The following is a 70134-nucleotide window of genomic DNA, read 5'->3' as shown; positions in this document are numbered from 1 at the left end:
ATTTGTAAGGAGGTCGATGAAAAATAATGAATGAAAATGCACGTGTGCACTTGTGAGCATAGCCCCACTTCCTAGCCACCCCACCCTCAACATACTTAGCCCCGATGCTTAGTAGTTCCACGGCTTGATATCGTTATTTCAAGTGTCGGGAATGAACACATCAAACCCGATCACCAACCGACGACATGTATACTTCGGTATGCATCGAGGTTTGAAGATCGGGTAGCCGTGAAGCCACCTATTAAACTCATGCATGTGCCCGATTAGACGAGGCTAGGACACAAGTTTTTAATTTCATATCGACCCCCGAGGCAAGGCTGTATGTGATTATTGTGGTCGGGCCTCGAAGCCCAAGTTGTAAGCCAAAAGGGGGCAAATAGATTGTAGGCTTATTTTATTCTCTTTTATCTCCCCTTAGGTAAAAGGGGAGGGATTCATTCTACATCATGTTCAACAAGAGAAAAAAAAAATAGTGAACAAAAAAAAAAAAAAGTTAAAACAGGGGAGACATGAAAGACATGGCTAAGGAACCAGTTTTTATGATGTACAGAAACTGGATTTCTTTCTGGTCCGTGTCCATAACATGGGTAGACATAAATGTGTCTCATCCGTTCTAGAAACACAGATGAAACAATGGATACCCCAACCGTGTTTAAGAAACGGATGAAATAGTAAGTACTTTATCTGTTCCAGAAGCATGGTTGAAACAATGGACGTTTCAACCGTGTTAGAAGTACGGACAAGGCAATAACTGTTCCACCCGTGCCTCGAACACGGACCAATAAGATTCTCAGGCTTGGAGTTCCCCTACCATCGTTCAATCGCGAATATCAAAAACAAAAAAAAAAAATGAAAAAAAAAAAATGTAACTTTTTTTTGGTCCAAGCCAAAAACCAGAGGCAATGTGCCTCATTTTTGGATTAACAAAAAAAAAAAATTAGCCAAAAATTCGTATTGGTCCGTATTTCAGGCACTGTTTGGCGTATTTTATGCCCATTCTGTGTTGGAGACACAGATTTTAATATATATATATATATATATATATATATTTTGCTCATTTTGTTCCCGACAAAAGACTTGACAACTTTTGTTCTCGGGTTTATTTTTATTTTGATGTTAAAGGCTTGAAAATGCTTAAATAGATCATTTTTTTTTTAAACATAGGGCCTACTCATCGTTGCCCTTTTTTGTTTGATCAAAACGGAAAAAGCGTGCATTCTATTGATCAAAGTTGACCCCACTTCACGTGGTACACTATCAATCTCGCCTACAATCAAACCCATTATTGTCCACCGTCAAAATCAAAAATGGGTCCATGACCCAGATCCAAATCCATTTCAATTGGGTTTACGACCCAGACCAATTTTCAACTGGGCCCATGACCCAGATCCGTTACAACTGGGTTCACGACCCAGACCCAAATCCATTTCAACTGGGTTTACGACCCAGATCCATTTTCAAATTGGGTCCACGACCCAGACCCATTTTCAACTGGGTTTACGACCCAGATCCCGTTCGACTGGGTTCACAACCCAGATCCAAACCCATTTTAGTTGGGTCCACGACCTGGATCCATTCCAATTGGGCCCATGACCCAGATCAGTTACAACTGGGTTCACAACCCAGATCCATTTACAATTGGGTCCATGACCCAGATCCGTTACAACTGGGTTCACGACCCAGATCCATTTACAATTGGGTCCACGACCTAGACCCATTTTCAACTAGGTTCACGACTCAGATCCATTTTCAACTAGGTTCACGACCCAGATCCAATCCAACTAAGTCCACGACCCAAATGCATTTTCAACTGGGTTCATTATCTAGATCCAATCCAACTGGGTCCACGAGCCAGACGCATTTTCAACTGGGTTCACTACCCAGATCCAATCCAACTGGGTCCACGACTTAGACCCATTTTGAACTAGGTTCACGACCTAGATCCAATCCAACTGGGTCCACGACCCAGACCCATTTTCAACTGGGTTCACGAACCAGATCCGACCCAGACCCATTTTCAACTGGGTTCACGACCCAGATACAATCCAACTGGGTCCATGACCCAGACCCATTTTCAACTAGGATCACGACCCAGATCCAATCCAATAGGGTCAACGATCCAAATCCATTTTCAATTGGGTCCACGACCCAGATCCACTTTCAACTAGGCTCAAGACCCAGATCCAATCCAATTGGGTCCACGACCCAGATCCAATACAATTGGGTCCTCAACCCAAATCCATTTTCAACTGGGTTCACGACCCAGATACTGTTCAACTGGGTCCCCGACCTAGATCCAAATCCTTTTCAATTGGGACTACAACCTAGATCCGTTTTGATTAGGCCTAAGACCCATATCCACTGCAAATCGGATCCATATCCAATTTTGAACCAAGTCCATGATCTAGCAAAGATAACAACCAATCAATCAAATCCAAGGGAATTCAATCTTTTAAAAAAAAAAAAAAAACCAGATTTCAAAAAGCACCAATTGTTGTCCTTGATCAAAGCCGGTGCCTAGAAAGATCTTACCCTTTTGATACGAGGGGGATAGACTACGTCTATTAAGGGAATAAGGTGATTCAAGAGTGCCATTGTGCGCCGCCTCTTCCTTGGAGATCTGCCTGGCCGGCGGTGATTTCAGAGAACTGAATTGGAGGCTACCAAAAACACGAGTTATTCCAACTCGATTTATCTCAAAAATTATTTTTTCAAAATACTTTTCCGACTCCGTGTCGATGCCAACTCCGTGCTGATGCCAACTCCATGTTGATACCGACTCCATGTCGATGCCAGCTCCGTGCTGAGATAATTACTTTTCAAAATACTTTCCCGACTCCGTGTCGATGCCAGCTCTGTGCTGATGAAATTACTTTTTCAAAATATTTTTTCCGACTCCGTGTTGATATCAGCTCCGTGCTGATAAAATTACTTTTTCAAAATATTTTCCGGACTCCATGTCGATGCTAGTTCCGTGCTAATGCCAACTCCGTATTGATGCCGACTCCTTGTCAATGCCAGCTCCGTGCTGATGCTGACTCCGTGTTGATGCTGACTCCGTGTCGATGCCAGCTTCGCGCTGAGTTAATTCCATTTAAAAAAAAAAATTTACCGACTCTGCGTCGATGCCAGCTCCGTGTTGATGTAATTCTTTTATAAAACATTTTACCAACTCCATGTTGATGCCGGCTCCGCACCGAGAAATTATATTTTCGTCAAAACTCATAATAAATAACTTTACCTGATCTAATAAAACATCATGCATCCTCATTTTTTGTAAATAAGATAGTAACACTTGGTTGTCTGTACCCACAGGTGGCCAAGTGAAAGAAATACAAGCAGCCAGAAGTGCCTCCCTATTTTCTCATATCGTCTACCGTCACCATGAGTTCTTCTGAACCAACACAACCTCCAGTGATCGAAGCATCAGGTATCGACCGGCAGATAACAGCACTACTAAAGATAATTGAGAGACAAGAAAAGATAGTTAGTACTGTGTTAGCCAACGCCAGCATCCTACAACCTCAAACGATACAGCAGCACGCATCCGGGTCGAATCAAGAATTACCCTAGCAACTTCCACAGGGACCTCAAACCACAATGCCGCCTGTAGTGTCAGAATACCAGGGGCCTCCGCTCTATATCCCACAAAATCAACCACCCCCTGTGGTCATTCCAGACGATGAATGTGAGTATAGGACTACAGAAACCAAAAACACAACAAATGAAAAACTAGCTCAACAGATCGAGTCTCTGCAGGAAGAAATGAGGAGAATGAAAAGCCTAAACACCATGAGTGGAACCCGATTCAAGGATTTGTGCTTCTACCCCAATGCTTAATTGTCGGCCAAATTCAAATATTCGGAGTTTGAAAAATATAACGGAGTGGGGTGTCCGCTGTCGCATCTGAAGTTGTATTGTGGATCCATGTGTCAGTATGGTGAAGATGATATGTTATTGGTGCAGCTGTTTCAGAGGAGCTTAACAGGGTCGGCGCTTAAATGGTTTTCTGGACTAGATTACTCACTCATTAAGAACTGGCAAGACTTAACAGAAATGTTGTGGCAAAATTACCGGTTCAATACTGATGTGGGGCTAGATCGAAACGACATGGCCAAAATGACAAGGAAGTAGAGGGAAACGGTGAAAGAGTATGCACAGAGATGGCGAGAATCCGCCTTATAAGTAAGGCCCGCAATGACAGAGCAAGAGATGAACACTACGTTTATCTCGACACTAGGGCATGCCTTCTATACTCATCTGGTGGGGCACACCACAGGCACATTCTCGAACCTGGTACAAGTGGCTGATCGGGTCGAAGATGGGATCTGAACTGGTCTAATCTTTGACTTCACGAGTCTAGGGACAACAACAGGAATCCCTCCTCAGAGAAAGCCAGTGCCCATGGGAAAGAAAAAGGAAGAAACACATGTCAACAACGTATAGCCGAATTAACCCCTCTTCATCCCTTCACCAGCACTTAGACCACCAACATCGACAACTTCATGGGCACCAGCACCGCCAACATGGAACCCTCCTCCTCAAAATCAATTCAGGGCAAATCCTTCACTAGTTGTACAACAGGCACCACTATACTGGCAGAACTAGCAGGCACGACCCAACAGAGTGAATAGAGTGTTTACCAGGTTACCGATGACGCTGTCAGAACTACTTCCCATATTACTACAAGGAGAGTATCTTACTAAGAGACTACCGAACCCAGAAGCTTCTAAAGGGCCAGGTTACAATCCCAACATCTTCTGTGAGTTTCATATGGGTGCACCAGGACACTCCATTAATCAGTGTTGGCAGCTCAAGCACCAAGTGCAAAATCTGATTGATCAAAAAGCCATCATACTGGATGGGCCTGCCAACTCGCCCCAACAACAGAACATCAATCAAAATCCCCTACCTACCCACAATGGAAAGGGGAGTGGGCACAGGGTAAATGTCATCTGTGGAGAGCTCAACTTCAATCCTTCGGATTTGATAGCACCGGTAGGGGCAAAAATTAGGGTCCACTTAACCTAGGAGTCAAAGGTATCGTTAGTTAACATAGTCAACCACTACACAACCAATCCACCTCCAAATCCACAATTACCTCTCAGAATGGCCGACCTTACCATCCATCCCACTCACCAAAATGCTGCTACCCGACCACCTCTAGTCATACCTTGCGGATCATCCAACCATCAAAGTCCAACCCGACCTCCCCTTGTTATACCATGTACACCACCATATTCTCAAGGATCAACTCGACCCCCCCTTTAGGTACCCTACACTCCATCCCCACGTCCACCACTTGTCATTCTATGCACCACCACTACCTTTAAAACGTCGCCACCACCCCTCATCCTCAATATGAAACCCGATCCACCCCCCATGATCATACGTTCACCTAAATCATTCCTCTATAGCCCCAAACAGGCAGTTCCCTGGAGCTATGAGACCACTATCACCACAACCTCGGGGATCGAAACAATGAAAAAAATAATAGTGGCGGATATCGACCATATGACAAGGGCAGAAAAATGTCAGAAATTGCCAGAAAATGGAGAAAACATCAGGGCAGAAATCGAAGAGACAATGGAAGAGGGGACAGATGAAGAAAAAATAAAAGTAAAGGGAAAGGGTAAGCTGTATAAGGAGGAGAAGATAGAAGAAAAGGCGAAGGTTACCGACAAGGAAGCTGCATACTTCGTTAAACTCATTCTCAAGAGTGAGCATAATGTAGTGGACAGATTGAACAAACAGCCAACTCAGATTAGTATCCTGGGACTAATGCAAAAATCAGAAGAGCACCAGGAGGCACTACTGAGAGTTCTGGGAAAATCACATGTACCTTCGACCACGACACCATCACAGTTGGAACAAACAGTTGGCCAGATCATGGTCCTCAATCCTATCATTTTCACAGAGAATGAATTTACGCCTGAGGGGACGGGGCATGTCGAACCACTGAACATCATGGTCATATGCGAGGGCATAATGGTAGCCAGAGTATTGATGATAATGGCTCGGTGCTTAACGTATGTCCGCTCGAAACCTTCTGGAAACTCAACGCCGATTGGTCGCATGTGAAACCCAACAACAAGGTTGTTCGAGGTTTTGATAGCTCAAGAAGGGATTCGCTGGAAGAAGTAGACCTACCGATCACAATAGGACCTTGCACCTTTGAAGTGACGTTTGAAGTCATGGAGATACCCACAACCTTCAATTTGCTGCTAGGCAGGCCATGGATTCATATAGCAGGGGCTGTACCTTCTTCTCTACACCAAAGAGTCAAATTCATCATGGGGCAGAGAATGATATCAGTACTGGCCGAAAACTTGATCCCAGCTGGCAGAGCTCCCGACGTGCCATTCATCGATATCGAAATGACAAAGGACAAGGCACTCTACCATTCGTACCAATTCGCTGTTGTCAATCACATCGAGAAAGGAAATGAGAAAATAAAGACAAGGCTATCAAGAACAAGTCTGATGATCGGTCGGGTCATGAAAAGGGCAGGCTATCGACCCAAGCAAGGGTTGGGGCCGGGAGGAAGAGGAAGAGCTACATCGGTCGAAGCAAGGAAGCATACCCCCTATTTTGGTCTAGGGTTTAAGCCCACGAAAAGGGACATCGCAGAAATGAATGATAAGAAAAGGGAACTTCGACTAGCAAGAAAGCAAAATCGGGAACCGAACATCTAGAATCTAGGCCGAGTCCCTCACATCAGTGTTAACTTCCCAAAATCACATGCTAGACCCGACAGCTTATCAGAACCACCATCAACAAAAAGGCCAAAAACGGTAAATATCGCACCACTGCACGTTCAAGAAGACCCAATCGTCGAGTCCCAATCATCCTTCGTAGAAGGCATTGACGTTTTGTTCAATGGGGATTCCGAGGAAAGTCCATCAGAGACTGCTCCAAAGCCCACTGAAGTGGAGGTCACTACCAACCGAGAGAACAATTCGCCATTTTCATCAGGTATCGACTGGGAGTCAGTCATCATCCCACCAAATTTGGGAGGGACTATGCCCCAACCTGACAACAATCAATCGGAGATCATTGTCATCTCCAAACCACCAACCAAATCATCCGACGAATCACTCGCTCATCTCATCCGCCCCTCAAAGAAGGGGAGACATTGCACAACTGGGAAGAATTCCCGTTAACTCTTGAGGCTGTTGAAGCCTCCAAAAAAAATACCGTTAGGCAACATCAATTTGCCCGAGGATCATAATGAGCCCTCATCCTCAGGTAAAGATTATTTTGGGGGCTCTCTATCTTTATTAACAAGTTTGCATGATTGTTCTTCTTATTTCAGGTATCCAAAAAATCACAAAAAATCAAAAATTTCTCAAAAACCAAAAAAATCAAAAAGCTTTCAAAATCGTAAAAAAATAGATATTGTTCAAAAACTAAAAAAAGAATTTTCAAGGGATCTGTCTCCATCAAATAAGTACTCAGATAAAATAGAATCTGAAAGGGACGAGTATGATTTTGATCTTAAACTCAACTCGACCTCATGGGGATAGAAGAAGAGTCTGAGGACGAAATGGAATACCCACCCAAAGAAATCAAAGATTTGGTAGAACGTCACGAGAGAGGTGTTCAGCCAAGAATCGAGGATACAGACTCAATCAATCTTGGTACCGAAGAGGACCCACGAATTGTCTAGATTGGAGCCTTGTTGACGTCACAACAGAAAGAAGATATGGTCGAATTCCCACAAAAATATCAAGACGTCTTCGCATGGTCATACAGAGATATACCGGGGTTAGATATGGATCTCGTTGTACATAAGCTACCCATCGCTTCGGGGAGTAAGCCAGTCAATCAAAAACTGAGAAGACTAAAGTCAGAATGGACCCTCAAGGTCAAAGATGAGGTCATGAAGCAATTCGAAGCAGGATTTCTTGCAGTCTTTACGTACCTGGAATAACTAGCTAACATTATACCAGTACCCAATAAGGACGAGAAAGTACGCATGTGTGTTGACTATCGAGACTTGAACAAAGCCAGTCCTAAGGATGATTTTTCACTTCCACACATCGACACTCTAGTCGATAGTATAGTAGGGTACGACATGTTCTCATTCATGGATGGCTTTTTAGGCTATAACCAAATAAAAATTGCAGAAGAAGGCCAAGAAAAGACAGCGTTCATCACACTATGGGGTACTTTCCACTACAAAGTCATGCCATTCGGGTTAAAGAACGCAGGGGCGACTTACCAACGGGCAATGACCTTCTTATTCCATGATATGATCCATAAGGAAATGGAGGTCTACGTAGATGACATGATTGCTAAATCCGGCACAGAAGAAGACCATCTGGTGAATTTGAAGAAGCTGTTTGACAGGCTCAGAAAGTACAGTTTAAGGCTCAATCCGGCCAAATGCGTGTTCGGGACAACATCGGGTAAGCTATTTGGATTCATCGTCAACAGAAGGGGCATTGAAATAGATCCGGCAAAGACTAAATATATCCTAGAAATGAAGGCACCCGTTACAGAAAAAGATGTTCGGGACTTTCTGGGGAGAATACAGTATATCAGTCAGTTTATAGCACAGTTGACGCTATCTGTGAACCGGTATTTAAACTACTGAGGAAAGATACGCCGAAGAAATGGAACAAAGACTGTCAAGAAACTTTCGACAAAATCAAGCGATACTTGCTCAATCCACCACTCCTAGTCCCTCCTACTCCAGGGCGACTTCTGCTGATGTACATCTCAGTGCAAGAAACATCCATGGGGTGTGTGCTAGGGCAACACGATGCATCAGGGCGAAAGGAACAGGCCATCTACTATCTCAGCAAGAAGTTCACCGATTACGAAATAAAATATTCAACACTTGAGAAGACTTGCTGTGCATTAGTCTGGGCATCTCAACAACTGCGTCATTATTTCCTCAGCTACTCGACTATGCTTATCGTCAGGATGGACCCCCTGAAGTACCTATTCGAAAAACCAACACTAACAGGCCGCACATCAAAATGGCAACTACTGTTATCTGAGTTTGACATCACTTATGTCACTCAAAAGGCCATCAAAGGACAAGCTATTGCCGACCACCTCGTCGAACACCCGTTGCCTGATTATGAGCCATTGAAGACGAACTTCCCAGATGAAGCCATACTATTTGTCGAGATTGAAAACGATGAGGATGATGAAGAACCGGGCTAGAAAATGTACTTCGACGAAGCAGTCAATCAGAAAGGAAATGGAATAGGGGCAGTCCTGATCAAACCAGACGGGTCCCATGTACCGATTGCAATCAGACTAAAATTACAATGCTCTAACAATGAAGCTGAATATGAAGCATGCATAGTAGGGTTGAAAGCAGCACTGGATCTCGAGGTAGATGAGATCGATGTTTTCGGAGATTCAAGCCTAGTAGTCTATCAGACGACGGGATAATGGAAGACTTGAGAGCAGAGATTGGTCCCTTACCACGAGTATCTAGAGGACCTGAGCTCACATTTTGATAGAATTTCATTCACATACATGCCAAGAGCTAAGAATCAGTTCGCAGACGCACTAGCTACGCTTGCTTCCATGATCAGTATCTCGGAAGACCTAGTCATCGAGCAAATTGAAATTGGAATTCAAGATGAACTGACTTATTGTCTACCTGTCGAAGTCGAGGAATTTGAAGAGAAGCCTTGGTACTCAGACATCAGGGCATATCTCAAAGATCAAACCCTTCCCTCAGATGCAACATCAAATGATCGCAGAACCATTCAGAAACTAGCAGGGCAATTCTTCATCAACAATGGCATTCTATACAAGAAGTCACACCACGAGGTTTTACTTCGATGTGTGGCAGAAACAGAAGCAAAATGGTTAATCGAGACTGTACATGGGGTAGTCTGTGGACCTCACATGAATGGCCACATGCTAGCAAAGAAGATCATGCGGATGGGGTACTATTGGTCGACAATGGAAAGTGACTGCTATCAGCATGTTCGCAAATGCCATCTATGCCAAATCTACGCCAACAATATCAATGCTCCGCCTTCAGAGCTACATAATATGACCACTCCTTGGCATTTCTTACTCTAGGGAATTGACGTCATCGGGCCAATCTCACCAAAAGCTGCAAATGGGCATCGCTTCATTCTAGTAGCTATCGATTACTTCACCAAGTGGGTAAAAGTTGCTTCATACGCCAACGTCACTAAAAGTAATGTCCTGAAGTTTGTCAAAAACAACATTGTCTGTAGATATGGGCTTTCTAGCGGGCTAGTAACGGATAATGCCAAGAACTTCAAGAACAGAGATATGATCAAGATGTGCGAAGATTTCCAGATTACTCATCACAATTCTGTGCCTTACAGACCTAAGATGAATGGAGCAGTCGAGGCAGCCAACAAGAATATCAAGAAAATTATCGAGAAGATGGCAGTTACGTATAGAGATTGGCACGACATGTTGCCTTTGCACTTCACGCTTATCGAACATCGTTCAGAACTTCGATTGGGGCAACTCCATATTCATTGGTCTACGGAGTGGAAGCAATCCTACTTGTCGAGGTTGAGATTCCCTCCTTCCGGATCTTAAAATAAGCAGAATTAGATGAAACAGAATAGATTCAAGCTCGATTTGATCAACTGAACTTGATTGAAGAAAAGCGCCTCGTAGCCATTTGTCATGGACAAATCTATCAGTGACGAATAGGTCGTGCTTACAACAAGAAAGTCAAGCCCAGAGACTTCTCACCAGGAGACCTTGTACTAAAGAAGATTCTGCCAATACAAGAGGACGCCAGAGGAAAGTTCAGACCAAACTATGAGGGACCATTTATCGTGAAAAAGGTGATGACAGGAGGAGCTCTGATCCTTACGAAGATGGATAAACAAGTCTTCCCGCAACCGATCAATGCTGACACTGTCAAGAAATATTACACCTGAGATCTGACCCTGAGATGAAGAAATGCCATCTTTGCTATCCCAAACAAACTATCTAACCCTAGTCAGCCCCTTTGAGCCATCACATTCATTTCTTAACCTAAGACTGGGGCAAGTCAACAACTACAAAACGATACAAAAAAAACGAGGTGACAAAAGAAAAGAAAATCAAAGCAAAAGCGTTAAAATACTCCTGGCTCGCATGAGGATAAACTGTGAATGGCTAAAAATACAAAAAAAAATAAAAAAAGATCAAAAAAACTCAGACATTTGATCTGAGCTCGACCCAAATCTCCAGCCTAAACAAGTTCGAAAAACACTGGGAAGAGACGCAGATCATCTTTTCGAAACAAAAATAGACAAACCCCATATCTAAACCACTCTAAATACATCCAGACCTTAATCTTTTTGTAACCTTCCACTACCATTAGCCTAAGCCAACGTTTCATCCCAGCAAAAGTCAAAAAACTTCATAAATGATAAAACCAACATTCCCATTTAATTCCTTACGAAAAATCGATTCCAAAACTTCATGGAACATTGAAAAATGACTTAAAACGTAAAAAGTCCTCTCCGAGGATAAAACGATAATTTTATAATTTTAATAATTAAAAATTATAAAATTAATAAATAAAATATTAAATAATATAAAGTGAAACATTAATAAAATTAATTTAAAATTTTTGAATCAAAAAATCGATTAATCAGGCTCTCAGGCAAAATTGTTGATGGTTGCCAAGATATTTATTCAAGGACCCCTTCATCTGGGGGCCCAAAGAGTTAAAGATATCATAAAGGGGGTTCTCCAAAAAATAAAAGTCAATCAAGTAAGACTAAAGTCAATTTTAAAGTCAATCAAGTAAGATTAAAGTTAGGATCTTAAAGTTAATCAAGTAAGACTAAAGTCAAAATATTAAAAGTCAACCAAGTAAGACTAAAGTGAAAATCTTAAAGTCAATCAAATGAGACTAAAAGTCAAAATCCTAATAGAGTTCTAATTAAATAATAATTTCATTTAAAGCAATCCTAATTAAATAATAACTCTATTTAATAGAATTCTAATTAAATAACAACTATATTTAATAGAATTCTAACTAAATAATAACTCTTTCTAAAAGAATTATAATTAAACAATAATTCTCTCTAAAAGAATTATAATTAAACCTTAACTCTATCTAAAAGGCACTTAAAAAAATTTATAAATAGGAGCCTCCACACCCTATTTTCGTATCAAATAATAAATCCTAAGAGAAGTAGGTCAAAAAGATTCCCTAGCCTCTCATAAACCCTAATTTTGAAGCCCCAACTCCTTACCTAACACCCATACTTCGATTTTAGCCCGAAAAACACCTAGAAACCCTTCAAATACACCCATAAATCCATAAATAAATTCAGAGAATCTAGATCTAAGAAAGAGATACCTCGTCTCGGAGATCAGAATCAGATCCGGAGATAAAACGAAGCGAGGATTACTGTACAAGGAGTTACTCTGTCAGATCTGAGGGAACGAGAATGTTGTCTTCGGAAAGGTATAAATTTCTTAATTTTTTTAATTACTTAGGTCTTTTAGCAATGTAGTTTATTTGTGAATTAGTAGAAACCGGCGTTTGTCGGGCGGGATTGGTGCCTAACACCTTCCAACCCTGTAACTTGATTCCCAAACTCAGTTATTTTTTTTTCAAAGTAGATTAGTTGTTTTTATCCGTTTAGAGTCTAAGTTTGGTTCCTAGACCGTAATAACTAGGTGATGACTCCCAAACCTCAAAGGTCAAAAGCGGATCCGCGTACTCCACGGATCGAGGGCGCTTTCAGTGGCGATTCCACTGGGGACCTTTGAGGATCAGACTTGAAAAATCCGAAGTATGGGAACATTGCCAATGACCTAGTTCTTTGTTTTAGTTTATTTTATTTAATTTTTAGTTAGTTTCCTTTTATTGTCTGTTTATCGTTTTTATTCATGTTGGTACATCCTTAATTATTTGATTCTACTTGGAGTACTTTGATCTAACATATTAGTCTTTATGGTTTAATCAAGGACCATTCGGAATGACCCTAAATAATGCGATATTTCAATATGGATGATTTTATTGAGGTGATAGTTGGACAATAAATTTTTTCAGATGCATGGGTAGATTTATATTTTTTTTTGTGCGTTTGATCTGTTGTTTGATTTTTTTTTTTTTGGCAAGCCGTGCTGTCCATTGACAGTAAGAAGAAAAGAAAGAAAAATAAAATAATGAAAAATGGTGTTCTTAAAGGTTCTGTCAGGACTTAGGAACCACTCCTCGTCTTTAATTAATGAGTGGTGTGTCCCAAGTGAAAACCAATTTTTAATTATTAGATCCTTTTGTTTTTAAATAAGGTTTTCTTTATTTACTTCTTCTCTGCCAATGTTCTATCGTCTCCAACAGAGACCAACTGATCTAAATAAATAAAAACTGATCGGTTTGGTCTCTCAAAGCCGATCGTTTTGAATCCGTCATCCTAATCGATTTACGACCGTACCCCCTCACAGAGAACGCGTGTTTTTTTTTTCCTTTGGACTCTTGGAATCGTTAACCAGCTCAAAGTTGATGATTTCGTCAGACTTTTCTCTCTCTTCGGTTGTCAAAGAACTTCTGGAGTTTCCGATTGATAGAGAAATTTTGATTTGGAACGAAAGAGTAGGATCTCAACCAATAAAGGGTTTGTTTTTTTTGTGTCGATTTTCTCTTGAAAATCTGTTTTGGGTTTCGAACTTGAATCAAGAGTTCTTCGGTATTTCATTTTTCAATCAAACTTTTAACTTGGAAGACCTCGTAATCATTAAATCAATTATGAATGAAGTCATGGCTCATAGAATTTGTGGAGACAGTTTCCACTTCAATCTTGAGTTTTAACAAATCGTTAATGGCAGCGGTTTATTGTTTTTTTCTTTAATCCAGGATTGAAATCACAAGAGAGGGATACCCAGTAGATGCAATTGAATTTTCTCTCCTTTTCCCTCTTCTAGTAAATTTTTTTTCTTGAAATCCCAAGTTGCAGCCGAAATTCACCGCTGCACTTTGGGTTTTGGCGAGGTTCGATTGTAGTTCTTCAGTTTTAAAGACCGTTTAATTCGGGGAAACACGAGCTTGAATGTTAATCTGTTTATCTGAGCAATCTTGTGAGATTTCAGATGCTTCGATATGAAAGATTGGGAGAAAATTAGGAATCATAGTAGAATTGAATTTCTTAAATCAATTCTTTGGATCTTTGTTTAATGGTGGTGGTACGGTCCACGCTCCCAAGGGGAACTTGTTCGGAGTTGAGTTTTGATCCAATTGATGTTAATCCATCTCGATGAGATTGATAATTATATGGGGCATCCGTTTGTTTTTCTATAAATTGAAAACATGGATGTTTGGCGAGCACCGCCCTTTCTATGACTAGATGGAGAGCAATTTTGAATTCTTTGGAGTCGTTATTGACACACCAATGATTCTAATGTCTCAATTATAATGATCATTTAATGATTTACATAGAAATTGGGGTGATACTAGTAAAAGATGGTATATTAATAACGATCCACGTGTCTGCTAAATTTTTGTTAGGATTTTGTGTTATTTTATTAAAAAAAAAGGAATTTTCTTTTGTTTTAAAATCAATTTATTTAAATAAGAGAGATTTTTTTTTTTGCTTTGCAAAATAAAAATTAGTTTGCTTTTCTAAATAATTAAAAAAAAAAAGGGTGGGGGGGTCATTTGATTTTAAAATTTCCATCTTAACGACTATCCATTTATCCTCAATTTAATATGCTTTGACATTCTGAATTATTTTGGGCCATCTAAAATAACCCTTGATTGGAACATATAAAGAAATATTTTGGATTAAATGTTTGATCGGTTCTAACATGGATGTATGCTTATCTTTAATCATGTGATTAGAATGGTGTTTGTTTTGATTAAATATTCATGTGATTCATGTTATAATGATCAGTTTGATCTAGCTTATGGGCCCATTTGTTTGAAAAGGCCCCGGACACACCCCCACCCCGTTTTGCACACACCACATGCACGTTTACTGTTTTGCACGTTTGCACATCCCATATAGCCAACATGGCACTAGTGTGTGGCCCAGTCTCTTTGGAGATGCGACGTCATTCATGAAAATCACAACTTCAATCATGTACCTTAGGGTATATAAAACGAGGGCATCAGTATCGTCTGATCAGGTGACTCTGAAAGATATATCGATGCACCCAGGTTGGAGCGACCTGAGCCTTTGACCTATTGTAAGCCACACAGTCACATGTCCCGTTTGCCAACGTAGTACTAGTACGTGGTCAGTCCCCTCGTGGGATGCCAAACCATTTATGAAAGCTACAACTCTTGACTCGTACCCGTAGGTATATAAAAGATAATCTATGTACATCAATTGCATTTCTTGGTCAAAATCAGTCCCTAAGCGAGATCCTGTCTCGCTGTACCCTACTGTACGAGGGGGATAAACTATGTTTATTCTAGATGAGAAGTATTTAGGTGGGCCCTAGTTCTGCATCGTGCGCCACCTCTTAACTGGGGATCAAACTGGTTGTTTTTTACTTCAAAGAAGTGAGTTAGAGTTTTAGATTATCACCTATACGGTATATCAAATCAAGTCACCACGTATCGTCTGATTGAGTACGCTCGAGAGGTATATAGGTGTACTTAGGCAAGGGTTGTCAGAGAAAAATGCATTGCACGTAGTAAGCTTAGAATCTAGAAACCTTCCCTATAGGTCACGACTCGAACTTATCGTGGGTGTTCCCAGGTTGTTCATTGAATGAGACTTTGTGATTGATGAATGTATGTGAATGATGAGATCAGAATGTATGGTTGTCCTCAATGATTAAGGTTTTTCTTTTACCTGATTAAAATGGGTGCACTGACCCAATAAAAAATCCTTTTATTGTAATAATCCATAATGACCCAGTCCATCTTAACCTAACAATCATGATGGGCCGGGTCATTTAAATCAAAATGGAAATAAAATTCGTTTCTAAATTCGGGTGTCAACCTATTTTCTAAAAAGAAAAATGAAGAAAATTGTTTTCCAGAAGAAGTGTTCTCTAAACAAAATGTTTTCAATATGAACAAGATTTTTCAAAAGAAAAGTCATTGATATTTTACATGGACCTTGGAAGAGTACTAAAATAACCTTTTGTATCAAACTAGGATGCTAGTCATAGGCAATAACTCGATCGACCAGTTAGTCAAAATAACCGTCATAAGGATGCACCTAGTAGAGAAGATCAATTTTGGGAGATTCATGTTGAGGAGTGCTCTTTACTTCCACGAGTTCGAAATAGACTGGAACCTCTTACGTGCTATGGCTAAGCGCTGGAACCCCTACCTTCACATATTCCATATTGGGCATATGCACTTGTGCCCCACTCACGAGGATTATTGTGGCATCATGAGGATATCCACTTCAGGACCTCTAGTCAGGCCCTCACTAAAGATTGGATATTCTGGTGACCTCGCCACAGGACTGAACATTTCTAAGGAAGAAGCCAAGGCCCTAGTCCATAACGGGAGATTGGACTTAGTACCTTTACTTGTCCTATATCGCTCCCGCAGTCATCCCGTTAATGTAAAACTAGAAGCCTGACGAGTCACTAGAGACTATCGATTGTACCTAGGAATCCTATCCTAATACATGTTGACCTCCAAAAGTGATGGTCAAACTATCCCTAAATCCTTCATAGATATAGCCTCTCAACTCCCAAAGAAAGCCAACCCAATACTTCTTATCCTAGTTGAAACTTTCTCAGGTCTAGATGCCATAAAAAATGGTGAGCGAGAAAGCTTCAAAGGAAGCCCACACCTACTTTATATGTGGCTTTGTGATCGTTTCAAAATTGTAGATGTTCCTTCAAACCTCGAGTATGGACCAAAACACTTTTTCAAAAGAAATTTGTTAGTGCGTCACAACTCAGTCAAGGCTTGGAGCAAATGGTTAGACTCTCGTTTTGCCCGTCATATCGGTTTAAGTTGTCCTTGGTGGATGAATGATCCCCCTGTTCTAGGAACCAAATGATCCCATTATGTTCGCCTAATTGGTCTAGAAGAAACATCTTTTTACCATCCTAATTTGTTCCCAGAACAGTATGAAGTACCTATAGAGTCCTCTTTGCCTCAAACCAAAGCTTTCTTTCCCCCCTGAGCCTTTGACTAGAAAGTTAGTACATCTCATTCAGAAGGCTTTTACTACGTTCAATGCAATTTATCTAGCCACCTTTACCCAAATGCATATATATACCTCTCGAGCGTACTCAATCAGACGGTATTTGGTGACTTGGTTTGATATACCGTATAGGTGATAATTTAAAACTTCAATTCACTTCTCTGAAATAAAAAAACAGCCAGTTTAATCCTCAGATCAGAAGTGGCGCACGATGCTTGAGCAAAGGCATCTTAAATCATCTATTTTTCTAGAATAAACGTAGTTTATCCTTTTAGTATCGTAGTACATTAGAGCAAGATCTTGCTTAGGCACTGGTTTTGACCAAGAAGTGCAGTTGATGTAATTATATTATCTTTGATATACCTATGGGTACGAGTTAAGAGTTGTAGCTTTAATAAATGATTTAGCATCCCACGAGAGGACCGACCATGTACTAGTACCACGTTGACAATCGGGACATGTGACTATGCGGGTTACAATAGGTCAAAGGCTCAGGTCGCTCCAGCCCGAATGCATCGATATGCCTTTTTAGAGTCACCTGATCAGATGGTACTGATGCCCCAATTTGATATACCCTAAGGTACGTGACTGGAGTTGTGATTTTCATGAATGACGTCGCATCTTCGAAGAGACTAGGCCGTACTAGTGCCACGTTGGTTATATTGGGACATGCAAGTGTGCCATATCAAACCATAAAATATGGATATCCCATAACATAAAAAATTAAGACCAAGGCATGTACATAAAACATATATATCAAACAAGATCATGGCATGTTAGATAAACGATTAATCAATATAACACAAGGAATAATCAATCAGATCCAATATTGAAACATGCACCAATTTTTTTAATTTTTAATTTTTTTGATTTTTTGTTTTGTTTTTTTTTTTATCTATGGTTCATCAAGGATCATTTTAGGTGATCCAAGATAAATCAGGATTCTAACAAATATTGAATTGATGATAGGATGATAGTTGTAGGGATAAAGAGCGATGAACCCCTTTTTTTTAAAAAAATTATAAAGAAACACATCCCGAAAGAAAATCAAAAAGAAATATCCTAGTGCCAAATGAGCTTGCTCTCACAAAATAAATCAGGAACATTAACTGTGCTAACGTTAGATAAATTCAGATTCTCTGCGAATTAAGAAAATACATTCTGAACTCGCATCGATGATATCTAAGGCTCCCAATAATGAAATTGAGTGAATTCAGGTTTTAAATTAATCTGTTTGATTGGATCTACATTTCACTAAAGGTGCTCAGACCTAATTCTGACTAGAATGTTCTGTGAAAATGCTTTAACATTGTTGTCCCAACCTTCTTTCAATAATAATTCCAGATTTACAGATTAATTTAAACTTGCATCGATGATATCCACGGCTCCCGATAATGAAATTGAGTGAATTTAGGTTCTAAATTAATCTACTCGATGAGATCTACGTTTTATTAACAGGTGCCCAGACTTAAGTCTCACTAGAATGTTCTGTAAAAACGTTTTAACATTGTTGTCCCAACCTTTATTTAGCAACACTTCCAGATTTACGCATTAATCCGAACTTGTATCGATGATATCCAAGGCTCCTAATAACAAAATTGAGTAAATTTAAGTTTTAAATTAATCTACTCGATGAGATTTACGTTTTATTAATAGGTGCCCAGACTTAATTCTCACTAGAATGTTCTATAAAAACGTTTTAACATTGCTGTCCCAACCTTCACTCAGCAACAATTCTAGATTTACAGATGAATCCGAACTTGCATCGATGATATCCAAGGCTCCCGATAACGAAATTGAGTGAATTCAGGTTCTAAATTATTCTAGTTGACGAGATCTATGTTTTATTAATAGGTGCCCAGACTTACTTCTTACTAGAATGTTCTGTAAAAATATTTTAACATTGCTGCCCTGACCTTCATTCAACAACAATTCTAGATTTACAGATTGGTATTCTAGGTAAATCTTATGAGATGCTTTGATGCCATTATTGAGATTATTAAAATCCAAATTAGAATTCTCGAAATCGCCATTAATGAGATTCAATAAAGAGAGAGAGAGAGAGAGAGAGAGAGAGAGAGAGAGAGAGAGAGAGAGAGAGAAACGTATCTCTTTACTGCCCCTTTAGGCACACATATGGAGAAGAAGATAGAAAGAGGAAAAAACATTTTCACTATCGGAGCACCATGCTTATGTGCTATTTAAAAAAAAAATCATTCTTCTCATCCCAACCACCATCATTTAATCATTTTCTTATTAATCTTTGAAATCTTGAATTATTTAGGAACATCACAAGTGACCCTTGATTGGATCATAGAACAAACAACTGAACTAGAATACTCAAAAATCAAACAAGTGATTTACAATCAAGCCAAACTAATTAAACAAATAAATCAAAATAAAATACAATAAAAACTTGATCGATTTGGCAATGCTCCCATACTTGGGGCTTTCCAAGTTTGACCCTCAATAATCCTCAGCGAAGTCGCTACTGAAAGCGCCCTCGATCCGCGGGGTGTGCGGATTTACTTTCGATTTTTGAGGTTTGGGAGTTACCACCTAGTTATTACGGTTTAAGAACTGAACATTGACTCTAAAAGGCAAATAACACTAATCTACGAAAGAAAATAAATGTCCGGGGATCACGTTACGGGGGTTGGAAGGTGTTAGGCACAAATCCCGTCCGGCAAACACCGGTCTCTACTAATTCCCAAAAACGATTACATTGTACAATAGATCAAAAAATAATAAATAATAATAATAATAAATAAAAAGAAAATTACATCGTGAATTACAATGATTCCCTCAGCACTGGCGGAGAGTATTTCATTGCTATTCGCTCATCACCGAATCTGATTTCTGATCTCCAAATTGAAGTATTTTCTTCTTAGATCTGTGAGTTTTCTGATTTTTTATAAATTTTAAGGTGTTTTGGAAAGGTTTTGGGTGTTTTTTGAGCTAAAGTTGAGGTATGGATGTTAGGTAAAGAGTAAGAACTTCAAAATTAGGATTTTGGGAAGGTTGGAAAGGCTTCTTGACTTACTTTTTCTAGAGTTTATTTTTTGATACAAAAATAGGTTGTAGAGACCCTTATTTATAGATTTTTTTAAGTACTTTTTAGATAGAGTTAATGTTTAATTAGAATTACATTAGATAAAGTTAGTGTTTAATTAGAATTACATTAGATAGTTTTAGAGTTTAATTAGAATTATATTAGATAATTTTAGAGTTTAATTAGAATTCTTTTAGGGTTTAGGTTTGACTTTAGTCTTATTAGATTGATTAAGGTTTTGGCTTAAGTCTTACTTGATTGACTTGATTTTAAGATTTTGACTTTAGTCTTACTTAATTGACTAGATTTTATGATTTTAACTTAAATCTTACTTGATTGACTTTAATTTTAATTAGGATTTCACTTTACATTAATTAATATTTTAATTATTAATTTCATAGTTTTTTATTATTAAAATTATAAAATTACCGTTTTACTCTTGGAGAGGATTTTTTGTGTTTTAAGTTGTTTTTCAATGTTTAAAGATGTTTTTGAAATCGATTTTTTGTAAGGAATTCTATGAGAATATTGATTTGTGTCATTTATAAAAAAATTTGTGCGAAATGGTCATGAACTTTATGAGGGGCATTTTCGTAATTTTGTTGAATCTTGTGAAAATCAGTGAAATGATTTTTTTAGTTTCGATTTGTTGTTTTATGCATTTAAAAGGATTTTTCTAAGCATATTGTGGGCTCTAGGGATGTTTTGATGTTAGAGGTATTTTGGTAATTTGATCATTTTTTAGTAATTTTTATCGTGAAGCTTCTTTTTATCTGAAAATTGATAATTTTTATATTTTTGGGACACATTTTCATAATGTAGCGTGGTTTCTACAGTTTTGTTTGCTTGAGATACCTCATCCGATTTTTTGAAACATATCTGGTAACAAACAGAGCATTGAAATAACCATCCGTCATCGGGAACCGTCGCAATCGGGTTGACTAGTTGATTAATTAGGCGAGTGCAAAAATACGGTGTCTACAATAAGCTAAAATTTTTTTACAATAATTACATTGTACTTTTTTCCATTTTACTTTTGTTTGGGTTTACAACATCTATTAAAGTAAAATGTTGTCATGCCTTGGATCAAAATCTTCCCAATTTTTTTGGGAGATTAGGAATATGATTAAAGGGTTTTGGATCATTACTAGCCCCTATGTAAGTAAATGAATTAAAATCAAAATTTTGAGAATCATCAAGATTTTAAAAATCATCGATATTAATATTTTGAGGATCCATTATATAAAAACTAACACTAAAATTAAAATTAATAGAGGTTGATTAAACTTCACTTGGAAGTAGAGAAAAATATAAAAAGGGGAGGAGAAGCTATTACTAATAATATTAAGAAAAAAAATTAGAAACACTACACCTTATGTCGTAAAATTTGGTTTTGATTGGTTGATTGTGCCACGTGTTGATTTGATCAATTGATCTTGCCATGTAGAATAAATTCTTGATCACTTGATGATGACTTTGATCTTGATCACTTGATGATGACTTGGTCTTGATCATTTAATGATAATTTGTTCACATTGATGATGATTTAATCTTGATCTTGCCACATAGAAGAATATCAATCACTTGATGATTCGTTATAGTAGATATACCAGAATACGCTGAAAATTTTCTACAATAATTACATTTTACTTCTGTTTTGGTTTACAACATCTATTAAGGTAAAATGTTATCATGTCTCGGATCAAAATCTTCTCAATTTTTTAGCAGACTCTCAAGATGACTTAGTTATCCTAGGTTGACTTCCCCACTAGCACAAGTAGGGAAAGATGGGAAGTAAGACTATGATAGTAACTTCACTACGTCAAAATACACAAAAAACCATTACTCTTATTCTTCTTCTTCGCCTAACTACCAATCCTTCAAATAAATTAAAACTTTTAATGTCTCCAAAACTAAACAACTTCTATATTGAGATATAATCTTTTCACCTATACTAAATGCTTTTTTTGAAGCCATGGTAAAATCATGAATCATTAGTAGATCACATGCCATCATAGATAACACGCGATAGTACATACTATAACTTTTTTATCGTTATAAAGCATTATAATGACTCCCATCCCCAATTTCTATGAGATCAGAATTCAAATAACGTTGTAATTCGAATGTTGAATTATTATTATTATAAGTTATAGGTGTTCTTGATAAAAAGTTAAAAAAAATTATTTTGGAACTAAAAGATAAGGATTTGAAGACCTACTTGTAACATTATTTTTTAAATCATACTTACTTTCATATATGTTAAAAAGTTTAAATAATTTTTTTTTTAATTTTTTGCATTTCAATTTCAACATTAAAATCACTACTTAAACTAAAAACAAGTTCTAAAACTTTAGTTTTAAATCTATGATTCATAATTGAAGAAAATACTAAGTTATGTGGAATAGTTTTTTAATATTTATTAAATTTATTAAATTTATTATTCATTTATGTAACATTATTATTATTCAAATTTAAATTTAAAAAATTCTTTAATTTGAGTTAATTGCACACAAAATTCAATCAAAGTAATATATTTTTGCCCCGAAAAGTTTTTATAATTTCCACAAAACTTTGAAAATCATCACAAATATTAGATGCAGTATCCTAATCAATTTATTATAATTGTGTTTCACTACGTGTGTCTTCTAAAAACTTTTTTATTATATTTTTACAACGAACTACATATTGTAATATGTAATAGGTGGAATTCCATCGATGTGATGATGATACTCTAGTGAGTAATAAGCCAAATAATACATCATATTCATCAAATTATTTTTATTTAATATGCGATACTCTAATAGTACTAATAGTTTCTCTAATATTTTAAAAAATAATATTTATACATTGAATAACATTTTGTACAATTAAATTTAAAATACAGGTTGTACAACGAATATACAATAATTCTTTTAAAATTGATTCGTCAAATAAAATATCTTTAAGGTAAGTTACGACACTATTATTACTACTAGCTTTATCTAATGTAATTGTGAATATTTAATTGCTAATTTTATAATCTAATAAAGTATTTTGCAAAGCTTCAAAAATTACTAAATTAATGTGTTTTGTATTTAATAAAGAAAAAGATATAGTTCTTTTGTGTAAATTTCAATTTTCATTTATAAAACGTGTCGTAACATACATATATGGTATACCTTGAATTGAAACCCAGAAATCAGAAGTTAAGTATATATTTACTAGGTGTATTAATAAATTTTTAATTTCTATTTTTTTATTTTTAAACATTTCCATTACATTTCATTTTTTGAATAAATTATTTATAATGTATCTTGTCAATTACTAGAAATGACATTTCTTCTATAATAAAAAATTTAACAGTTTCTCATCACGCCCTTTCGGCATCATATAAGTATGTGCTTGTGTCGTCGGTGGTTGATCAACCAAATAGATTTTGAGTAATATCGGATTGTTCTCTTCTTGAATATGTATTTTTTTGTGTTTATTCATTGTACTCGTTCTAGTAGATATACCAGAATAAGCTAAAAATTTTATACAATAATTGCATTGTACTTTTTTTTCATTTTACTTTTGTTTAGGTTAACAACATCTATTAAGGTAAAATGTTGTCATGCCTTGGATCGAAATCTTCTCAATTTTTTTGAGAGATTAGGAATATGATTAAAGGGTTTTGGATCATTACTAGCCCCCATGTAAGTAAATAAATTAAAATCAAAATTTTGAGGATCATCAAGATTTTGAAAATCATCGATATTAATATTTTGAGGATCCATTATATAAAAACTAACACTAAAATTAAAATTAATAGAGGTTGATTAAACTTCACTTGGAAGTGGAGAAAAAATTAAAAAGAGGAGGAGAAGCTATTACAAATAATATTAAGAAAAATAAAATTAGAAACACTACACCTTATGCTGAAAATTTTGGTTTTGATGGGTTGATTGTGCCACGTATTGATTTGATCGATTAATCTTGCCATGTAGAAGAAATTCTTGATCACTTGATGATGACTTTGATCTAGATCACTTGATAATGACTTGGTCTTGATCATTTAATGATAATTTGTTCACATTGATGATGATTTAATCTTGATCTTGCCACGTAGAAGAATATCGATCACTTGATGATTCGTTCTAGTAGATATACCAGAATAAGCTGAAAAGTTTCTACAATAATTACATTTTACTTCTATTTTGATTTACAACATCTATTAAGGTAAAATGTTACCATGGCTCGGATCGAAATCTTCTCAATTTTTTTGGGAAATTAGAAATATGATTAGAGGGTTCTGGATCATTACTAGCCCCAATGTAAGTAAATGAATTAAAATCAAAATTTTAAGGATTATCAAGATTTTGAAAATCATCGTATTAATATTTTGAGAATCCATTTTATAAAAATTAACACTAAAATTAAAATTAATAGAGGTTGATTAAATTTCACTTGAAAGTAGAGAAAAAATTAAAAAGGGGAGGAGAAACTATTACTAATAATATTAAGAAAAAAAATTAGAAATACTACACCTTATGTCGAATATTTTGATTTTGGTTGGTTGATTATGCCACGTGTTGATTTGATCGATTGATCTTGCCATGTAGAAGAAATTCTTGATCACTTGATGATGACTTTGATCTGGATCACTTGATGAGGACTTGGTCTTGATCATTTAATGATAATTTGTTCACATTGATGATGATATGATCTTGATCTTGCCACGTAGAAGAATATCGATCACTTAATGATTCATTTAATGATTATCACGTAGAAGATATTCTTGATTACTTGATGATGACTTGGTCTTGATCATTTAATGATAATTTGTTCACATTAATGATGATTTTATCTTGATCTTGCCACGTAGAAGAATATCGATCACTTAATAATCAAATTAATTGAGAATAAATCTCTTTTTAATAGAGACCTTATAAAATTTACTATAAAATTATGAAATTAATTTAAATAAATTGAGAAAATTTGGAGTAGTGAATAATGAAATTGATTTTGGGGTATTTATAAAATAAAAACATCAATATTTCCTCTCACCCCCTCTCAATGGTAATAATTCCGTCGTGAGGGAGGGGGTAAAAAAATTTGAATGCTAAATATTCAAATTTGAATTGTTTTCGAAAAAATTGGATTTTTGGTCCATGGTCGGTCCGGGTTTGGTCTAGAGTAACGGTTTCAAAATTGGGTTCGGTCCATTATGGGTCAAATCGAATTCTAACCGATTTTTCATTAGTTCAATTTGGTCCAAACCCAAACTGATTTGGCTCGGGCTCCGTCCTCAAATTCGGTCTTTTCTTTATCCTGTTTTCGAGTCATGGGTAAAATGTACATCCGGAATTGGCTATAACGAAAAGAGAACCGAAACTGGAGTTTTCGGTTTCAGTTCTAGGTAAATGGGTACCCAATTACACCCCAAACTTCAAGTACTGGAGGGAGTTCAACAAGGTTTAGAGTTTAGACTTTCGAGAAGACTTCACCTTCACGCCATCTGATTATTTCCAAGGTCCCACACTCCATTATAGCCAGAACACTTCATCTTTCTCACCATCTATCTCACTTACCAAATAGACTTCTTCACTTATCTTAACTTTTTGTTTATTTCAAAAATGAAATTGTATCACTACTTCTTAATTCATCTCGCTTTCTACATCTTAGTCGAAATTCCCCTATCTATATGTGTCAATGATCTCAGGTACTCAAATTGTAGTCTTGCCTTCAATTGCGGACACATTGATGATGATTTAATCTTGATCTTGCCACGTAGAAGAATATCGATCACTTGATGATTCGTTCTAGTAGATATACCAGAATAAGCTGAAAAGTTTCTACAATAATTACATTTTACTTCTATTTTGATTTACAACATCTATTAAGGTAAAATGTTACCATGGCTCGGATCGAAATCTAGTCAATGTTTTTGGGAAATTAGAAATATGATTAGAGGGTTCTGGATCATTACTAGCCCCAATGTAAGTAAATGAATTAAAATCAAAATTTTGAGGATTATCAAGATTTTGAAAATCATCGTATTAATATTTTGAGAATCCATTTTATAAAAACTAACACTAAAATTAAAATTAATAGAGGTTGATTAAATTTCACTTGAAAGTAGAGAAAAAATTAAAAAGGGGAGGAGAAACTATTACTAATAATATTAAGAAAAAAAATTAGAAATACTACACCTTATGTCGAATATTTTGATTTTGGTTGGTTGATTATGCCACGTGTTGATTTGATCGATTGATCTTGCCATGTAGAAGAAATTCTTGATCACTTGATGATGACTTTGATCTGGATCACTTGATGAGGACTTGGTCTTGATCATTTAATGATAATTTGTTCACATGGATGATGATATGATCTTGATCTTGCCACGTAGAAGAATATCGATCACTTAATGATTCATTTAATGATTATCACGTAGAAGATATTCTTGATTACTTGATGATGACTTGGTCTTGATCATTTAATGATAATTTGTTCACATTAATGATGATTTTATCTTGATCTTGCCACGTAGAAGAATATCGATCACTTAATAATCAAATTAATTGAGAATAAATCTCAATTTAATAGAGACCTTATAAAATTTACTATAAAATTATGAAATTAATTTAAATAAATTGAGAAAATTTGGAGTAGTGAATAATGAAATTGATTTTGGGGTATTTATAAAATAAAAACATCAATATTTCCTCTCACCCCCTCTCAATGGTAATAATTCCGTCGTGAGGGAGGGGGTAAAAAAATTTGAATGCTAAAAATTCAAATTTGAATTGTTTTCGAAAAAATTGGATTTTTGGTCCATGGTCGGTCCGGGTTTGGTCTAGAGTAACGGTTTCAAAATTGGGTTCGGTCCATTATGGGTCAAATCGAATTCTAACCGATTTTTCATTAGTTCAATTTGGTCCAAACCCAAACTGATTTGGCTCGGGCTCCGTCCTCAAATTCGGTCCTTTTTTTATCCTGTTTTCGAGTCATGGGTAAAATCTACATCCGGAATTGGCTATAACGAAAACAGAACCCAAACTGGAGTTTTCGGTTTCAGTTCTAGGTAAATGGGTACCCAATTACACCCCAAACTTCAAGTACTGGAGGGAGTTCAACACGGTTTAGAGTTTAGACTTTCGAGAAGACTTCACCTTCACGCCATCTGATTATTTCTAAGGTCCCACACTCCATTATAGCCAGAACACTTCATCTTTCTCACCATCTATCTCACTTACCAAATAGACTTCTTCACTTATCTTAACTTTTTGTTTATTTCAAAAATGAAATTGTATCACTACTTCTTAATTCATCTCGCTTTCTACATCTTAGTCGAAATTCCCCTATCTATCTGTGTCAATGATCTCAGGTACTCAAATTGTAGTCTTGCCTTCAATTGCGGACACATTAAAGGTATCACTTCAAGGTCCCACACTCCATTATAGCCATAAGACTTCATCTTTCTCACCATCTATCTCACTTACCAAATAGACTTCTTCACTCATCTTAACTTTTGTTTATTTCAAAAATGAAATTGTTTATTTCAAACGAACCTAGTTCGCAGGGATAGTTACGAGAGCATTTTAGTAATTTACCTTTGTTTTAAAAAGAAGACCCAAGTCACAAAAGTTTGAGGGATTTTTCATTCTCCAAAATAGGGTATTTTAATGGGAAATGTTTGGCACCAAACATTTTGGCAAAATATTTTTCAAAACATGGGTTAGAAGTTTTGGAATTGGCTGATTCTTTGTGAAGATGATCTCTACGGTGAGGAGATCATTATCACCAAAAATCAGCCAATTCCAAAATTTCTAACCCCATAAAAAATGGTTTACAAAAATGGACGGTCCATGATTTTTCAACTTGTAAATATGGGGCTACAAGTTTTGGAATGGGCTGATTTTTCGTGAGGATGATCTCCTCACCGTAGAGCTCATCCTCACCAAAAATCAGCTCATTCCAAAACTTCTAACCCATGCAGGACAAAAATAATTGATTAAAATGTTGGCCAAAATGTTTGATGCTGAACGGGACCGTATTTTAATAGTGGAAAAAACAGTGGGGATATTTCTAATATTGAACAGAAAAAAAATGGTTTGTGGGTCGGATTTCTTTTTCCAAATATCGTATGCGTCAAGGATTAGGATTGATTTGATGAAAAATGGCAGCCTCTGGGTCAAGGTATGCAACTGTAAATGGGAAGTTTGACACTTACAAGTGGGATCCACTATTGTATTTTATGAAAACTATTGCATGGATTGAGGGACCATCTAGAGCCTAGACTGAAGTCCATATTTGGGTCATCCAGACTAGCAGCCCTGAATAACCCATGAGTCCAAATGACAATATAGCTCTCTTGTTTTTTTTATCTCAATTCTGTTTAAAAACAAATAAAAAGAAATGCATGTTTTGGACCAACAACTTGAATTTAAAAATGGACGGCCATTGAATTTTTATATTTAAAATTTAAATCCAACAAATAAAAAAATCTCTTTTTAAATTTTATGGTTGGTATACATGGCGCACTTGATGGTATTTTTGGGCACGTTGACATATGATCCGTAGAGATAAATGGTTGTTTGGTCTATATATCCTCATCTCATATATATGGGTCATGATCTAATCACTTATGAACAATGACTCATGGAAAAACACATGATCTCAATCCTTTAAATATAAAATCCTATGGTCAAGATTTATCCACGAGATAGATAACTTTGAGATGCGTGTTTCAGAGATATGTATAAATATCGATCTTTGGATTTTGTGTTTACAATATTGAGATCTTGTGTTTTCTCAAGAGTCATGCTTTTATGAGTGATTGGAATCCGACTCTATATATATATATATATATGGGGCCGGTTCAGCAGCCCTAAAGTTTACCAAGTTTGGTGCCAAACATTATTCAAAATATGGGTTAGAAGCTTTGGAATGAGCTGATTTTTTGTGAGGATGATCTCTATGATGAGGATATCATCCTCACCAAAAATCAGCCTATTCCAAAACTTCTAACCCTATCAAAAGTGATTTAAAAAATTTGACGGTCCATGATTCTTCAACTTGTAAACTAGGGTTAGAAGTTTCAAAATGAGCTGATTTTTTGTGAGGATGATCTCTTCACCGTAGAGATTATCCTCACAAAAAATCAGCCTATTGCAAAACATCTAACCCCAGCAAAAGTGATTTACAAAAAATGTTTTGGCACAAAACTTGGCAAACTTTAGGGCTGCCGAACCGCTCCCCACATATATACATATATATATATATATATAGGGTCTCGTTCAATAACAAACATTTTGGCAAAACATGGGTTAGAGGTTTTGGAATGGGCTGATTTTTGGTGAGGATGATCTCTACGCTGAGGAGATCATCCTCACCAAAAATCAGCCCATTCCAAAACTTCTAGCCCCAGTTTACAAGTTGAAAAATCGTGGACCGTCCATCTTTATAAACCATTTTTGATGGGGTTAGAAGTTTTGGAATGGGCTGATTTTTGGTGATGATGATCTCCTCACCATAGAGATCATCCTCATCAAAAATCAGCCCATTCCAAAACCTCTAACCCATGTTTTGAAAAATGTTTTGCCAAAATGTTTGTTGCTGAACATTTCCCATATATATATAGGGGATGGCTCAGGAGCCCTAAAGTTTGCCAAGTTTGGTGCCAAACATTTTTCAAAATATGAGTTAGAAGCTTTGGAATGAGCTGATTTTTTGTGAGGATGATCTCCATGATGAGAAGATCATCCTCACCAAAAATCAGCCTATTCCAAAACTTTTAACCCCATCAAAAGTGATTTACAAAAATTAACGGTCCACAATTCTTCAACTTATAAACTAGGGTTAGAAGTTTCAAAATGAGCTGATTTTTTGTGAGGATAATCTCTTCACCATAGAGATCATCCTCACACAAAATCAGCATATTTCAAAACTTCTAACCCCATCAAAAGTGATTTACAAAAAATGTTTGGCACTAAACTTGGCAAACTTTAAGGCTGCCGAACCGCTCCCATATATATATATATATATATATATGGGGATGGTTCAACAGCCCTAAAGTTTGCCAAGTTTGGTGCCAAACATTTTTCAAAATATGGGTTAGAAGATTTGGAATGAGCTGATTTTTTGTGAGGATGATCTCTATGATGAGGAGATCATCCTCACAAAAAATTAGCCTATTCCAAAGCTTCTAACCCCATCAAAAGTGATTTAAAAAATTGGACGGTTCACGATTCTTCAACTTGTAAACTAGGGTTAGAAGTTTCAAAATAAGCTGATTTTTTTGTGAGGATGATCTCCTCACCGTAGAGACCATCCTCACAAAAAATCAGCCTATTCCAAAACTTTTAACCACATCAAAAGTGATTTACAAAAAATGTTTGGCACCAAACTTGGCAAACTTTAGGGCTGCCGAACCGCTCCTTATATATATACATATAAGGGACGGTTCAACAGCCCTAAAGTTTGCCAAGTTTGGTGCCAAACATTTTTTAAAATATGGGTAAGAAGCTTTGGAATGAGCTGATTTTTTGTGAGGATGATCTCTATGTTGAGGAGATCATCCTCACCAAAAGTCAGCCTATTCTAAAACTTCTAACCCCATCAAAAGTGATTTAAAAAAATTAGATGGTTCATGATTTTTCAACTTGTAAACTAGGGTTAGAAGTTTCAAAATGAGCTGATTTTTTGTGAGGATGATCTCTTCATCGTAGAGATCATCCTCACAAAAAATCAGCCTATTCCAAAACTTCTATCCCCCATCAAAAGTGATCTACAAAAAATGTTTGGCACCAAACTGGCAAACTTTAGGGTTGCCGAACTGTTCCCATACATATATATATACATAGGTCCCGTTCAGCAACAAACATTTTGGCAAAACATTTTTCAAAACATGGGTTAGAGGTTTTGGAATGGGCTGATTTTTGGTGAGGATGATCTCTACGGTGAGGAGATCATTCTCACCAAAAATTAGCCCATTCCAAAACTTCTAGCCCCAGTTTATAAGTTGAAAATTCGTAGATCGTCCATTTTTTGTTAACCATTTTTGATGGGTTTAGAAGTTTTGGAATGGGCTGATTTTTGGTGATTATGATCTCGTCATCATAGAGATCATCCTCACCAAATATCAGCCCATTCCAAAACCTCTAACCCATGTTTTGAAAAATGTTTTGCCAAAATGTTTGTTGTTGAACGGGACCCATGTATTTATATATGTATGGGAGCAGTTCGGCAACCATATGAGAAGCCCATGTTTCTCAACTATTGGATTTTGAGAAACAAACAGCTGAGATTCTGTCTGACGTCATTTCCAAATGAAAAAAACGAGTTTTAGATTCTTTCAAAAAACTCTCTCATTTTATTTTTATTTTTTTAAACAAACTCACCTTCTATTATGATTATCTGTCGAACTTGACAGAGAACCCCTTCGTCTCGACTGAACTCACTGTCTCTTCTCTCTCTCTCTCTCTATTGTCTCGACAGAAAACCCATTTGCCTAAGGAGCAATATGAGGAATTCTCGGTGTTTATACCAAAGGAGGAGGTGGTGTTGAAAGGGCTGAGGATCGTCAATGTGCTAATGGAAGATTTCATATTGTTTGATCAAATCCCCTGAATAAAGTGTTGTGCATTTGATAAATACCTCAATTCAACTTGAAAATGGAGAACTTCTAAGAGATTAGAGACAAAAAAAAACATATTATTAGGGTGCCCAAAGCTGAACAGTTGCAAAATCTATAAGAGCAAATAGTGGATGTAAAAGCAGCATGATGGCCACCTCCCTCTCCTTGATACATATCAAATGTAAATTGGCAAAAATGAAGATTGAAGTTTTTTTTCATTTTTTTTTCTATCTTTCTTCTTGTCCTCATCTCACAATGGCGGAACCCCATGTAAGGCCAACCCCAAAACCTGCGGTGGCAATTATTTGGCCTGATTTCACCTTCCCACTTCGAACAGCTTCATCCAAGTCCAAGGGAGAGAGTGAGTGAGAGTTCCATCCATCGAGAAAGTGAGAGTTCAGTCTTATCCTCCTAACTTCATTCTTTGGAATCGCCATTAGCACATTGACGATCCTCAGCCCTTTCAACACCACCCCCTTCTTCGGTATAAATACCGAGAATTCCTCATATTGCTCCTCAGGCAAATGGGTTTTCTGTCGAGATGAGAGAGAGAGAGAGAGAGAGAGAGAGAGAGAGAGAGAAGAGACATTGAGTTCAGTCGAGACGAAGGGGTTCTCTGTCGATTTCGATAGATTATGTTAATAGAAAGTGAGTTTGTTTAAAAAAATAAAAATAAAATGAGGGAGTTATTTTAAATAATCTAAAACTCGTTTTTTCATTTGGAAATGACGTCAGACAGAATCTCAGCCGTTTGTTTCTCAAAATCCAATAGCTGAGAAACATGGGCTTCTCATATGTTTTCTAACACGTCCCTCGAACCGTCCCCATACATATATATATATATACATATAGGGGACGGTTCAGCAGCCCTAAAGTTTGCCAAGTTTAGTGCCAAACATTTTTCAAAATATGGGTTAGAAGCTTTGGCAAACTTCTAACCCCATCAAAAGTGATTTATAAAAAATGTATGACACAAAACTTGACAAACTTTAGGGCTGTCGAACCGCTCCCATATATATATATATATATATATATATATATATATATATATATATATATATATATAGGGTCCCGTTCAGCAACAAACATTTTGGCAAAGCATTTTTCAAAACATGAGTTAGAGGTTTTGGAATGGGCTGATTTTTGGTGAGGATGATCTCTACGGTGAGGAGATCATCCTAACCAAAAATCAGCCCATTCCAAAACTTCTAGCCCCATATTTACAAGTTGAAAAATCGTGAAACGTCCATTTTTTGTAAACCATTTTTGATGGGGTTAGAAGTTTTGGAATGGGCTGATTTTTGGTGATGATGATCTCCTGACTATAGAGATCATCCTCATCAAACATTAGCCCATTCCAAAACCTCTAACCCATGTTTTGAAAAATGTTTTGCCAAAAATGTTTGTTGCTGAACATTTCCCATGTATATATATATATATATATTGGACTAGGATCCGTATACACATAAAGCTACTCATAAAGCTACAACGTGTTTTGTCTTATAGGGGAAAAAATATTTGGAATGAGTTGATTTTTTGTGAGGATGATCTCTATAGTGAGGAGATCATCCTTGCCAAAAATCAGTCCATTATGAAACTTCTAGCCCCATGTTTACAAGTTGAAAAATTTTAGACCATCCAATTTTTGTAGATCACTTTTGATGGGGTTAGAAGTTTTGGAATGGAATGATTTTTTGCAAGGATGATCCCCTCACCATAGAGATCATCCTCACAGAAAATCAGCTCATTCCGAATTTTTTTAACCATATAAGACAAAAATGTTGTAGCTTTATGAGTAGCTTTATGTGTCTACGGAACCCCACCCATATATATATACATATATGTATATATATACATATATATATGGAGAATTTGGACAATGTCTTTTTTGAAGAAGCACTTGATTGACCTTTTTGTTTCTGTGTGGAACATCTCTCTCATTGAAGTAAAGGAGACTCATCTAAATGGGCAAACTAAGAAATACGCAATACCACTAGAAACAAGTGGGCTAAACAAAGAGGGAGAACGTGACTGATGATGGAAATTTTTTTTGTCATGTTGAATTATAGATGGAAATACTAGCTCTTCCATTGTACATGACGTATATATATATGAATTGCATCTACATGTGGGCACCCAACAGCAAGATCGGGTGCCACATGGATGTAGAGTATAAAATTTTATGAACATCCAAAAAAGACATTCTTTCAACATTGGATTTAACTTTTAAATGTAAGAGTTTAGTGGCTGTCCATTTTAAACGTCAAGATTTGGCACAAGAAATAAATTTTTTTTCTTAGAAATACAATGTAGACCATGAAATCTATATTGGATTTAATTTTTTTACATTTAAGAGTTTAGTGGCTATCTATTTTAAAACGTCAAGATCTAGCGCAAAGAAAGATTTTTTTGGCTTCTTACAAATACAATGTAGACCATAACATCTATAGGACTGAGGTGTCATTTGGACCTATGTGGGAGTCTACATGACACAAATGAGAGGCGTGGTCAAGACTCTATATGGTCCTTCGGTCCATATGACGTTTTTGTCTATATATCTATATAATATAACACAATTGTTATCTTCTCCCAATGTTATCAAATTCACATGCATTCCCTTTTCTCCCCCCGTCTAAGAATACCATTTCAACTTCATTATCCTTCTCTTTTACCTCTTTGTAACAATATCCTCCAATTTTATCATCAATTCTCTTCCCCCCTTTTTTAGTAATATCCCTACAGCCTTATCATCTTTCCTCTTTTGCCCCTTTAACTAAAAAAGGATGACCATGCCATAAGCACGGGTAAACTCTAGTATATAATAAAATTCAACATGTGTCCCTCTTCTTTGTCTCAATCTTTGTCCCATATTCTTGAGGACAATTTTATTTCCTTTTCTCTTCTCCAACCTTTTAAAGATACTCCTAACTTAATTATTTTTTCCTCCTTATCTTCTCTACACAGACTTTTTCCTCTTCTTCACCTACTCTGCTTTTCAATGATACCCCTCTAATTTCATTGTCTTACCTATTTTACACCCTTAGCCCTAAAGAGGATATTAGAGCCATAGGCATAGGCAACCACTAGTATAAATTAATACACAACGGTAGACTCCACTTCCTTTATCTCCCACAAAGAAGGATTAAGATTTAATCTCAATATGAATCTTGAGGATAAAGTTTATCATCTTTTCTCCTCTATTACTTTTCAAGAATAACCTTCCAACTTTATTGCCTTCCCTCTTCTACCCTCTTTTCAAAAATGTCCTACCAACTTTATTGTCTTTCTTTTATTACCCCTTTTCCAATAATACCCTCCAAATTTATTGTCTTTTCTCTCCTACCCTCTTAACCCCAGAGAGGATGCCCACCTCACTTTCAAGAATGCCCATCAAACTTTATTACTTTTCCTCTTCCCTTTTCTTTTTCAATAATAATCTTTGCAACTTTATTGTCTTTCCTTAACTACCCTTTTTTCAATAATACCCTCCAAATTTATTGTCTTTTTTCTCCTACCCCTGAACCTCAAAGATGATGTTCGTGCCAATAGGCATGGGCAAGCATCTAGTAAATGTATACACACGAAATAAAACACAGTGGTTGTCTTCCCAATGTTTCTCCTCCCACAAAAAGAGGTTAACTTTCAATTTCACATATATCTCATGGACAACTTCCAACTTTATTCCCTTTTCTATTCCCGCCCTTTCAAAAAATGCCACTTCCACTTTGTATATTCTTCTTCTCCCTTTTTTCAATAACACCCCTCCAAGTTTATTGTCTTTCCTTTGTGACCCCTTAACCCCAAAGAAGATGCCCATGACTTGGGGTTCAAGTCCAACTTTTGTTTCCTAAGGAAGCAAGGGATTAGTGGTTAATGGAGGTGATAGTGGGTTCAACGGGATTTGAACCTAGGTCATGGGATGAATTCTCCTCAAGCCTTTACCACTTACCTAAGTGGCACCTTCAGGTTCAAGTTCATCTTATATATATAAGCTAGATTTATATATATAAATCCCAAGAGTGTTGGCTATAGTGGCCGAGGCCTCCCTCCAAAAAGGGAGAGGTCTTGAGTTCAAGCCCTCTTGTTGGCCATCCACAAGGATTTGTCCCTGCTTACTTGGTATATGTGGATTGTAGGGTATTGCGTGTACTTGGGGGATTTGGCGAGATATTGTGCTCTAAGAGGCCAGTTGTCTCACCCTTGCTAGTCGGGCCTAAGGGTCCGGAACCACTGTCATAAAAAATCATGTGACACCCAAAAACATGATCGATGCCACATGGATGTAGAATATTAAAATTTTATGGACTTCCAAAACAAAAAAAAATATGGAAAAAATCGTATTCTCATTGTTAGATTTAATTTTATATTTCAAATATGGGTGTTCAGCAGTCGTCCAATTCCAAAGTCAATATCTGGCCGGAAAAAAAATATGTTTTTTGGAATTTTTTTTAATCACATTCTAGACCACTAAATCTAAAGGGCCGAGGTGTTGTTTGGACTAAATGGCATGGCCCAACTTATATATAATCAATGGCCCTACCCTTTGATCCTATGTTTCCTTTTCCTCCCCATTCATCTAACCCCAACTCTTCATTGTTCTGCAGGGGATGTAGCAAAAAAGTTTGCTATAGGTAATGTAGATCCATATCCATATTTTGTTTCTTGTTCCTTTTTTCACTTGCACATTAGTTTATATATGAAGTATCCAAACATAAATTACATTCTTTGTTCTTTTTTTATTTGACTACAGTTGCTTCAATGCTTGGAGTCATTATTATAGCTACAATGGTAGTTATTTTCTGTTGCTCAAGAAGGAAATTTTCTTCAAATAAATTGGCATTGTGGAAGAAAAAAGCAAAGAATGCCCAAAGAGTAAAGATGTTTCTAAAGAATCATGAATCCTTGGCTTCAAAGAGATACAAATATTCAGATATCAAAAAAATTACTAACTCCTTTGAGGACAAATTAGGCCAAGGAGCTTACGGCTGTGTGTTTAAAGGAAAGCTAGTTGACGAGCACGTGGTGGCTGTGAAGGTCTTAAAAGAATCAAAAGGTGATGGAGAAGAATTTATTAATGAGGTTGCACGCATTAGTAGGACTTCCCATGTTCACATTGTCACTCTTCTAGGTTTTTGCGTTGAGGATTCTAAAAGAGCACTTATCTATGAGTTCATGACCAACGGATCTCTTGAAAAGTTCATACATGATAAAAACTCATTGCAGAAACAAGCTCACCTTAAATGGGAGAAACTATACAAAATTTTCATTGGCATTGCTTGGGGATTAGAGTACTTGCACTGTGGATGTAATACACGAATATTACATTTTGATATAAAGCCTCATAACATTCTTTTAGACAAAAACTTTTGTCCAAAAATATCTGATTTTGGTCTTGCGAAACTATGTCTTCAGAAAGAGAGTATTATATCAATGATGGGTGTTAGAGGGACTCCAGGATATATTGCACCAGAATTGATTAATAGAAATTTCAGAGGAGTCTCTCACAAGTCAGATGTATATATTTATGGAATGATGATGCTTGAAATGGTTAGAGGAAGAAAGTACGTTGATCCTGGAGTAGAAAATATTAGTGAAATATATTTTCCACATTGGATCTACAAGCGTCTCGATACATGGATGGATCTAGGACTACATGGAATTACAACTATGGAGGATGAAGAAATTGCATGAAAATGATCTTAGTAGGATTATGGTGCATACAGATGGATCCATTGCATCGATCTGCAATGAATAGAGTATTGGAGATGTTAGAAGGAAGTCTTGAAACTGTGCAAATTCCACCAATGCCATTTTTTACTTCTCCTTCAAGATCACCACAAGCTTCTTCAACCACCACAACTTTATAAAACTGTTATTCTATGATGTACTTGATTATTGCTTCCATTGAAGAGAAATTATATAACTCACGTATGTTGCTATATGGAATAAAATGTAATCTATACTTGTGTTTAATATGTTATGGTAAATTGTTTTGCATTTATAGGTTTATAGCAGATGGATGACAACATTAACTAATAACACCACCATTTCCTATAATAAAAAAATAGACTATAATACAAGTCTGCGACTTCCAGCTTGGCCTGGTCCACGTGCAATCTTGCAGTTACTACCATAACCACTAGTTTTTACCAAGAAAGGTGTTTCATAAAGCAACTTATTTATCCCCTAGACAAAAGTGCGATGTTACAAGTTATTTTTATTTAATTATTTTATTTATTCACCTAATTTCCTTTAAGTTATCCCAAAACTACATAAAACAGAATAGGCATTCTGTATACAATCTTCAAAGATGTTGGTTTTTGTAACAATTTATGTCTATTCTTAATTTTCAGTAGGTGTTTTAATAGGGTTTTGAAATATAGTTGTTGATCGTTTGTAAAACTAGATGTGTAAATGCAAAGATAGAGATTAAGAAATGGACTTTTGGTAAGTCGAATTCGTTCCACAGGGACAGTTGGGATTCAAGAAGTTGTTCGAATTAAAACCAAAACAGATTTTTAAAACGGATTCTTTAAAAACAAAACAGATTTGTTGCGTAAATGAGATGGAAATTAACTTGTAAATTGGAATCAAACAGAAAATAGAGATTTCAAATATAAGAAAGAGGCTTAGAGAATTCAAGTCTACCATTGCAAGTTATCCAAAATACTAATTAATTCTAAATATGACTCAATCCACATAGCAAGTCATTGTTCGTGGATTGGAAGATGATTCGATCTAACTATTAATTGTAACCCAAGAGTATCTATGAAGATCTCTAATTTAAACAAGATTATCTGACTTATACTTCCATTCATCACAAAGCATGAGTGTTTTTGAACTTATCTAAGTAATACTCATCAAAGCTTGAATTAGAAGCATGAGTTAGATGATCTTATCATAGAGAGATTCACAGATTTAACATTTAACACAGAATTGAAACAACATTAATAAAATAAACTTGCTCCGACATCCTTGATCTCTCTAAAGAGGATCTAGCCGATCATTGTAAGGATCATATTGCAGCAATAAGAAAATAAAAGAAGATAGTAGATGAAGAAAAGAATGTAAAACAGAGATACAAGTTGATTCCTTCTTTAATGCCTTCTCCAAAGAATTACAATAAAAACTAATAGGGGAAAAACTAACACAATCAACTCTTGATCCTCTCACTATTACAAAAACTTTTTCTAAATGAAAAACTAAGAAAAATACAGAGAAATTAGGGAGAAGAAGAGGGTCAAGAGGGACCCCTTCTTTGAAATCAACTGTCTAATTTATAACATTCATAATCGGGTTATTAGGTCGACTTTTCGAATGATTTGGTTCGAAAGACCCATTCAGTTACAACCACTGAAGCATTTGGAAACTTCTATAAAAATCTCGAGGCAAGATGGCTCTAGATCACCGCAGAGCACTAGGGGGCCACTGCTGAGCGGTGACGTGGCGGCCGAATTCATCGAGATTTTGTTGGATGCTTCATTTTTGCTCGCACATTGTAACCGTCTTTGTTTCGTGATTTGATAACTTCCACGTGCACTTTATTTATCTACAATTAGCAATATTATCTCATTAGCTCTATTAATTTGGATAAATAATTTAATTTTACAATTATTTAAAGGAACTAACATTTATATGATGGTAATCTTAGTGTAATTACGGTCCCAAAATTGAATAATTGGGACCTTATCAGTTGTGATGAATGCACACAGTACATCATACGCGGTTTGCACATAGTTTATGAGATAAGAGCACAAAACCATAGATCTTTTTCTTCGAGATACATAAGGAAAAAGACCTGTGGTTCTATGCCCTTACCACATCAATCACATATAGATCACGTATGATTTACCGCATGCATTCATCATTGTTCTTTGAAAAAGAAAAGTCCTAGAAAGGAAGAGCATTATTAAGATAAGCTTTGCAAGGATCCTGTTTGACATTAGGCGATGTCATAGGCATAGACAATAGGCAATGATGACATTGACAGGCATAGGAAATTTTACTAGGTAATGTCATAGGGATAGACATTAGATAATGATAATATGCATAGACAATGCCATCAAGCACTAGGCAACGATATTAGACAATGGCACTAGACAAAGAATCGTGTTGGAGTGACCTTAAGAATCAAACTCATATCATATATCTTGACATTAAGGTGGATAGGAATCATAGATGCTTTTAAACTCATATTTAAAGAAAAAGCATATATTGTTCCCATACACTTTCACGTAAGAGCTCGCGATGTGAGGTTCAATCTTGAGGCCACTTCAACATTATTCTTAGACAAATAGAATTGTATTAGGCAATTTAATTGGTAGAGAACTTAGCTAAATGACATTAGGTAGAGGCAATTTCGTGACTAATGAGCATAAACATTAATAAGCATAGTAAAAACGTCCTCTATCCGTGGGGTGTGTGGATCCGTTTTTGACTTTGAGGTCTGGGAGTCGCTACCTAGTTATTACGGCTTAGGAACCGAACATCAATTCGAAACGGATAAAAATAACTAATCTACTTAAAAAAATACTGAGTCCGAGGATCACGTTAATGGGTTGGAAGGTGTTAGGCACCAACGTCGTCCGACAAACGCCGGTTTTTACTAATTCCCAAGAATATTACATTGCTAAAGACCTAAAATATATAAATAAAGACAAAGAAATTATACCTGTGACGATCGCAACGACTTGTTCCCTTAGATATTGTAGAACAACTTCTCGTATAAATTATCCTCGCTTGGTTTAGATTTTTTAATTAATTTTATTAATATTTTACTTTACGTTAATTAATATTTTGTTTATTAATTACAAAATTAAAAATTTTAAAAATTAAAAAATTATCGTTTTACCCCGATGGGAACTTTTGCGTTTCAAGTCGATTTTCGATATTTTGGGATGTTTTGGAATCAATTTTTCATAAGGAATTCAATGAGATTATTGATTTGTGTCATTTATCAAAATTTTTTAGCATGAAATGATTATCAACCCTTATGAGGGACATTTTCGTAATTTTATCGAATTTGGTAAAAATTGACGAAATGATTTATTTGATTTCAATTTATTATTTTATGTGTTTGAAAGGATTTTCCTAAGCGTACTGTGGGCACTAGGGATGTTTTAATGTTAGGGGTATTTTGATCATTTGATCATTTTTTAATAATTTTTACTATAGAGCTTCTTTTTGTCCACAAGATGATTTCTATGTTTTGGAGTTATATTTTCCTAGCGTAGCGTGGGTTCTACAGTTTTGTTAGTTTGAGATACTTCATCTGAATTTCTGGAACATATTTAGTAACAAATAAGGCCTTAGAATAATCATCCATCATTGGGAATCGTCGTGATAGGGTTAACGAGTTGATTAATCAGGCGAATGCAAAACTGGGGTGTCTACAGATGCCCCTCTTTGGTAGAGGATTGAAGCAAACTAGATAGCAAATCTAATTCGATAGTTAGTGCGATATCCGAATGTCAAAGCTAGTGACAGTTCATTTTACAGCCTGATTTAGTAATTCGTCAGGGCGTTGAGATCCTTGAGCGAAAAACTCTCCTCGAACTAAAAGTTGTCAGGTCCTCGAGTACGAACTCTCACTGACGGTGTCAGATCCTTGAATTTTAGAGAATTCTCCCTGACTAATGAAACAAAAGTGTACTTGTGTATTTGAAATTTGAGATAAATCTCATGTGGTCTGAGTAAAAATTGAGCATAATTTGAGTATAAACTGAGTAAAATAAGAGATAACCCTTGGCGGCAACTGGGCAAAATTTGAGATAACTCTCAACGGCATCTGAGCAAAATCTAAGAAAATCCTTGGCGGCAACTAAGTAAAATCAGAGATAACCCTCGACGGCATCTGAGAAAAATCCAAGAAAACCCTTGGCGGCAATTGAGCAAAATCTAAGATAACCCTCGGTGGCAGCTGAGCAAAATCCTTGAGTGTAAAACTTTCCTCGAACTAAAAATTGTCAGGTCCTCGAGCACGAACTCTCACTGATGGTGTAAGATCCTTGAATTTTAGAAAATTCTCCCTGACTAATGAAACAAATGTGCACGTGTGTATTTGAAATTTGAGATAAATCTCATGTGGTCTGAGTATAAACTGAGCATAATTTGAGTATAAACTGAGTAAAATCATAGATAACCCTTGGTGGAAACTAAGCAAAATCCAAGATAACCTTCGGAGGCATCTAAGCAAAATTCAAGAAAACCCTTGGCGGCAATTGAGCAAAATCAGAGATAACCCTCGGCGGCATATGAGCAAAATGCAAGAAAATCCTTGGCAGCAACTAAGCAAAATCCAAGATAACCCTCGACTGCATCTAGGCAAGATCCAAGATAACCCTCGGTGGCATCTGAGAAAAATGAATAAATCTGAGAGACAATGGATGAATTTGAGAAAGAATGCATAAATCTAGGAATGAATCAATAAATCTGAGAAAGAATGAATAAATCTAGGAATGAATGAATGAATCTGAGAAAGAAAAATTGAAAATGAATCTGGAAAAGAATGATTGAATCTGAAAAAGAATGATTGAATCTGGAAAAGAAAGAATGTCCTATCTCCTATTCTAGGTGAAAAGGTAATGAGTTAATCTCTAGGCAAAATTAAATATGAGATCAGAAACGCTTTTGTTTGAACTTCAAAGTTTTTAAAAAAATTTATGAATTTTTTTTTTTAATTTCTTTGTACCTAAGGGATTTTTAAAAAAATTACTATCAAGAGAGTAACCTTAAATCCGGGATTCCCTTTATTCTTTAGGATTAACATTGATCAGGCTTGAGATAAAAAATGCCCCTAGTTTGACAGGAAACATTGTATTGAACATATCTTGTAAAAAACAAAAAAATACCCCTAGTATAAGGGAGAAACTACATATCAAAGAAGAAAGAAAATACCCCTTGTATGAAGGTTTGAAATATTTGATTACCACAAGCGCAATAAAGATTCATTTTTTAATTTCGACTTTTTATATTGAAGATTTTGAGTAGGCTGAAGAAAATAAAATATTTTCTTTCGAGATTCATTGTAGAATCCATCATTTTCCCTTTTGGTTCACTTGGAGAAGTAGAAAATTTTCAGATCAATCGTAGACGATGCTCGTGATTTCTGAGTCTTTGCTTGGTTTAAGCTGGGTGTTGAACTTGATTATTCAGACTTCAGATGTTTCGGCTCGAACCGCCTTTTAACTTGTCAACTCTATGGAGATTTTCTTCTGTTTCTCTTTGTTGCTCTTGTTTTTGCCTAGATTGCCCTTCAGGCTTTCAAACTAGCGAGCATGCTTTAGCTTTTGCTTAGATCACCTTTTCAAGTTTTTGATCTAACGAGCTTTTTTTCTTACTCTGATTGTTGCCAGACCGTCTTTTCGGATTTTCAACCTTGCGAGCTTGCCTTAATTTTTGCCTAAGTCGTCCTTTCGGATTTTCAACTTAGCATGTTTTTTTTTCTCTAATTATTGCTAAGACCGTCCTTTCGAATTTTCAACCTTGTGAGCTTGCATTAATTTTTGCCTAAGTCGTCCTTTTGGATTTTCAACTTAGTAGGTCCCATTTTTCCATTTTTCTTTCTTTTTCTGGACTTTTGGAATTGCTGTCTGATTATGCTTTACTATCTTCCTTAACTTTTTCGCACGATACTTAGGAGGACTTTCATAGGTAAGCTTAGGATTGGGTATAAAAAGAAAGGAATTTTGAGGCTAAAAAACCCGAATGTCTCTTGTGTGGTATTTTTTTTTCTTTGAACTTTCTTCCCTATTTGACAATATATTTATTTTATATTTTTTTTTCGTATAGGGAAATACATTTTTTTTATTTTGATGTAGATAGACCTGAATTAACTTCTCAGGTTGCCTACAATTTTGGGATCAAACCAAAACGTAATTCGAACTTTCCCTCCCCTGGGTTATGTGATGAGGCTGAGAAAGAAAAATGCATTAAAAAAAAAACTACAAAGGGTTGAGAAAGGAGATATTGAAATGGTTAATAGGAAATTGATTCGACCAAAGATGGCCTCCTTAAATGTAGTACCGCTTGATCTGGTCAAGATTGGTTGGTTCCAATAGTTCAATTCTATCATGATCTTGAAGTCTGGTGGCTTTTCTAGACAGTATTTCTTTAATGACTGAATCTTTCCAACTGTTCAGACCTCCTCCTGTAGTTGAGGAGGGGTGTTCAATTTTCTTTAAAGTATGATGGTTAAATCCTTAACTTGTAAATGACGAACTTTAACCTTCTTGTCAAGCGTGTGAGCAACGTTTCTTTGATAAGCTTACATGTGGTATAAAATTCTAAGTAATTTTTCTTCAATCAGGTTTAGTTCTTCATACTGCTGACGGATCTAATCTATTTTTGACAACTGACTTTCCTTTCATGTCAAATAACAAAACACTACAGCTTCCGTAGAAGATCGAGTCGAAGTTTGACATACTAAGAGTGTGAAAGATAATTTCTTAGAGCAATTTCAGTGTGACCGATACCTCTTTTATGATGATAATTTCAAGATCTTCGCTAGCTGCTTTAATTACTCCATTGGTATAGTAATTTATTCTGAGAGCTCTATCATGTTGAGAAGTCCAACGTAGATATATTTTGCAACCTCTCCTTTGATTATGTGAGTCCATTCTGGTTTGTACATGTGATGTTCCCATAGGATGAGTATATATTTCGTGTTGTGCAACACCCAAACTTAACCAACATATCCTCATAGGACCACGTAAGCAAGCCTTTTAAATTTTCTGAATTAATTCATCATTTCTTTATGTTCCTTGGGGATAAGTTAGTTCCAATATTAATTTCTTGGGAATTATTTTTGTTCCGATGTCAATGACCTTTGCTTTCTCGAGCAAGACATTTATCTTCTCATTTAAGAGGGGGTTCCTTACTAGAGGAATTTGTCCTTGAAGCCAGTTTATTAATTAATTCGTTAATGCATTCAAGGTATTCAAAATTTTCCTTTATTCAATTAAATTTAGATGGGATGACTAATACCAATGCAGACTCGACAAACTAATTTGATTAATAAAAGATAAAAAAAAAGATTTGATTATTAAATATAAAAAAAATTAGACTCAAGACTCATAAAAAAAATTAGAGACAATTATCCACAATGGGTTTGATTATAGACTGAGAAGTCGTGACACCGTTTTCAAGTAGTAAGACTGAGTCTTCTTCTTTGGAATCTTTACCTTACTCAAGCTTACTTCTTCTCCCTTGGTCAAGGTTGCATTTGGTGGCGAAAAACTCATTAGGGACCGTCACTCTAGTAAGAAGGGGGCTGGGAAGCTTATGATTGACTAAGTTGATGAGAAGGATTGGGTCAAACGTGAGTTGAGTGTTGGATACCATGTTTAGAGTTTGAGGATGTTGGTAAGTGGGTAGAGGGTTGATAGTAACATTTGGCTGCTCAGGGGCAGGGATAGTAACTTTTTTAGCGTCAATGTGGTCTTGAACTGTGTGATAAAGAACGATGCAACGATCAATAAGATGATCGGGATTTTGGTGAAACTCACAAAATAGGTTGGAATTATGAGAAGTGGGGAGTGGATTTGGTAAAGGTCGAGGTTGGAGAGGTGCAATGAGCTCTTTACTTAATAGTTTCTGAAAGACAATTCTCAAAGGCATCCCAAGATTGATGAATTTCCTGTGTGGTCAAGGTTGATTAGGGTTAACTTGGTTACTATGCAGGATAGTAGATTAGATGGGTGTATTAGACGTATTGGTTATATATGTGTGATCAGTGCTAGATATGGAATTGGTGAAAGGCTTTTTGAGCTTGTTATCAGAAGGATTGGAAAATACTCCAGAAGCGAAAGCATCTTCCATTTGACTATCGACTTGCAACAGAGACTCGAATGTAAAAAGGTATTGGGATACTAGATGTCAGGCATACCCTTGCGAGAGACTTTTTAAGATAATAGTCATTTGTTCTTTCTCTGAAGGTTTATCCCACATTTGTGTAGTCTTGGCCCTCCAACAACCGATGAAGTCATTAAATGTTTCCCCATTCTTCTGTTTAGTTGACACCAAATCCCTTCTTGAAGTTTTAATTTCGGTACTGTATTTGTACTGGTGCCAGAAAGTCTTTGACATATTCTCCCATGTACCTAGTATAGTTGGATCTTGAGACATCAGCCATCGTAGAGCTGGTCCTAATAGAGTTCGTTGAAATAGTAATGTCATATGTTCATCACTAAGCCCCATAGTGCGCATGTTGGTGACATATACTTTGAGATAGGTTCTTGCACAACCCACTCCATTGAACTTATCCATTTTAGGTATTACAAATTTATCTGGCAATTGAATCCTAGGGATACGATTCAAAGCTTTAATACCTGCTGCAATCTCATCAATACCCTTTATACTCTTCAGAGCTGACGTTAATTGAGACATCCTGTTGGCTAACACAGGATTTTCATCGATGGATTCTTCATCTCCATCAAGTTCAAAGACCTCATGTGAACCTCGTTTTGCATTTTCTTCTGCCTTCTTTCCTTTTGGGTTGTCAGAGGTATTGCCCATTGATTCTGAAATCTATTTTAAGGCTTTTACTTTGCCTTTTATACTATTGATATCATTGGTAAAGGCTGCCAAAATCTTATGGATTTCTGTAAGCTCAAATTCTAAAGTCATTTCTGACTGTTGACTTGGCACTGACGTTCATTCTAACCAACTAGACTTACGACTCCAACTAGGAGATGAACGCTTGAGTTTGGGTGCAATGATAACCTTGAAACCCCATCAAAGGTGAAGTAGGCTCTTAGCAATTAGAAATAGAGGTCCCTCTTAATAGCATTGGTTAAGTTAACTCCTAGATTTAAAAATTCTAACCGATGAAATATTTCGATAAAAAAAATATTACATGAAGATGATTTATCGATCGATCATGAATCTTAGAAAATTTTGAATCATGATTAATGGTTGTACGATTTTCTAAAAGTAAGATCCAGATTGTACTAATTAGTACATCCCTTAATATGATTTTTTTACCAATTTCAATTTTGTAAAATATTCGATCCATTGAATTAAACTAGCCGATACAAGGTGATTGGGACCATGTACCCGATTGAGTTTGGACCGGTTCGATTCAATGAATCTGAATGTTCTTGAATCACTTCTTCCAATATTTTTAAGTCAATTAGTTCAACCAGTCCATGTGTTGATCCATAAGATTCATTTACCAATTGGGCTAGTTAGTTTAATTTGATATAGATCGGAATATATCATCAATTAAGTCTACTGGGTTGGATCGGTATTGCGGGCTCGATTGGAGTAGTGTGCACTGATCCACCCATTTACCTCTTGGATGGATTGAATAGAGCAACCTAGGAACACCCATAGTCGATTCAGGTCGTGACCTATAGGAAGGCTCCTAGACTTTAGGTTTATTACATGCAATGCAATTTATCTAGTCACCCTTGCCCAAGTGCACCTATATACCTATCGATATGTGGTGACTTGGTTTGATATACCGTATGGTGATAATCTAAAACTCCAACTCAAATCTCTGAAGTTAAAAAGCAGTCAGTTTAGTCCTCAGTTGAGAGGTAGCGCATGATGCTGAGCAAGGGCCCACTTAAATACCTCTCGTCTAGAATAGATGTTGTCTATCCTCCTCGTACAGTAGGGTACATCGGGGTTGGATCTCGCTTAGGCACTGATTTTGACTAAGAACTGCAATTGGTGAACTTTGATATATCGTATAGGTACGAGTCTAGGGTTGCCGATCAGGACATCTGACTTTGCGACTTACAATAAGACAAAAGGTCGTCCCAACATGGGTGCATCGATATACCTTTCAATATCACTTGATCAAACGGTACTGATGCCTCAATTTTATATACCCTAAGGTACGTGACTGGAGTTGTGATTTTCATGAATGACGTCGCGCCTCACAAGGAGACCGGACTACGCACTAGTGCCACATTGGCTATAAGGGACATACAAGTATGCAAAGCGATAAACGTGCCAGTGGTGTGTGCAAATAGGGTAGGGTGTGCCCGGGGCATTTTCAGATGAATGGGCCTATGGGCCAGATCAGATTATTGCAATATGGATATCAAACAAATATTGATATAAAATCTATAGCATTAAAATCAAGGCATGCACATATATATCAATCAGGATTATGACATATCAGATAAGTAATAAAAAACAGAGTGATGATAATCAATCAATCAGGCTAGTACAAAAACGATATTAGTCATTGATCAAACATTGAGATAGGCACAAGAAAAAAATCATTCTAAAAAATTTAAATAAATTAAAACAAAAGAACTCTTTGTATGGTCCAATCAAGGATCGTTTTGAGTAACCCAAAATGATTCGAAATTTTTTAAAAAAATCTTGAATTAAGGATAACACAATTATTGTCGTGATAAGGAGTCATGCCTTTTTTTGTAGAGACATGCTTGGCAAACTTTCTTGAGAACATAGGCTAATTTGACCCAACTCACAAGATTTCCAATTTTACTAAGGGTCATTATACCAACGTGGTTATCTCAACGGTAATCCAATATCACAATCTTTTGATTTGATGAGAAAAGACTTGGACCGAAAAAGAACAAAAAAATTATTTTTAAAAATGAGAAATTTAGATCCAAGGTTTTGAAAATGAGTGATTATGAAATCTCAAATCGAAGTTCAAGATGAAACTTAATTTAAAAAAAAAATTAAAATCTTCTTTTGAAAGTTCATAGAATTTTGTCTGCCACAAACACGTGGCATTGGATCACTTTTTCGGGTGCCATGTGATGAGATCAATGACCCTTAGTAAGGAAGCAACCTTGCTAAGCTAGTAAAACTTGCCCCCCCACCCCCCCCCCCCCACCCCAAAAAAAAAAAAAAAAAAAAAAAAAAAAATACAAAACAATTTTTTTTATGTTGCTGCCAGCAACACTCACAACCCAACTCACATATTTTTAATATGATGCCACCATTAAAAACATGAAAAAAAAAATAATGTTTATACATTGCTGGCAGTACAACATTCATAACATCAAGAGTGAAAATGACAAATTTTCTTGTTTTATTGATGCCAACACACACAACATTCACAGCAAAAAAAAAAAAAAAAAAAAAAGAAAATAATTTTTTTTAATGTTTTTGTTGCCTATGTTGCTGCCAGCACAATGTTTTATTGTGCCAACACCACAACACTCACAATAATTCACATTTTATTTATTTCTTTATTTTCTTTGGTCCTACGCATGGCAGCAAATATTTTTTTTTTTATATAAAAAACAACCAAGCCAAAATTTCCTCTTCGTTCACAATAGCCAACAACTTTTGTTTTATTTTTTTATTTTTATTTTTATTTTTTATTTTTAGAAAAACCTTCAAGAAAATAGAGGACGTCAATTTCTTCAAATACTTGAGAATTGCACATCACAAACACCTCTACAATAAGATCAAAGCGAGTTGAAAAACGAAGGATGCTTGACCCTTCAATGAGATATGGTAAAAGGTGAGAAAAATCATTTTTTGGGTTGAAGGCATCCAATAAGAGAGTTTTGAAATCGTTGGAGACAACCTAGCAAAGAAAAGAGAGAGAGAGAGAGAGAGAGAGAGAGGGAGGGTGTTCCTGTTTGCTATTTTTCATTTTTGAACATATGGAAAAGAAGATAAAAATAGTAAAAACAGTTTTTTGCTAACGGCACACCATGCAAAAAAAATATTTTTTTTCTTGAAATCCTCTCCTCATCAGGAACAACATTAAAAAAAGCAATTTTTTTGATTTCTTAGCACATCACTCACAAATAATTTATTTTCACAACTTATTACACATGCATAGTAACATGCTAAAAATTTTTATCCAAAAATTTTCTAAAACAAAAACAAAATTTCATGACTCTCACCCCAACCACCATCATTTCGTCGTCAATCATATCTCAAATTGAATTTTTCATTATTTAGGATCATCCCAAAATGGCCCTAGATTGAACCATAAAAAATGTGCCAAAACAAAGTATCCAAAATCGAACCAAAGGATACCAATAAAGGATAATACAAACCCAAAAAATAATCCAAATAAAAATGGGTCAACACTCATTTTTTCACATCATCTTCCTCTTAATATCTTACATTATTTAGGGTCATCTCAAACGGTCCTAAATTGAATCATAACAAATAATATTCCATAATAATATCCTAAAAATGATACCGAGAGAATATAATACAATCCCAAAAAATAAACGAGTCAAATAAACTAAAAATAAACAAAACAAAAATTAAAAAAACTAGGTTTAAATGGCAATGTTTCAATACTTGGTGCTTTTCAAGTTTGATCCTCAATAATCCCCAGTGGAGTCACTACTGAAAACATCCTCAATCCGCGGGGTGTGCAGATCCACTTTTGACTTTGAGGTCTGGGAGTCGCCACCTAGTTATTATAGTCTAGGAACCGAACATCGACTTGAAACGGATAAAAACAACTAATCTACTTAAAAAAATAATGAGTCCGAGGATCACACTACAGGGTTGGAAGGTGTTAAACACCAACCCCGCCCGACAAATGTCGATCTTTACTAATTCCCAATAAAATTACATTACTAAAGACCTAAAATAAATAAATAAAGACAAAGAAATTATATCAATGACAATCGCAACGACTTGTTCCCTCAGATATGGTAGAATAGCTTCTCGTATAAATTCTCCTCGCTTTGTTTCATCACCAGATCTGCTTCGGATCTCCAAAACGAAGTATCTCCTCCTTAGATATGAGTTTTTCATAGTTTTGTTATGAGTTTATAGGTTGTTTTTGAAGAGTTTTGAGAGTTTTTTTGATAAAAGTTAGGGTTTGGATGATAGGTAAGGGGTTAGAGCTTCAAAATGAGGGTTTTGAGAAGGTTAGGGTGACTTTTTGACCTATTTTTTTTAGGATTTTCTTTGATCAGCGAAATTAGTTTGTGGAGGCTCTATATTTATAAAATTTTGTTTGGAAGAATTAGGATTTGACTAAGTCTCTTTTTAGATAGGATAAATTAGGGTTTTGACTTTAATCTTATGAGATTGACTTGGTCTTTTTAAATTAGGATTTTGACTTAAGTCGTATGAGATTAACTTGGTCTTTTTAGATTAGGATTTTAATTAGGGTTTTGACTTAAGTCTTATGAGATTGACTTGATTTCTTTAGATTAGGGTTTTGACTTAATCTTATGAGATTGACTTGGTTTAGATTTTTAAATTAATTTTATTAATATTTTATTTATTAATATCGAAATTAAAAATTTTAAAAATTAAAAAATTATCGTTTTGCCCCCAAAGGGAACTTTTACATTTCAAGTCGATTTTCGATGTTTCAGGATGTTTTGAAATCGATTTTTCTTAAGGAATTCAATGGTATTATTGATTTGTGTCATTTTCAAAAATTTTTAGCTTGAAATGATTGTCAACCCTTATGAGGGGCATTTTCGTAATTTTATCAAATTTGGTGAAAATTGACAAAATGATTTATTTGGTTTCAATTTATTATTTTATGTGTTTAAAAGGATTTTCTTAAGAGTATTGTGGTAATTTGGTAATTTGGTCATTTTAAAATAATTTTTACTGTGGAACTTCTTTTTGTCTGGAAGATGATGATTTCTATATTTTTGAAGTCATATTTTTCTAGTATAGCATGGGTTCTATAATTTTATTAGTTTGAGATACTTCATCTGAATTTTTGAAACATATCTAGTAACAAATAAAGTATTGGAATAATCATCCATCATCGAGTTGACAAGTTGATTAATAAGGCGAATACAAAAATTGGGTGTCTACACATAGGCATTGGCATTATTAGGCAATGAAATTAATAGGCATAGGCAATGAAATTAGTATTTTTTTTTTCAATTACGGTCTCTATCAGATAATAAAGTCACTTTTGTTGGCTGAAGGCAGTTCAGAAAAGTCAAATATGATGACTGGATATGTCAAATATGATGATTAGATAAATCAAATTTGACGACTATATAAGTCAAATATGACGACTGGATAAGTCAAATATAACGACTGGATAAGTATTAGAACCACATTCCTTCATCTATATATACATGCTTTCCTCTTCTTCAAAGATAATCCCATCCTTGTATTGTATCTCATCTTTGTTAAAGAGAGAGTATATTTTCTCCTATTATAAGTGAGAGTATTGTCAATTGCACTCTCCTTATTTTAGGGAGAAATTGATGTAATTATTTTACAATAGTAAAATCCTTGTATAGTTTACCCGCGATTTTTACTCCAATTTCAGGAGGTTTTTCCACATTAAAATTTGGTATTTATCATTTATCATTTTTTTTCTTTTCTACTTTAGTTGTAATTGTGTGCCCCGTACCACAACTTCCTAACAGTGGTATTAGAGCACTAGGTTTATAATCGGTTTTTTGTACTACAGTCAGATCTAGTTAGTGGAAAAGAGGCATTTTCAATAATGACGACGAAGTACAAAATAGAAAAGTTCAATGGGAATAATTTCTCATTGTGGAAAATGAGAATAAAAGCAATTTTGAGAAAATATAACTGTTTGGTGGAAATTGGAGATAGGCCTGAGGAAATCACTGACAATGGCAAGTAGAACGAGATGGATGGCAATTCTACTACTAATCTGCACTTAACACTAGCCAATGAAGTATTGTCAAGTTTGGTAGAAAAAAAGATAGCAAAAGAAATATGGATACATTAACAAACTTGTACGAGGCCAAATCACTACACAACAAAATCTTCTTGAAGATAAGGCTTTGCACCCTTTGGATGACAGAGTCAACTCTGGTGATCGAGCACATCAAATACCTCAATACTTTATGTTCACAACTCATAACAATGGGGCATAAGATAGAAATGGGTGGACGTGCTAAAATTCTACTTCAAAGTCTACTTGTTTCGTATAATCAACTCATCATTTACTTAACCAACAACATAGAAGTACTAGTCTTCAATGATATTGCACCTTCAATTTTTAAAGAAGAAAGTCGACGCAAAAACAAAGAAGATTGATTGGGAGGCTCACAACAGCCAAAAGCTTTAAAGATGACGAGAGGGAAGTCAACAAAACGTGGCCTAAGTGGGAGTCAAAATCAGAGTAGATCAAAATCTAGAAGTAAGAAAAATGTCAAATGTCATTACTATGATAAGAAAAGGCATTACAAAAGGGAGTGTTGGCATCTCAAGAAGAATGAAGAAATTGAAGGAAAAGGTCTTGAGTCATCAAAAGCTTAAGGTTGTGTAGCAAGCACCTCAGATGATGGCGAAATCTTATATAGCGAGGTAACAACAATTATTGAAGGTAGAAGAAAATTCATTGATGTCTCGTTTATGGATTCATGAGCAACATGGCATATGACTCCTTGGAGAGAATGGTTCCACCAATATGAATCTATCTCAAGAGGATCTGTGTTCATGGGAGACAATCATGCCTTGGAGATTGCTGGTATTGGTACCATCAAATTGAAGATGTATGATGATATAGTTCGCACCATCCAGGAGGTATGGCACGTGAAGGGCCTGAAGAAAAATCTATTGTCCTTGGGACAATTAGATACTAGTAGGTGCAAAACCCATGTTCAAGATGGGATCATGAAAATAGTCAAAGGCACGCTTGTGGTGATGAAAACAGAAAAGATAGCTGTGAATTTGTACATGCTTAAAGGAGAAACATAGTAAGAAGGAGAATCGCCTTCTGCATCAGCAAGTTAAGTAGAAGAATTAACGATGATCTAGCACTATAAGCTTGGCCACATATCAGAACGAGGCTTGAATATTCTTACTGAACAAAAGCTTCTTCTAGGGCTCAAAAAGGTTTCATTACCCTTTTGTGAGCATTGTGTTACTAGTAAGCAGCACAAATTAAAGTTTAGCAGTTCTAATGCTAGAAGCAAAGCTATCTTAGAACTGATCCATTCTGATATTTGGCAAGTACTAGTTTTATCCCTAGGAGGTGCAAGATACTACATGTCTTTTATTTATGATTACTCTAGGAGATGTTGGTTGTTTCCAATCAAGAGGAAGCCAGATGTATTTCTAGCTTTAAAAATGTACAAAGTGCAAGTGGAGCTTGAATTTGAAAAGAAGATCAAGTGTTTAAGGACAGACAATGTAGGAGAATATACCGGTGATGAATTTGATAACTTTTGTCAACAAGAACGTATCAAAAGACAGTTCACAGTGGTGTATACTCGACAAAAAATGGAGTAGCAGAGCAGATGAACAAAACTTTGTTAGAACGGACAAAAATGATATTTAGAATTGTAGGGATGGCCAAGTCATTTTGGGCAGAAGCAGTTAAGACCGCCTGTTATGTGATCAATCGGTCACATTCAACCGCAATTGAATTGACGATGCCAATGGAGATGTGGATTGGTTAGCCAGTTGATTATTCTCGCTTACATACATTCGGAAGTCCTGTGTGCGTTATGTACAATGCCCAAAACACATCAAAGCTGGATCCAAAATCTAGAAATGCATTTTCTTAAGGTATGCTGATGGAGTTAAGGAGTACTGCTTGTGGGATCCCAATGCTCGTAAGGTGATAATCAGTGGAGATGTGATATTTAAAGAAGATAAGGTACAAGGAAATGAAAATGATAACACTTCTGAAGCAGAGACTACTACAGTTCAAGTTGAAGAAAGACAAGAACAAGAAGTTTCAGATTCTTCTGAAGCAGCACCAGAGCACAAATAATAAGAGCAAGCTGAGTTTGCATCTCCACAAGTTCGACGGTCAACTCGGGAGAGAAAAGAACCAGCTTGGCACTTAGAGTACATCATGGAGGGAAATGTTGCATACTGTCTACTAACAGAGGATGGAGAATCGTCAACTTTCCATGAGGCTAAAAAAACCCAAGAAGCTTCTTTATGGATGGCAGCAATACAAGAAAAAATTAAAACTCTTTATAAAAATAGACATGGGATCTTGTTCCACTACCACAAGGAAGGAAGGCCATTAAGAAAAAATGGGTTTACAAGATCAAACGAGATGGTAATGACCAAGTGAAATAAAGATTACTATTGTTCAAGTTGAAGAAAGACAAAAGCAAGAAGTTCCAGATTCTTCTGAAACAGTACCAGAGCCCAAAGAACAAGAACAAGCTAAGTTTGCAACTCCACAAATTCGACAGTCAACTCGAGAGAGAATAGAACCAGCTTGGCACTCAGAGTACATCATAGAGAAAAATATTTCATATTGTCTATTAATAGAGGATGGAGAGCTATCAACTTTCCATGAGACTAAAAAAAATCAAGAAGCTTCTCTGTGGATGGTTGCAATGTAAGAAGAAATTGAAGCTCTCCACAAAAATAAGACATGGGATCTTGTTCCACTACCACAAAGAAGGAAAGCCATTGGGAACAAATGGGTTTACAAGATCAAACGAGACGACAATGACCAAGTGGAGCGGTATCGTGCTAGATTGGTGGTGAAAAGATTCATTTAGAAAGAAGGCATAGATTTCAACGAAATATTCAATCCTATTGTTCGACTTACAACAGTTCGAGTAGTCCTGGCGATGTGTGCTATATTTGACTTGTACTTAGAGCAGCTGGATGTGAAAACTGCATTTTTTCATGGAAAACTTCAAGAAGAGATTTATATGCTCCAACCAGGAGGTTTTGAAGAAAAAGGAAAAGAGAACTTGGTTTGCAGGATGAACAAATCTCTATACAATCCCAAACAGGTGCCGAGATGTTGGTATAAGAGACTTGATTCCTTTATCATGAGCCTTGGATACAATGAACTTAGTCCAGATCCTTGTGCTAACTATAAGAGATTTGGTGATAGAGAGTTAATTATTCTACTGTTGTATGTTGACGACATGTTGGTAGTAGGCTCCAACAAAGATCGTATTAAAGAGTTGAAGGTACAGTTGGTTAGGGAGTTTGAAATGAAGGACTTGGGACTAGCAAAAAAGATTCTAGGGATGCAAATTTATCGAAACAAAAATAATTGGAAGATATGGCTTTTTCAGAAAAATTATTTGAAGAAAATTTTGCGGCACTTCAATATGCAAGATTGTAAGCCAATTTCTACCCTTTTCCTATAAATTTTAAGTTATCCTCAAAGATGAGTCCTAGCAATGAAGCAGAGAGGATGGAAATATCTAGAGTACCGCAAGCATCAGTAGTGGGAAATGAGCAACCATCGAAGATGCTACTTAGGAAGACATTGATGATCTATGAAGGCAATACCCTGATCTTGTGGGCAAGATCTTTTGAAGGGGGAAGGAATGTTAGATGTGCAACAAAGAACAAGGAGGAGATGTATTATGGCATGAGTTGTAATTACATTGTCTTTGGAGTCCTTTATTTAGTTATTTTGTCCAGTTGTGGGTCGTGGGCTAAGAAGTCGTGGGTTGTTTATCAGTCCAGTTACGTAGGACTTGGTCAAAGTCTACTATGCGTATTTTTTAGGTAGTTACGGGCCATGTTGGGCTACGTTTATTATGGGTAGTTATTTCAGAGTATTGAGTCTTCTATTTAAGTCCATTTACATTGATCAATGAAGTAGATAGAGTGTTCATCCGAACATTGTAAGAGGGAGGTTACTGGCACCTCATATTGTCAAGATTTATTCTTTTTATTACAAAACATATTTGTGTACGTAATAGCCTCTTGGACAGCATCCTCGCTACGTCCATCAACACCCGTAGCAGGTTCAACTAATAGAAAGATATGGTCGAGATAAACTAAAATCGGTTCTTGGCCCAACCTACTCCATGTATCCTTAAGTCTCACTGATCTAAGAAATCCATCCTTAACTTTAACAAGAAACTTTAATGCATTAAGTGCCTATGGCCTCAATTGCATATTTGTTAACTCTACATCACCTTGCCAGACACTAATCTTCAATGCCTCTTTATTGAGACCAATTACATAGTTTCCAAGATATTGTTGCAACAATTATGTAATTTGATCTTCAAACATTGTTTATGATTGAATCAAAAACAAGAATAGAGGAGAGAGAGAGAGAGGGACACCTCTCTCCTTTGCTGCCATTTCACGTACATATGGGAAGAAGAAAGAAAAAGAAAAAATTACTAGCAGCACACAACATACAATATAGTTGATTTTTTTTAATGATTATTTTTTAAATCCTATGTCATCATACACAAAGTGAATCAACACACCATGTACAGTAAGACCGATTAAAAAATTTATTTTTTATTTAAAAAAAAATATTCATAGCTCGTCATCTCAACCACTATCATTCCATCCTTATTTCATTAACCTTTGAAATCTTGAATTATTTAAGATCATCACCAGTGACCCTCAATCAGATCACAGAACAAGAAAAACATAAAAAAATAAAATACTCAAAAATAAAACAAATGATCCACAATTAAGCAAAAAGAATAAAAATAAAAAAAATAAAAAAAATAAATAAATAAAAACTAGGTCAATTTGGCAATGCACCAATATTTAGGACTTTTCAAGTTTGATCCTCAAAATGTCTCCAACGGAGTCGCTACTGAAAACACACTCGATCCACGAGTGGGGATCTACTTTTTAGGTTTTGGGAGTCGCCACCAAATTTTACAGTTTAAGAATCGAAACATGATTCAAAATAAATTAAAAAAATACTGATCTATGAAAAGAATGGGTCTGGAGATCACGTTACGGGATTGGAAGGTGTTAGGCACCAATCTTGCCTAATGAACACTGGTCTTTACTTTCCCAAAAAATTACATTGCAAAATAATGAAACAATCAAAACAAAATATTACCTTTTTTACCCGAGTGATTGTGAATGTTGATACCCTCAGAATCTGACAAAGAGCATTCCTCGTGTAAGTCTTCCTACTTTTATCTCCTTCACTAAATCCTCTTCTAAAATCCAAGATTAGGTATTCTCCTCCTCGATCTAAATATTTTTTTGACTCTTTTAAGTATTTTTTAAAGAGTTTTTGGGTATTTTTTGAGGATTTTTGGGTGTTAAGTAAGGACTTGGAACTTCAGATTTAGGGTTTTGGAAAGGCTGGGAGAGTTTTTGATCTCTCTTTCCTATGATTTTTCTTGACCTACGAATTTAAATTGTAAAAGCTCCTTTTTATAGAGCTTTTTAGAAGAGTTAGTGTTTGATTAGGTTTCTTTAAGATAAAGTTATGTTGTTTAATTAGGATTTTGAATTAGGATTTTAATTTTTACGTACAATGAAGATTTTTAAGTTTTTGGAGAACCTCCTAATTATATTTTTAATTCTTTGGGACCCCTAAATGGAGGGGTCTTTTATAAATATCATGTAGGCCCCACTTAAATAAATGGGACACTACTTAAAAGTTGGCCCGTGGGTTTAATTAATTGATTTTATTTATTTAAAAATTTTAATTTGATTTATTAATATTTCACTTTACGTTAATTAATGTTTCAAAATTTTTATTTTTAGGATTTGAAAAATTATTGTTTTGTCCTCAAAGAGAATTTTTGCATTGAGAGGTTGATTTTTTATGTTTTGAAATCAGTTTTTCGTAACGAATTTAATGGGGGTATCAGTTTGTGTCACTTATGGATTTTCGGCATGAAATGATTGTGTGCCTTATGAGGGTATTTTCGTAATTTTGTCAAATATTTTGAAAATTAGTAAAACGATTTATTTAGTTTTAATTTGTTGTTTTATGTGTTCGAAAGGGTTTCCTAATTGTAATGTAGGCCCTAGGGATGTTTTGATATTAGGGTTATTTTGGTAATTTGATAATTTTTTAGTGATTTTTCTCATAAAACTTTTTTTTGTCTCAAAATGATGATTTTCATATTTTTGGGTCATAGTTTCCTAGTGTAGTGTGGTTTCTAGAGACTTGTTTACTTGAAATTCCTCATCCAAATTTCTGAAACATATCTATAATAACAAATAAAATATATTAGAACATTCATCCATCATTGGGAACTGTCGCAATCGGGTTGGCAAGTTGATTAGTGTATGCAAAAATAGGGTGTCTACAACAACATGCATATATCATAGGTCTGCTCGTAAATGCTAATTGTGTCTTTACTTTCATGTATGAAGTAAATTTAAGACTATAATACCGACTTTCATACCATACGTGGGGAGTGAACTCGAAGGAGTTGGTCTTGTGATTGGGCACCTGTTTTGTTGATTTATGATTTTTCTTACCACCCATCACTACAACTCAATTCCTTATAATTATTTAGAAGTTGGCCTTTCTACACTAAGAAGTGCCACCTCATTGGGATGGAAGATGGGAACTTATTTATACTCTCTTCTCTATCTTCTGAAGAACACATTTAACATTCATTTGCAAATTTCTTGATGGGTGAACAATATCACAATAATGCTTGTTGTTGGTGCATTTTAGATCTCACCAATACAAAAAAAAAATTTCTTTTAATTGATGATGAAGAAGGCGTTGTGGAATGAATTTATGTAGGGGATATTATAAATGCAACAACATGAGAGGATGCCCAGCAAGGAAGCAAGTCAAGAGGAGTTTGGAAGAACCTCAATACTTATCGTGACCTATAAAGGTGAACATAACCACTCGAGGTTGACGTCTCAATCTGCCATTACTCAGATTTCATGAAGAGCTTTATTATCCAACTATAATTTGAAGTTGTGTTGTGCTATTTATACCCTTACTAGTTTCTGATTGGACTTGAATGACTAGAAATATGAATCATTAAGGGATTCTACAATAAGAGAGTGAGCTTTCCAGGTCATTGAGTTTCTTGAGTAGGCATATATTATAAACTGAAATTACAGGCTTTGACACTGTATAGACCTAGAGGGGGGGGGGTGAATAGAACTATTTAAAAAATTCTTCTAAATGTGAACACTTAAGTGTGACTGAATTTTTAATGAGTTCGTTCTATTGATACATTCATCAAATCATTCATAGAACAAAAGATTTATGCAAGCTACGATCAATCATGATATACGTTCTGATTTGCATGAAGATAAGGAAATTAGAGAAGAACATGAGACACGCAATTTATAGTGGTTTAGCAACTGTACCTACATCCACTCCCAAGAGAATTCCAATCGATGGTTCTTTGGTGTTTACTAAAACTGAGGTTTATGGTTCACTTTAAACCGCACATAGAATTTTTCGGGATTAATTCTGCAACCCTAAGATTGAGTGAACCACATCTACTCAAAATGTTTGAGTTTTATACTTCGGAAACCCAGTAACCTTTATTACTCATCTTGAGTCCGCAATTCAAACAAGTGCTTGATTTTGAAGGAGAAATCAAGTAAACTATTATAAGAGTATTTTTGAAATTAAAAAAAAAACAATCAAACTCACAATTATGACGATTGAGGTGAGTTTGTTATTCTTCGATTCTTCACTACTTCCTATATCAATGGCTCCTCGCTTAGCTCAATGTTAGAATGTAAATGCTTGAAGGATGAAGTAAATGAAGCTTGATCAACCCAGATGAAGTAGCTTGATGTGCATGATTTCGACTTCACCTCTTGATTCTTCTTACTTTGTTAAGCCTTTTGAAATGTACTTATTCACTTGGGATTAACTCAGAAGATGTTGATAAAAAAAAGAATGAAGCCTAGAGCTTTTCTTTTATAGAAACTGCTCTTAATGACTTCCTGTCGGTGGCACCGACAAAACATAACGGTCGAAAATCTTACCATTGAACATTATCGGCAGCACTGTCAGTGGAACCTCCAAGAGTCATCGGTGGGACCGATAAACATTATAATGGTGGAACCGATAGAACTATGTTTCTACCACTAAAAGACGATTTCTCAATTAGTTCTGGCGGTGGGACCGACAAGTTGTTCATCGGTGGAACCGATGACTATTCTGTCGGTGGGATCGACAAGTTAGAGCTTTTGCCACCGATAAAAGATATCCCATTTTGATCTGTCGGTGGCTGACGGTAGATCCGATAGGTTGTTCATCGGTGGAACCGACAATTTTAAGCTTCCGCCGTCGATAGGTGTTTTTTCATTTTGTTCTGTCGGTGGCTGACGGTGGATCTGAAAGCGCCCTCGATCCGCGGGGTGCGCGGATCCGCTTTTGACCCTTGAGGTTTGGGAGTCGCCACCTAGTTATTATGGTCTAGGAACCAAATTGACCCTTAAATGGATAAAAAATGAACTAATCTACTATAGAAATCTGAATCCGGGGATTATGTTACGGGGTTGGAAGGTGTTAGGCACCAACCCCGCCCGGCCAATGCCGGTCTCTACTTATCCCAAATAGATCTACATCGCTAATGATAAACCTAGATTAAAAAAAATAAAAAATAAAAAATAAAAATAAAAATAAACTTACCTTTGATCTGCAAAAGTGGTATTCCCTCAGATCTGGTGAAAATGGCTCCTTGTGCCGTGTTCCTTACTTCGTTCTATCTCCGGATCTGATTTCTGATCTCCGAGGTAAGGTATCTCCTTCTTGGATCTGGGTGCTTCGAATTTGTTGTGGATTTTTGGGATGTTTTTGAGAGGTTTTTGGGTGTTTTTTAGGCTAAAATCGAACTGGGGGTGTTAGGGAAGGAGTTGGGGCTCCAAAATTAGGGTTTTGGGGAGGTTATGGAGGCTTCATCACCTACTTTTTCTAGGGTTTTTTCTTTGATACGAAAATAGGGTGTGGAGGCTCTTATTTATAAAGTTTTTAGAAGCATTAGGGTTTGATTAGGGTTTCTTTTAGGGTTTCAATTAGGGTTTTGACTTAGTCTTTAGGGTTTTAGGGTTTTGACTTTAGTCTTATGAGATTGACTTGATTAGGGTTTTGATTTAGGGTTTTGACCTTGGTCTTATGAGATTGACTTGATTAGATTAGGGTTTTGATTTGGGATTTTGACCTTAGTCTTATGAGATTGACTCGATTAGTTTAGATTAGGGTTTTGACTTTAGTCTTATGAGATTGACTTTAATACTTGACTCTAGTCTTGCTTAATTGACTTTAATTTTGACTTTGGTCTTATTTGATTGACTTTAATATCTTGACTTTAGTCTTGCTTGATTGATTTTAAATTTTTGGAGAACCCCTTTATATTATATCTTTAATTCTTTGGACCCCCAAATGGAGGGGTCCTTAAAGAAATATCCCACGAACCCTCAACAATTTTGCCTGAGAGTCCAATTAATCGATTTTTTAGGTTCAACTTTTTAATTTAATTTCATTAATGTTTCACTTTAATTATTTAATATTTTATTTATTAATTTGGAATTTTTTAATTATGAAAATTGTGAAATTACCGTTTTACCCTCGGAGAGGACTTTTCACATTTCAAGTCGGTTTTTAATGTTTTAGGATGTTTTAGAATCGGTTTTTCGTAAGGAATTCAATGAGAATGTTGGTTTGTGTCATTTATGAAAATTTTTATGTGAAATTATTGTGAACTTTATGAGGGGCATTTTCATAATTTTATCAAATTCTGTTAAAATTGGTGAAATGATTTATTTGGTTCCGATTTGTTATTTTATGTGTTCGAGAGAGTTTTCCTAAGCGTAGCGTAGGCTCTAGGGTTGTTTTGAGGTTAGGGGTATTTTGGTAATTTAATCATTTTTAGTGATTTTTATCGTGAAGCTTCTTTTTCGTTTGCAAGATGATGATTTCTATGTTTCTCGGGTCGTATTTTCCTAGCGTGGCGTGGTTTCTAAGTTTTGTCAGTTTGAGATACCTCATCCGGATTTCTGAAACATATCTGGTAACAAAATAAAGCATTGGAATAGACATCCATCATTGGGAACCTTTGCGATCGGGTGGACGACTTGATTAATCAGGCGGATGCAAAAATGGGGTGTCTACAGGATCCTATACTTCTGCCTACAGCTTCTGTTTACCTTGTGATAGAGTTGATTTTGGGACTGTCCTTAGAGCACTCACACGATGCTTCGATAGTAACGTGTTCTTATGCTTCACAGGTGAAGATGTCACTTGATCTTGATTGGTTTTGATATATTAATTTGTCATTGATGTAATGTATACGATCAATGTCTTCCAGTGGTTACAATATGACAACATACGACTAATCTTGGAATTGACAAAACATGGTACTAACAATCTCTCCCTTTGTCAATTACAAGACAAAACCAATCCTAGACTATTACTTGTGAACCATTTGTAAGAGTAATCATTTACATGTAGAGCCCAACAAAATCTTACACAAAATATACAAATATAGAGCAGGAAGACTCTTAACAGATTACAGATACATGTTCAGATATTGTGAGACAGCAGATATCTCCCCCTTACTCCGTGCATTGTTCATATATGCCTACATTAAAATAGTTGTTCACAGGTGGGAGGCCTTCTCCCCCTTTTTGTCAGTTGTTGACAAAGGGTGAACCACCTAAAAGCCAACACCCAAGGAGACCAAATAACAAGAGATACAGCAGGGTGAATAGTGAAGATGCCAAAAATAAGGATGCATGCATCAGTGAGAAGGGAAAAGAGAGCATGAAAGTAAACATATACTCATTATAAATAGTACAAGGTACGGAAGATAGGTAAATACATGTCATGACAAAAGTAACCCGACTACATACAGCTGAACAACAAAACAGTTGGAGAATATAACTATAAAGACTAAGCACTGCTCGAGCTATCATTGGAGATGGCGAACCCGGGTACACAAGCCCGAATAAGAGTCTTGAGGTACCGGTTCATCTTCTTGAGCTGCGATTCCAGACGAGTTTGCCCTTGTACTAGGTGGAGCTGGCCTACTTCCAGAGCATCTATCCGAGACTCAAGATTGGAGAGGGCAGCCAGAGGTGGAGTGGGTGTGGTCGGAGGAGGTGGAGTGGCGGCTCAATGGGCTGGATGAGGTGGAGGAGGTGCATCGGGAAGGGCAATCCGCATCTTAGAGAGGGTGGCGACTGTGAAAAGTTCTTCATGAATCACTGGATTGGTGTCTATCGGAAGGCCATAGAAAACTACCAATTGTGAGATGAGATGGCCATAGGGTAGGTTACCAGACATGCAACTAGAACGGGCAAAGCCAACAATTTTATGGAGGAGATAGGTGGCAAGGCACATGGCTTGCCCGATAGCAACACAATACAAAGTATCGGCCATGTGCATCGCAACATCAGTCTTATTCTTACTCGCAGATAGAGATTGGATGTAAATAATTTGTGGAGAAGTCTATACCACGAGAGGATATCTGTGTCCCGAATAGCGTTATCCTTAACCCAATGGATGTCCCGACGACCACAGAGTACATCCATGTAAGCGTTGCGACGAGTCCCCAGGTCAGAAATGGGATCAGGATGGCCAACATAAGTTCATGTGATGCCCAGGATGGAAGCAGGATGGAAGCAAGGGTGGTGGCAGTGACAGTGACATGGGTGCTAATCTGATCGGGCGTGCCGAAGGCCACCACGTCAAGGGAAGGAGGGAAGTCGCAAGAGTCCACAATGTTGGCATAGAAGTGACGAACTCACGAAGGAAAGACATCACCTCCAAGATCCAGAAGTGCCTCCCAGCCCATTTGATGAAGTAAGTTAGGGATGCCAAATGGGTGCACGACTGCGAGGTCAACGCGGCGTTCACAGACAATTGGGTGGTCTCGAAGGGACTGCAATTGCTCTATGTATTGGCACTGATCATCATCAAGGCCTATATCTGAAGCAAGAGGATGGCGAGAACCCTGTGGAAGGGGCAGATCAACGTCCTCTTCATCATTGTCTCCGTCATCAGCGGAGGAAGACGAGGAGAATGAAGGATGAGCAGATGATGTAGAAGCACACTTGCTTCTAACATTCCTTTGGGTCTGTGGCGGCCTCGCTTGGCGACGGCGAGGCATGAAATTGATTATGAGCCCAGCGGAGATCAGAGTAAGGAGAGCAAAGAGAAGCATCATGGTGGCAACTGACAAGAGAGAGAAGGTAAAGAGAGAGAAGGCAGAGAGAGACGAAGGAAAAGGGAGAGACAAGGCAATGAAATAGTGAAAGAAAATGAAAAGGCACGAAGAGAAAATGGGAAAAAAGGGTTTAAAATGACGAATCGCGTGCTGTCGGTCGGACTGTCAATTTTGTCGGTGCCACTGACATCTGCCGATGAGTAATCTGGCAGTGGAACCGACAGAATGCTCATTCTGCCACCGACAGATTTCCTCCCCCTTTTTTTATATTGAGAGACTAACATTTCTCAATGCAGAGAATAATAGGGGCCAACTGAATGTTCAATAAAGAGCGAAAGTGGGAAGCAAACCTACATCCCGAGTGCACATAGGCAGTCTTGCATTATGTCGAAGCAGCCCTGCTCATAAAGAGCAGACCCCAATGGATTTTCGAAGGTGATCAAACCTTAGGAAATCTAATGGCTTAGTGAGAATATCAGCAAGTTGACTTTCAGTCGGTACATATTCCAGCCTAATTATGTGTTCTTCAACAAGTTCACGAATGAAGTGATGCCGAATATCAATGTGTTTAGTCGGTACATAGTCCGCGAGCATCTGCTTCATCCATAGAAGTTGCGCACAGCAACTTCCAGCTGCAATGTACTGAGCCTCAACGGTGGAAAGGGATATGGAACTTTACTTCTTACTATGCCAGGCAACTAAATAGTTCCCTATGTAGAAACAACCCCTAGTAGTAGATTTTCTATCATCCATGTTACCGGCCCAATCAGCATCTGAGTATCCGATTATGATGGATGAGGAATCAAACGGATACCAGAGACAATTTTCGGTAGTACCGACGACGTTCTTGATAATTCTTTTAACAGTTAGGAGATGAGATTCCTTAGGATCAACTTGAAAATGGACACAGGTTCCTACACTGTACAAGATGTCGGGCCTACTGGCTGTAAGATAGAGAAGGCTACCAATCATACTCCTGTAGAGATGCTCATCTACACTCTTACCTGAAGGATCTTTAAAAAGTTTAAGAGTGGTGCTCATAGAGGTATAGTGAGTTCGGCCAGACTTTAAACCAAATCGATCTACTAAGTCTCGCGCATATTTAGTCTGGGAAATGAACATGTCATTCTCGAGTTGTTTAATTTGCAATCCCAAAACGAAGCTGAGTTCACCAACCATGCTCATTTTGAATTTAGATTGCATAAGGTGGGTGAATTTGTTTGCCAATCCTTCGGCAGTGGACCCGAATCCACTGTCATCCACATAGATTTGAGCAATAAGAGTGTGACCATCAATTCTTTGAACAAACAGCGTTTTATCAACGCTTCCCCTTACAAATTTATGACTGAGCAGAAACTGAGTCAATCTTTCATACCAGGCACAAGGGGGCTTGTATGAGATCGTAGAGAGCTTTTTTCAGTCTGAAGGCTTGGTGAGGATGTTTGGGATCAACAAATCATTTTGGTTGTTCAACATATATTTCCTCATCTAAGAAGCCACTAAGAAAGGCACTCTTAACGTCCTTTTGAAATAGTTTGAATTTCATCACACATGCAATGGACATCAAAATCCGAATCGACTCAAGTCTTGCTACCGAGGTGAAGGTTTCATCAAATTCAATCTCCTCAATTTGAGAGTATCCCTGAGCAACCAGACGAGCATTGTTTTGGACAACATTACCAAGTTCATCAGATTTGTTCTTATAAATCCATTTTGTCCCAATGACATTTTTATCAGATGGCCTTGGTATAAGATGCCACACTTGATTTCGATGAAATTGAAGAAGTTCGTCTTGCATGGTTTGGACCCAGTATTCATCATGGAGGGCTTTATCAATATTTTTGAGCTCCAACTTAGATGTGAAGTAGAGATGACTATTTAACGTCTCAAGTTGTCATCGAATTTTTACTCCGATGTGAGGATCTCCATGGATTTGGCTGGCGGGATGATCATTGACAATAGGTAGTATTTTTGGAACCTGAGACGTTGGGGGTGGTAAGGATGTTGGAGGGAACACTCCCTCGTCCTCACCTTCAACGTCAAAGGGACCATTCTCCTTAATAGGTTGATCATCGATCACCACATTTATGGATTCTTGAATTGCGGAGGTCCTCTAATTAAAAACTTGAAAAGCTCGACTGTTCGAAGAGTATCCCAGAAAAATTGCTTGGTCGCTTTTCGAATCAAACTTCCCCAAATATTCCCTATCTCTAAGGATATAACACTTACTACTGAAGACCTTGAAGTGCTTGACACTTGGAGTTTTGTTGTTCCATTGTTCATATGTTATTTTGTTTAGACCTGCTCGAAGATATACTCGATTGATGATGTGACAGGAAGTGTTTATAGCTTCGGCCCACAAACTTTTAGGAAGATTCTTACTATGTAGTATAACTGTGACCATTTCTTGAAGAACGCTATTCTTTCTCTCAGCAACTCCATTCTGCTAAGGGGTCTTCGGAGCTGAAAATTCATCTCAAATTCCATGTTCATATAGAATTGTGTGAATCGACTATCCTCAAATTCTCCACCGTGATCACTTCTTATTCTACTAATAACAAATTTCTTTTCTGTTTGGATACGCTTTATAATCTTTTTGAATTCATCAAAAGTATCACATTTCTCTCTTAGAAACCTGACCCAGGTGAATCTAGAGTAATCATCCACGATCACCAAGAAATGTCTCTTTCCACCTAGACTTTGTACTTTAGTGGGACCCACAAGGTTCATGTGTAAAAGTGCTAGGGGTTTTGAGGTTGCAAGAGTGGTTGTCTTTTTGTGGGTACTTCGAATTTCTTTACCAATTTAGCACTCCCCACAGACATCTCTTGCTTATTTTCCCAATTTGGGTAATCCTCTAACTAAGCCTTTTGAGGCAAGTCGAAACAAGTTCTTGTATTGAACGTGACCTAGACGTTGATGCCATAACTGTACTTCATTAATTTGAGCCATGTTGCTTATTGTGGTCTCTCTTAAGTTTTCGATAACATAATAGTTATCAGAAGTGCGAAGACCTCTCATGATAACTTTTCCAGTCAGGGTGGAGATCTCGCAAACTTCACGATTGAAGCTCACTTGGTGATCCTTATCACAAATTTGGGATATACTAAGAAGGTTATGTTTCAAACCATCTATGCACAATACATTTTCCACTGTGGGCAATCCATGGCCGCTGATAATTCCTTGCCCAATAATCCTAACGGTGCTGCCATCACCAAAAGTGACTGACCCTCCGTCAAAATGAACCAAGTGGCTAAATTGACTTCGATCACCCGTCATGTGTCGGGAGCAACCGCTATCAAGATACCATCGTAAAAGATTTTCAGCCTTGAGGGCTGTGTGAATTACAAGGCACTTGTTATCCCCATTTTTGACTTTCCATTGTAGAGTCGTCTTGGGGGGTTGAGGATTATATTTAGGAAGAGAGTTCGTCTTGGGTGATTTTGAAGGAGAATTTTTCGTTGGATATCTTCTTCCACTTTGATTTCCTCTGCTTGATTCAGCAAGTGCTTTAGATTTTAGGTTTAGGTAGGCAATCTATTTCAAGAGTTCCCCAATATTGTTGTTTTGTTTGGGAGGAGATAAATTCTTTGTTCCCTTCCATTTTGGAGACTTTTCTTTTTTTGCTTTTTCGACTTTATTTACCAATGGATTCTCTCTCTTATCATGCTTCTTCTTTTTAATCGATAAAGATTTACCAATAGAGATCTGTGAGGTTGTGTGATAGATGGTTTTGTATTCGATACATTCAAATTTCATGTGACCTGTTCCACCACAGAAATTGCATGTGATAACTTTCTTGGAGTCTTTCTTAGTGTTTGATGACTCTCCATAAACAAACACAGGAGGAGATGGAAGTGATGCGGAAGTATACCTATCATAGCCTAAGCTTCCTTTATCTCCATAGGATTTTTGTACTCCTAGAAGTTTTTGTAACTCCAAGCTTCCATGAGTGTAGTTATACTCAAGTCTAGTCTTTTGTTTTTGCAGTTCATCGACGTCAAACTTAAGAACTTTGTTTTCATCACGGAGATTTACTAATTCTAAGTTTTGACGAGCTATTATGGAGTTGGCCGTCGAAAGGAGATTCTTGAGTTAAAGATTTTTTACCATCTCATCTTTCTCGATCAGGACTATCTCAGATGTAGAGAGCAAGCTAGACTGTCTTTTTAAGGCTGTAGAGAGTTGAATCTTAATATCTTCTAATTCAAGGCCTATGGATTGTTTTTCCTTGCAGATTTGCTTATATTGGGCATGCCACTATTCCTTTTGGAATTTTTTGGTTAGTTTTACATGACTAATGAACAGTTGATCAAATGCAGATTGAAGCTCAAGTTCATCACTGTGCTCATCTTCTCCTTCTTCATCAGAGGAAGAAGTGACTAAGAAGTGATTCTGACTTTCACAGTCCAATTCCCCTTCAATTTCATCCCCATCCGAAATACAGACCGTGGTGGCTGCCATAAGAATCCGAAAGAGTGTCTTGGTCTTTAGCATCTGAGGGAGAACCTAACTCTTCTTCATCCTGTGACTCATCTGAGTCATCCCACGTGGCCTTAGTAGCCATTGTTGTGCCCCTAGTTTTAGGTCTAGAGAGACCTTTGGACTTGGATTTAGTGGGGTACACATTTGAGTAGTGACCACGACCACCACATGTGTAACACTCAGTATCTTCCCTTGGCTTAGACACGGTTCTACTTATAAGTGCATGTCTATCTATCGGATGATTACGTTTACTAGTGTTACCAGGTTCTCTTCTTTTGAAAAACTTTTGAAACCTTGAAGCTAATAAGGCTAAGTCTTCCTCATCCGAATCAATCTCCTTATCCTCTTCAATCAATATCTTCTTATGATCATGGGAGGATGATTGAGACCTGATACGAGATGTTCGCTTTGACATGGACTTCGAAGAAGAAGTCTTTAGGACCTGAGTTTTCCCTTTTGAGGGAGGCCTTTCGAGATGGATTTCGAAGGTAGTGAAGGACCCCATAAGTTCCTCAACAGTCATTGTTTCCACATCTCGGTATTCCTCAATTGAGGTAACCTTAGAGGCAAATCTCTTAGGTAGGGATCTCAGGATTTTTGCACAAATCCTACCTTGAGGGACAGTCTCCCCTACGTAAAACATAGAGTGGCAAATGTCACTTAGACATACGTAGAATTCTTGGACAGTTTCGCTTTCCTCCATTTTAATATTTTCAAATTGAGTGTGGAGGAGTTGAAGTTTAGATTTTTTCACTATGCTCGTGCCTTCGTGAGTGGCCTCCAGGATTTTTCATGCTTGCTTGGCCGACTGACACGTGCATATCCGTTGATACTCATCATCGGAAATGGCACTAGTAATGGCGTTAAGAGCCTTGTAATTATTGCTACTATCTATTTTATCCTATTCTGTCCATTTTCTTGATGGTCATAGAACAGAGGTAGTGACACCATCTACCTCGATGATATCAACGGGAGGTTCCCAACCTTCCTCAATCATGTCCCACACATCCCTAATTAGAGAGTTGATGTATATCATCATTTTATTCTTCTAGAAGGCATACTTGGTACCTTCGAACATAGGTGGACGAGTCGAGGACCATTTATCGGCTCTAGACATGATGTAAAGCCACGGATCACTCAGGGTTGTTAAACCTTTCTAGAGTCACC

The 70134-nt window shown here is 36.5% G+C and overlaps 1 pseudogene; it reads left to right on the top strand.

Moving 5' to 3' along the window:
* Positions 1-9498: 9498 nt before the first annotated feature.
* LOC147394377 (PR5-like receptor kinase pseudogene) lies at positions 9499-37605 on the top strand (annotated as a pseudogene).
* Positions 37606-70134: the final 32529 nt, after the last annotated feature.

This window comes from Akebia trifoliata, chromosome 9 (genome assembly GCF_017979445.1).
Source record: "Akebia trifoliata isolate Shusen 1 chromosome 9, ASM1797944v1, whole genome shotgun sequence".
In the NCBI taxonomy this organism is placed as follows: Eukaryota; Viridiplantae; Streptophyta; class Magnoliopsida; order Ranunculales; family Lardizabalaceae; genus Akebia; species Akebia trifoliata.
Note: the sequence above shows the minus strand (reverse complement) of the source record. Positions and strands in the feature narration are given on the sequence as shown.